A 72,089-nucleotide genomic window follows, 5' to 3' on the forward strand; every position below is an offset into this window, starting at 1 on the left:
TATTCCATTATCATGATATCACCTGATTTTGGGCAGTATAATGGAAAAAAATCCAGGTCTCTTTAGAATTCATAGTCCTTTTTTTTGACTGCGAGGTGTAAAGCCTTAAAGTTTTGAAGATCTCTCAATGACTCAGTGATTAAGTGAAGTTTGTAGTTGGTATCCAATGGTCCACATCAAGATGTCTATACATCTGTGGAGGGGATTACATCAAAGACCAACACATACATATTTTCTAACATTTTAATGGGAGGGGATGTGGATGGTAGGTGAGGGTTGTGGGGGGTGGTGGTTCCTGTCACTGACTGGGTAGTGATTGTGACAGGAATCTTTGTGGACCTTTTTTTCTCACTAGCCTAGCTAGCTCTCGAGCTAAATTAGTACCTGCATTGTTTACCTTGGGACTTTTGTAGTGAGCATGTCAAAAATACAGGTATCCTGTATTTATTATTCACTGATACATCTTACTTTTCTAGCCATTTGATTTACTTTCGACTATAGCTATCCTAGGCTTAGGCTATTGTAATGTAAGTTTACGTGGTATCCAAAAACCAAAATTATCTGAAATCTAAAATTCAATCAGCCCCGAGGGTTTCCGATATAGGAGACTCCACCTGTACTCCCACTTCTGCTCTGGCTAAGGTCAGTTAGCTTAGCTCAGACCATAAGAAGGAAGGTAGGAAGGAACATAGGGACGTGGGAACAGAAGTAGGTCATACATCCCCTTGAGCATGTTCTGCATTCAGTTACATCATGTCTGATCTGTATCTTAACTCCATCTGCTTGTCTTGGTTCCATAACCCTTAATATTCTTGCCTAACAAATATTTGTCAAGCTCAATTTTGAAATTTTCAATTGACCTAGTCTCAACAGCATTTTTGCAAGAAAGAACTCCAGATTTCCACAACCTTCTGCGTGAAAGAATGCTTTCAGACATCATCCCTAAATGGTCTAGACCTAATTTGAAGGTTATGGCCCCTTGTTCTAGATTCTCCCAGGAGAGGAAATGTCTTCTTTTTATCTATCCTAACAATTTGGGAATCAAGTCTGGCACCTTCCTAGTCTTGGAACAATAGTTGAATAAACAATGAGGTCATATTGAACCACATACATAGGACTATTTGTGGTACTGTGCAATGGCGGGATGTTGTGAGATATCACAACCAAGCCTGATCCTGGGTTTACCCAATGTGCACACTTTTCAGCACAAACTACTGACTGGGGCAGGTCCCTTTGTTGGATTGTTTCTCTTTGTTAACGTGAGAGGTTCAAAACCAAATTTAATATCCCTGCCCTGACTAAGATCAGCTAATTCATTTGAATCAAGTCTGAGACCTTACAGGGATGTTTGGAGTAGCTTTGAACCATCAGGAAGATCAGGAAGTTCCCAGTCAGATGATGTCGACTATGGTTTTTGGGCCATGGAAGTTAGCCCTCATGACCCTAGGCAAAGAGTAGGGAAAGCTGAATCAACACCACACTTGATCATTAACCAGTGACTGCTTTTTAGATGTGCACATTTACTGTATATGGATAATGTCAACCTTGCTTATAATAGTCTCTATTGTCAAATAGCCCAGTGATTTCCACACAGCCCATAGGCAGCCAGGGGCATGTGGCCTATGGGCTGAGAGGACCCTGAGCCATTGAATTCAGCCTTTGACTTCAGGCAACTCTGTCCTAATTAAATTTATATTCTTTATTTACTGTTTTATTTGCATTTTGAGATCTGGAAAGGGCTATAAACACCATGTTTCATTGGTGAATATATCCAGAATCAGAATAGAAATAATAATTTACTAAGCAATAGTTCAAAATAATTTCTGTTGTGCTAAATACATAAATACTTGTGGCAGGATCAGGCCAATGACATGGACGACCTGGAAAGGGTAACCATGAGCAGCGGCATGCAGTACGGGGGAGCGAGTGATTACCCTTGGGGGAAACTGTGCAGGTAGCAAGAATAGATAACTGGTGACTGTAGGGTTTCTGTAGTCAGAGGGTGGATGTTCCTTTTGTAGATGTGGCCTACAGAAACAAATTACTCAAGTTGTAAAGTCAATGAATATCTAAATTGTATTCAGAACAATACGTTGAAGAACTTACAAGGGAATAGAACATACTAGATTTAGTGACTAGTAACAAACCAGAATTAATTAATAATCTGACAGTAGGAGAATATCTTATGACTAGTGACCATAATATGATTGAACTCGATATTGGCCCAAAAATTCCTGCTAAAGTAATGACGGCGCTAATACCATTCACCTTTGTTTATGCACAAATGCCACAACAACTTCAGACAAGGACAGATGACTGATTAAATGCGGAAATTGAAATGCTGCTGTCAGAGATGTATCACTCTGCAATCACATCACAGAAACAACATTTCACATGTCTAGCTCTCTATTCAAATATATGGAGTCACATGAAGTTGCTGTACTTGCATGGTAAACAAAAAGTAAGCTGACAACAGAAAGTTAAATCAAGTCATTCCAATTCTGAGTACCCTATGAGCAATGTATTAAGTGTTAATAACTTCCAGTCTTCCTCTCTGGCACTGAAAATGAATTATCACATGGCATTCCTTCAAGTTTTAATTGTTTTTGGTGTTAATTTTTCTTATTTCTGTCTCATTTTTCTCGCTTTCTTAATCAAGCCTTCCTTTCTTATTCTATTCTCTTTCTGTACCTGATTTGGCATTGAATTCACCATTGTAACTTATACTTCCAGACCTTCACAATTCTTCAATCTGATTGGTTAATGAGATACACACAAATACTTGCCTTGTTCACTTGGATCCTTGTTATAGAGCGGGGTGCACTGCTTCCCTCTTCCTTACAGCAACTTGCAGGACAAAATGTTGTCAACAATAAACAGATAAAGGCAAGTCAGTGGCCAATGTTCCTTAGTTTGCCACAGCAAATTTTGAGCCTTTAAGTTGACGAGGGAGAAGGGAAGTCACAAATCAAGGTTTTAAATTTAAGGTCAGTGACATTTCCTCAGATAAAAGGTCATCAGCCTGAAGCATTGGGCGGAATCTTCTGCTCTCACTGATGGCAAACTTGTAGGAGGGAAGGGCATACGGGATGATGGCATACTGGAACCCCACCGCATTCCCACCTCTGGCTGAATTAAATTCTGGGCAGGAAGGCCCAAAGTCGAACTTCCCACCCCGCTGCCTATTGAGGCCATTAAGCAGCCAATTAATGACCACTTAAGGGCCTCATCCCACCATCACTGGTATTAGCCCAACTGTAGGCGAGCCTGTCGCCACGTGGCATGCACAACAGCTATAACCATGCATCCAGCTTGTCACCTCCTGGGGTGAGGGGCCCAATCAAAGGCACTCAGTGCTTGATCTGGACATGGGAAGGGCTGGCACACTGAGAGCCACCCCACTGCCCTTGCTGCCGACCCCCTCCAGCCCCTCCCCTTGACTCACTACCCCACAAATCCACCCGCCCCACTCTCACATCACTTACCTGTGGCCTGGGTCACTCCGCAATCCTGGGACTCCGGTGCTGTCCTCCCAGCAGCAGCCACGACCTCCTCGGTGGTGCTGCTGAGCACAAGAGCTGCCGGCCTCTGATTGGCCAGCAGCTCTCAGTAGGCAAGGCTTCTGTCCATGGTCTTCATCCAGGGGAAGGCACACTTCTGGCCTTGCCACTGTCTCATTGGCATGTGGTTTGGCGGGCCTTTCCAAAAAGAGGCAGCACAGGTCTCTTGCCAACTCTCCAGCCAACAGGCAAGGCCCCCGACACCTCATCAAGATCTGCCTGTTAATTTTGGGGGGAAATTCCCCAGACCATTGAAGACAAGTTTGGAGGTAAAGTGTGAGACTGGAAAATAAGAATACAAGGCGTTGGGCTGATATCCTGACGTCTTTCTGCCTGCCAGGGGCAGGTTGGATGACCTAATGACAATTCATAGCAGTAGTGGGAAGCCAACTAAAGTATTTAAAGACCCAGTTAAGGGCCATTTTCCCATGAAAATTGCTTTTTAGCAGCAGCATACAGCTCACACGCAATATCTTTAACTCAGCAAGTTAGGGGAGGTGAGAGCACAGCGGAAAAACATTGAGGCCAGAAAATGACAAGAACTCAGTACTATAAAAAGGGCAAGTGACAAGGCTGAGATCAGCTGCAGGCAGAGGCTGGTCACAGGAGTAGCTCATTGAAATTGCTGCTTCCGACAGCATCATTTCACAACTCAACGGAGTTTTTGTACCCTTGTGTCTTTGAGACTGCACAGGTTCATGGGGTCCACATATTTTGAAGTCAGGAGGACCGCTGAGGAAGAGCTGGAGTGTTAGCCAACTCATCAGACACAAAGGGAGGGTCAGCAGCTGGAAGAGAAGCAGCGGCTGCAGCATGCAATGCACCTACATGCAGCTGGATGCAGCAGAGTGGTTGCCCACAGAGCAGGAGATAGAAGAAGGCACTACCCTCAACACAGGGCATGCAGGTAAAGTGTTAGCTTCCTGGACCTCTCCGAGCTGAGTGCCTCTGAAGGCCATGGCTCTCACAGCAGGTTATCGCAAGTCTCTGTTCCCTTTTGGGAGAGGTCCTGAGGCCAGAAGGATCAGGTGGACACCCCTTGGCCATGGTGGTCAAGGTGACTGTGACATTAAATTTCTCTGTGTCAGGAACATTCCAGGGGTTAGCTGCTGACATCTGCAGGATCTCGCAATGTGCCACCCATATCTGCATTACTAAGGTCCCGGGTGTCTTGTATGCGACGTCATCAGACTACATCAGGTCCAGAACAGATGGTGCCAGACAGACCCAGAGGGCTGTCACATTCACCTCCAATTTCCTTGGGTGCAGGGTGTGATAGACTGTACCCGTGTGGCCATCAGGGCACTGTTAGATCAAACAGATATATTTGAAAATAGGAAGGAATTCCACTCTTTCAACATACAGCTGCTATGTGACCACAGCAAAATGACCCTACAAGGGTGTGTAAGGTTTCTGGGCAGCTGCCATGGTGCCTTCATACTGAGGCAGTCTCAGGTGCCTCAACTTTTCAGTCCATCACAGCCCAGATGGCTCTGGGGTTTCAAGGATGGTTGATGATTGTGACTGAACCTCTGACAGAAGCCCACGAGAGATACAACAGTACCATTTGACGTCCAAGGCTATCTTGAGCAGGCCACTGGTTTGCTTGAAATGCGGTCCCAGTGCTTTGACCATTCTGGGGGCAGCTTCCAATAGGGCCCTTCGAGGGTATCTGCATAGTGGTGGTATGCAGCACTTTGCACAACCTGGCAGTGAAATTGGTGCTACAAGAGCAGGTCAGAGGCTGGGAATTCTGCAGAGAGTAGCTCACCTCCTGACTCCCCAAAGCCTATCCACCATCTACCAGGCACAAGTCAGGTGTATGATGGAATACTCTCCACTTGCCTGGATGAGTGCAACTCCAACAACACTCATGAAGCTTGATACCATCCAGGACAAAGCAGCCCGCTCGACTGGTATTCCATCCACCACAATAAACATTCACTCCCTCCGCCACCAATGCACAGTGGCAGCAGTGTGTACCATCTATCAGATGCACAGCAGCAGCTCACTAAGTCTCCTTCCAAAACCTTCCAAACTGGCAACCTTTAGCACCTTGAAGGACAAGGGTGACAATTGCATGGGAACACCACCGCCACCTCCTAGCCACGCACTTTCCTGACTTGGAACTTTATCACTGTTCCCTCACTGTTGCTGAGTCAGAATCCTGGAACTCCCTCCCTAACAGCACTGTGGGTGTACCTACACCACATAGACTGCAGCAGTTGAAGAAGGCAGCTCACCACCACCTTCTCAAGGGCAATTAGGGGTGGTTAATAAATGCTGGCCTTGCCAGCGACACCCACATCCTATGAACAAATATATATATAAAGAAAGAAGCTGTCTGACCTGATCTGTTGTATCATTTTCTGTTTCTCTGCTTTTATTTCAGATTTCCAGCAACTGCAATATTTTGATTTTGTTTCAAATTTCAGTAAGGCGAACTTCAGAGATGAGAAATTAATTGATCACAGTAAACAGATCCACAACGATCAGAGCTGAGGCCTCAGCTTTTCACTACATTTGTCCGTGATGCAAATGAAGAAATGTTTCCATGTTGGCAGATGACACAAAGTTTGGAGGCAGTATAAGATGGGAGCACAAGGCTGTAAAGGGACATAGACAAAGGGAATGGGAAAAAAAAACTAGGATGGATGGAGTTCAAATGTGGGGAAGTGTGAGGTCACCCACGTTGGATTGAAGAAAGACAAAACAGAAGATTTTCTTAACTGTGAGAAACTAGGATCTATGGAGGAGCAAAAAGATTTAGACGTGGGTGCACACAAAGCATTGTGTCCAAACCTTTTTGGCACAACATAATTTCATGAGTTCAGCCTGATAACATTACTTGATGTCCCATGGTTTGGAGAGTTTATTCATTCCTTCAGTGAACTAACATCGCTTAGCAGCATGATTCAATGTGTGAACTCCAGCTTTATTTGGATATATGTTAAGTTGGTCATCCCCTCAATTTGTAAATCCCCTGAGACGTTCCTCTGACAATGCATTCACAGTCATTTTTAAACAAAAAAATGATTGAAGAAATCAATGGGAAATGTGAAAATCAATCCAAGTGCTTTCTGACTTCCTCCTTAAGTAGAACATCTATTTAGTATACACCGAAGGAGGACAGAGAATGTGGAACTATACAGGAATTTGTTTGAAGACTTTAATTGTATGCACTTGAGCCATATGTACTTCAGAGGAGAGGATTGAATTGCCCTGCAGCTTCTCAAACAGGATATGCAATGTGTGGAAAGAAAGCTTTCAAATTTTAATAGTGCATAAGGGTACCCACTTAGCCATCTGGGGTCTTACGTCATGCGATTTTACCCATTATGCCTTAAAAAACAATTTGTGGCAGAATGACATGCAGAATTTCATTGTGCAGGGTGAAAATTTCAAAATGGAGCCCTAACTTGTATAAGAAATGTCAACAAACCACACAATGAAATTAGGTATAACTTATCAAAGTACCCTTTCATTCACAGATACTCACAACTTATAAATTCATGAATGCATGGACTTAAAGAGAGAACCTCACAGACCAGAAGCCTGCGCAGTTACAAAGAATTATAATTGACACCACGCCCCATCCCATCATTATGGGCAGGATTTTCCCGTTGGCGAGCAGGGGGTCCCGACGTCACCGCGCCTGTTTAAATTTGCAGGTAGGCGGGGACTCAGCAAAATCAGCTGTGCGCCCGCCGACCAATTGAGGCCATTGACAGAGACATTTAAGTAATTAATGGACCTGCCCATCCAACATGAAGATTGGCGGGCAGGCCAGGAGCCCTGGCGGGCATTAGAAAAAGCATGAAACCTCATCCACAGGTTTTAAAAAATTTAATTAAATTTTTTGAAAAAGTTATGGACATGTCCCAACTCATGTGACAGTGTCACAAGGGGACACGTCAGGGATTTTTTTCTTTCTATTTTTAATATTTTTTTACTGTGGAGCTGATCTCCCTGAGGCAGCACTTAGCCTCAGGGAGATGAGTGCACTCTTTTGTGCGCATGCGCGAAAGAGCGCACTCTCGGGTTTAGGGATTTCATCCCCCCCGTACAGGGAGCGCACAGTGCTTCCGTGCGGACACCATGCTGGGCAAGCCTTAATTGGCCCACCACGTAAAATGGCGGCGTGCCCCCCTGGAGGTGCACCTCTGCCCGCCGACACTTCAACTTCCCCCCCCCAACGGGGAGGAAAATCCTGCCCAATATTTCACTGGGTTGATTGATCATTTGACGTTCGCGGATAAGATGTTAAATCAAAGTCCGGCCTCTCAATTAGACCTGAAATATCTCATGGCATTATTTCGAAGAAGTAGAGGAGAGTACTGCCTGGTGTCCTGACCAATAGTTATGTCTCAATCAACATCACTAGAAGAAAGATTATCTGGTCAGTATCACGTTGCTGCTTGTGGGAGCTTGCTGTGCATAAAATTAGCTGCTGTGTTCCCGACATTTAAACAGTAACTACAATTCAAAAGTAATTCATTAGCTGTAAAGCACTTTGGGATGTCCTGAGGTTGTAAACGGTGATATATAAATGCAAGTTTTTTTGATGTGATATTAAATTAACGGACCATGAAGATCAGAAGTTGAACACTTAAGTGGCGATCCCACCATCCCACATTTCTAGTGGGAAGTCATGTTAACAGGAAGCAGGATCAGATAATTGTGACTACGCATTCAAGGCCTGCCTCAGATCTATACTCGCAGTTAGTACCGGGAGCATGTGATCATAGAGGGACCTGTTTACTGTATTCGTTGATGTAGTGCAGGAAGCAGTCAGCGCTCGTATGTCTAGGTCAGGAATGAAAAAATTGAAGAAGGTTCCCTCCTGCTGATCATTATTCATTGGCTGTGACTGGCAGTGCGTGCCTGGCCATGCTTTAAAAGAATTGGATCAGGGTTGGTTTTAATGGTCCCTGTATCCACATAGCCTTTGAATGCTCAGTAACCAGGCTCAAATACAGAGTAAAATACTGGAAATATTCAGCAGATCTAGCATTAGCTGCGGACGGAGAAACAGAGTTAACATTTCAGGTCGCTGACCTTTCGTCAGAATATGTCAAGTGACCAGTTGTATTCATTCAAGTTGATGCTCCTAATACCATACCCTCTCATCATTTACCCCTCTCAAGAAAGAGGAGCTAATTAGAGAAGAAAATCAAAGCCTCAATCATAAGTTTAGTCTTTTCCAATCTGTCTCTGTTCACTTCGTAAGGGAAAATGGTGAGTTGGAGTAGATGGTTTACTTATTCCTACAGTGAAAAAGAGCTGAATTAAAACATTTGGTGCTGATAGCCAGTGACCCGGGGTACTTGAGCTTTAGCTGGTAAAATGCTAATTCAGTTGTTCCCTTTAGATTATAACCCCTTTACGCTTGAAAGCGTCATCAGCACTTATTGCTTAACCAAAACAAATAACAATGTGATATGTGAAAATCGATCCTGGTGCTTTCTGACTCCCTCTTTAAGCAGAATGTGTATTAGGGAAAACTGAGGGAGAACAGTGAATGTGGAACGGTACAGGAATTTGTTTGAAGACTTTAATTTTATGCACTTAAGCCATATGCACTTCAGAAGAGGAGATTGAATTGCCCTTCAGCTTCTCAAACAGGATATGCAGTGTGAGAAAAAAGGCTTTCAAATCTGTATCCGTGGCTTCATCACTAAGGCTGTAGTAAAGAGGATTATCAAACAAGAATGGGTCTCGTTGATTCATCAATACCTGAATGGATGCACTACTTAAAGGCACTTTTATGTTGATGGAGTGCCTTCGATGGCAAGTGCAAAGTTGTCCCACTGTGACAACACTGTTATATAAAGTGGGAGAAGTCTAGGGCCCTAATTGCAGCAGAGACCTATCCTTTTTGTAGGTGGCATGAACTACTGTAAGAGTTGTACTTGAATCTAAATACATGGGGCCAGATTCACATCTTTCTATTCATTAACTGTGTGCGTCTGCACCTTCTGTGCAGCCTTTAATTTCCAGCTGTGATAAAAAGAAAGGCAAACAAGAGAAGAACAGCTCACAGAAATCATGGGTGCTGTGTAACTGTGCCTGAACAGTAAGCACAGAAAGTGATGAATGGAGTCAAAACCTTTTTTTCACAATACAGAAGTACCTGACGCTTGGGTCGTATTCCCTGCGGGAATAATTCAAATTTAAATCTTCAAAGTACTGTGCTTTCTGCTGAGGTCTATGAGTAAAAATTGCAGCCAAGTCCCATTAATGTCATCAGGGCCCGATGAGCGTGTAGGCCCCACTGGCTTAGGAGGACGTCCTTACTGCCTGTGATGAAATCCCAGCCATTCAACTCCCAGAGACTCCAGGGCGGTTAATCAACCCGAGTGGGAGGGTTGAGAGGAACACGGGCAGTGGTTGTTTTAGCTGCCCACCAAGTAAGGTTAAAACTACCGTCAACATTTGCTCATTGCAAATTCATTCTAGAAGTAATATTCAGTCATTTTATATAACTCATTATTTATACAGCTTTATAGTCACAGTTACAGGGAATTATGAAAGCATAAGTTACCCTTCAGTGCATCAGTGTGATAGATCCAATTTCCCATAAGAATCATCCTTATTGCTACTGAGTGAAATTGTCAACTCAAAGGGAAATTAAAGGCATTTCTGTGCTGAGAATTTACAGCTATTGTAAACTAGATTTATATCGTCCAAATCTGTTTCTAAGTTTCACTTTGAATGCTTAACACCAACTGGAGAAATGACTTTCAGTTAATTCGTTTGGATTTGAACTGCTGACAAAGTTAAAAGGATGGTGGCTGCAGTCACCCGATCTCTGTGTAATAATTATATTCAGAAATAAATCTGGGAATTATTATATTCTGCCGAGATAAGAGAATGTTTTTGTCGCTTGCACAGATCTTTCTCTCCCACTCCTCATGAAATGCTAATGGCATAGATTGTTAATAATGATTGAAGTAGTTCCTATTCAGTAGTATTTACCTGTAGTGTAAAATGCGAGGTACAGAAACCATCATAGCACTCTTTAAATGGACAAGTGTTCTTCAAGATGATTTTAACAGTTTTGAGTGCTGAAAATGATTCCTCATTGGTATTTTTATTGTTGAAAACCACACGTAAGTCTGGAATTTTTGACTTGCGGTAAGTACTATAACATTGCAGGCCTTAATGGGAAGCATTTATTAACAGAATAATGTTCATCCCATGCTAAAAATTAAAAAGTCTGATGTTAGCAATATAAATGGAGAGGTAATTGGACATTTTAAATAATGTAAGTTGTTTTCTGGTGGCTGGACACAAACTGGCTTAGTTCTGTGAGTTGAAAATAAAAAGGTCCTTGGAGCTCTTTATGTACACTGAGAGAAATCATTTTGTTTGGCACATTCTCTGCACATTCTACAGCACTGGCAAACATAACCATACCATAGCTCAGTTGCCACAGCAGAGAGCCAGGGACGAAGCTCAGGAGTAGATCTCGATTCACGAGTGCTGTGTACTTTTAGATGACACCGTTTACAGTATACTTTTGTGATTTGCTCATGGTGTTTTATACCTTTTAGCTTTTCTTTACAAAGCAGCAGCAACATTTGCCTCCCAGCCTCCCTGCTGCTCAAAGTTTAGTATTCACGAGGGATACTGACTGACTTTGCCTCAGGGTAGATTTCCTTTATAAGCCTAAAGTAAGAAGTATATTTCCAAAGTTGAGTTAATATTCTAGTGGCACACTGCTTCTGGAGGTTATTCAATCTTTTAAGAAAGTGAAAGCTTTCTAGATTCAAATCTGAATGTTTAGAGCCAATTATTGACACCCCAACCTCACCCTGCGCACTAGGTGCAGAGAAGGTTGGGGGAGGCATCTGTGGTGCCTCTCCACCATTTTAACTGAACTGTTTGTGGCTGCATGCCAGGCACCCACCCCAGGCAAGTGGGGTCCTAATTAAAAGGTCGAAGTGCTGCTCTCAAGAGCAGCTGCAGCAGTCGCTGCCAAGTGAGGAATACCTGGGGGATGGAGATGAAGCAGCAGAAAAAGGAGGGGAACATCAGTGCTTTGCAACAAGAGATGTCAGGGGTCAACTCACAGCTCAGTGATTCTACGGAGCTTCTCACACTCTGCCCTGAAAATTTGCAGACTAGAACACATTTTTTCTCATTCCCTTCGACCTATTTTAAAGAACATGTGAAGAAAGACTTGCATTTGTATAGTGCTTTTCATGTGGGAGCTCGCAGTTATAACATAGGAAACGCGGCAGTCAATATGTGCACAGCAAGTTTCCACAAACAGCAATGTGATGACAACAACAACTTACATTTATACAGCACTTATAACATAATGAACCTTCCCAAGGCGCTTCACTGGGGCATTATAAGGATAATCGAGGACCTAGGTCAGATGATCAAAGGCTTGGTCAAAGAGATAGGTTTTACGGAGTACCTTAAAAGGAGGAAAGTGAGGTAGAGAGAAGTGGAGAAGTTTATGGAGGGTATTCCAGAGTTTTGTGCCTAGGCAATTAAAGGTGCAGTCACTGTTGGTGGAGCAATTAAAATTGGGGATTCATAATTGGCCAAAATTAGAGGAGCGCAGATATCTCCAAGGGTTAGGAGGTCTTGTGGTGCAGTGGTAGTGTCCTTACCTCTGGGCTAGGAGCTCCGGGTTTAAGTCCCTGCCACGGCTTACTGGCCACAGGAGGGGCATCCATGGTGCAGTTCAACGGATTGATAGTCAGCCTGGGGATCCTTCCGCACTTCCCCACTATTCCCCAAAAAGGGATAAACAAAATGATTGTGTCTGTGTGTGTGAAGATACACTTTAAAAAAATATCTTCAAGCGCTGTGGGGCTGGAGAAGATTACAGAGATAGGGAGGGGTGAGGCCATAGAGGGATTTGAATACAAGGATGGGAATTTTAAAATCAAGATATTGCATGACCAGGAGCCAGTGTGGGTCAGCGAACACAGGGATGATAAGGGAACAGGACTTTCTGCAAGATAAGACATGACCTCAAGTTTACAGTTTACCAATATGAGACACCAACCTGGAGTGTGTTGGAATAATTGAGTCTAGAGTCATGAATGAGCTATGACGGGTAAATTAGGGTGATGTTACAGAGGTGGAAACAGGTGGTCTTAATGATGGGACAAAAATGAGGTCAGAAGCTCACCTCGAGATCAAATGTAACACCAAACCTGTGAGCAGACTAACGTAATCTCAGACTGCTGCCAGGGAGAGGGATGGAGTCAGGAACTAGGAAACGGGGGCCAAAAATGGTTGCTGTGATAATGACCAGGTAATCTGTTTTTGTGATGTTGATTGAGAGATAAATATTGGCCAGAACACCAAGAATTACTCCCCCACTCTTCTCCTACATAGTGTTTTGCGATCTTTTACATCCACTCAGACAGGCAGATGAGGCCATAGTTGAACATCTCATCCAAAAGACAGTGCAATTCTCCCTCAGTTGCTGAAGGTAAGCATGCAGGTGCAGCACTGGAGTGGTAGCCTTGACATCTGTACTCAAGCCCTGGAGTGACATTTGAAGCCAAAACCTTGTGACTCAGAGACGAGAGAGTACCAACTGAACTATGGCTAACACTCTGATCAAACCGTTCCGACAATTTTTATATCAATTACCCGGAGATTCTGGAGAGGCTGATAGAGCAGAAATAGTTCAGAACAGATACTAAACGGAGGCTTATTAGCCATGTTCAAGTAATGAGGGGATTTGATGGGGTAAATAGGAAGAGACAGATTTAAGATAATTGGCAAAAACATCAAAGGGGAAATGATGAGAAACAACAAATTATTTTAACCTTGAATTCATTGCCTGAAAGGATGATGGAAGCAGGTGCAATGGTAATTTTCCAATGGGACTTAGATATTTCCTCGAAAAGGAGATATTTACAGAGCTATGGGGTAATAGCAAGAGAGTGGGGCTAATTGAATAGTTTGGCTAAAGCACCAGCACAGGCTGAATGGCCTTGTTTTGTGCTGAATTATTCTATGATTCTAAGTCAGCTGGGCCAGACTTCTCTGGAAGTAGTCAACTTGCTGGCATCATGTCTGGTATTGGTTGAGGGGAGAGGCCAATGTGTGGATTGGTTGAGGGGAGAGGCCAATGTGTGGGCAAATGCATGGTAGATGCAGTATAATATGGATAAATGTGAGGTTATCCACTTTGGTAGCAAAAACAGGAAGGCAGATTATTGTCTGAATGGCTATAAATTGAGAGAGGGGAATGTGCAATGAGACCTGGGGTCCTCGTACACCAGTTGCTGAAGGTAAGCATGCAGGTGCAGCAGGTGGTAAAGAAGGCAAATGTTTTGTTGGCCTTCATAGTGAGAGGATTTGAATACAGGAGCAGGGATGTCATGCTGCAATTATACAAGGCTTTGGTGAGACCACACCTGGAATATTGTGTACAGTTTTGGTCTCCTTATCTGAGGAAGGATGTTCTTGCTATAGAGGGAGTGCAGCGAAGGTTTACCAGACTGATTCCTGGGATGGTGGGACTGACATATGAGGAGAGATTGAGTCGTTTAGGATTATATTCGCTGGAGTTCAGAAGAATGAGGGGGGATCTCATAGAAACCTATAAAATTCTAACAGGACTAGACAGGGTAGATGCAGGAAGGATGTTCCCGATAGTGGGGGAGTCCAGAACCAGGGGTCACAGTCTGAGGATACGGAGTAGACCATTTAGGACTGAGACGAGGAGAAATTTCTTCACCCAGAAAGTGGTGAGCCTGTGGAATTTGCTACCACATAAAGTAGTTGAGGCCAAAACATTGTATGTTTTTAAGAAGGAGTTAGGTATAACTCTTGGGGCGAAAGGGGTCAAAGGATATGGGGAGAAAGCGGGAGCAGGCTATTGAGCTGGATGATCAGCCATGATCATAATGAATGGCAGAACAGGCTTGATGGGCCAAATGGCCTACTCCTGCTCCTATTTTCTATGTTTCTATATACAAACCTCCTATTGATTGGTGAGTGTCTCTCCACACGCAGACCCCTTTATCTCACTATATGCATCCCATGTTGAGTCCATTGTCAGAATTGGGAGTGGTAGAACACCTGATGGAACATCCTCAGAAGGATTATTCCCTTCCAAGGTCCATCCTTCTGCAGGACCCTCTTGTTCTTGAGAAGGCCCTAGAAGGGAGAGAAAGGAGGAGTTAGGATGTGAGAAAGATGTTGGACTGTGTTGTAATATGCCTTTAAGGGATATCAGCATGACATCATTAGAAGGGAAATTGGTGTCATGTGTTACGACCAGTCCCCAGGCAAGGTCCCCTAATTTGTTATGATCCCGGACGAAATACTCCAAATTGTTATGCTCCCGGGTGAGGAGGGATGAATTGGTTCCCCTTCTTTATTCAACCCCCTCTATTGGTTGCAGAAAGGTTAACTTAAAAAGGATCCCTTCCCTCACGGATACCTTTTCCCAGTCCAAATGTATTTATGTTATAGAAGGAGCCATTTAACCAGGTTTTCTTAAGTCAAAGAAAGAGCAAATTTATTAGTTACTGAAAACCCGAGATAAAAATAATAAAAATTCAACACACATCACAGGAAGAAATGAGAAGTTGAGTCCAAAAATAAAAGTTTAAAAAAATATGCAAATCAGTCTTTGGCTTGTTTGTGAGGAACAGATGGTGAAACGTTGCAGCCATTAAGTTGGGTGATTCCGGTAGTGCTGACTTCAGCAGTTGAGCAGTTGGTTTGGAGACGCTTAGTTCTGCAGGTTAGCTGAAGGAGTTGTCCTATTTCCTTTTTGACTGGCTTTGCTGACCTGTGACTTGCCTCCAGCAATAGAGAAACACTTTTTTTAAATCTGCAAACTGCAGGGCTGCCTAGTTGATGTTCTTCAACTGTGAGCTTCACAGCACACACTAGCACACCAGAACCAGCACACCAGAACTAGCACACACAGACCAAGTTTGCAGCTGGCTTTTTAACCCCTCTTCTTGTGTATTCCTGGAAGGGAAAGAGCAAACATGTCTTTCACCCTGAATCTGCTTTCTTTCAACTTGGACCATTTCCACATTCTGAGATATAACTCAACAGGAGATGGTTCCTGCTGAGATGGTAATCAGTCTCCATTGTCTCTGCAACCACAGGAGATTAGAGTTCAGCCTTTTGCATTGCATCTCTACCTTTCAAGTGTCTCTGCCTTGACATATTTTAGGTGCGACATTCTGTTCTCTCTGGACTAGTCAGTCAAATGTAATCCACCTAGGAGTTTTCCACAAGTGGTTACTTTACATTCTCAGCCAGCTTTTGCTTGTAGGTCTTTTTAAAAACATGTGTTCCTTAAAACAAGCTCAATATGTCCGTAAGTAATTCAGTCTGTGATCCATTGTCATGACACCTGATCACACCTTAGTTTCGTTTTTGTTTTGATGCCTTCAGGCTTTTTATTTAATATAACTGTTCTCATGTGCCTCATCTTAACAAATGAGCCCACAATGTGTTTAGCCAATCCCTTATGAGTGATTGGTGCCTTGTGGTTTGTACAGTGAATAAGTCCAAGGTATTATATTATTATAATAACACAACAGACTTGATCAAGTAATAGTATGGAGAATGCAGATTGAAGTTGCTAAGTTTGTTGAATCTGTTAAGTTAATGATGGAATAAAGTAACATTCTGGGTACATGACCAGCCTCTCCTGGCCCAAGGCTTGTGACCCTGCCTGAGCCAGGGATCTCCAGTGCTTACAGCTTTGTGTGTGTGAGGGCAATGATGTTAGAGACCCCGATAAATGTCCTGTTCTTCCCCTTTGTATTATGATCAAAGTTTTGTGCAGAAAAAGGGTGCGAGATGGCAAGTATGCGTTGACAAGGTGTACAGGATTTATGGAAATGGTGTATGTACTGAGAGTTGGAAAAGAAATAAGGTGAAATAGAAAGCTCATCAATGTAAATCCTAATGTGTCTAATGTTAAGTGAGGCAAGAGCGCTGGGATGAGTTGGTTGTAAAAGTGCTAAGGTATGACAAGAGAATGGTGGTTTGTGAACGGAAGAGCACTAGAAATAGGAGCAGGAGAAGACCATGTGGCCCGTCGAGCCTGCTCCGCCATTCAATACATTCATGGCTGACCTCAGGCTTTAAACCAACTTTCACAACCACTTCCCATATCCCTCGATTCCCTGACAGACCAAAAATATGTTAAATGTATTCAATGATGGGAGTATCCACAGCCCCCTGGGATAGAGAATTCCAAAGATTCACAACCCTTAGTGTGAAGTAATTTCTCCTCGTCTCTGTCATAAATGATCGGCCCCTTATCTAGACTGTGTCCTGTGTTTTAGATTCCCCAGCCAGGTGAAACAATCTCGCAGCATCTACCCTGTCAAGCCCTTTCAGAATTTTGTATGTTTCAATGAGATCGCCTCTCATTCTTCTAAACTCCAGAGAGTATAGACCTAATTTACTCAGTCGCTCATCATAGAACAACCCTCTTATCCCAGGAACCAATCTCATAAACCTTCGTTGTATTGCCTCCAATGCAAGTATATCTGTCCTTAAATACGGAGGCCAAAACTTCACACAGTATTCCAGGTGTGGTCTCATCAAAGCTGTGTACAATTGTCTCAAGACTTCTATATTCCTGTACCCCAATTTCCTTTCAATAAAGGCCAACATGCCATTTGCCTTATTAATTGCTCATTGTACCTGCATGCCAACTTTTGTGTCCCTTGTATGAGTACACCCAAGTCTCTCTGAACATCAACATTTACAAGTTTCACAACTTTCAGAAAATATTCTACTTTTCTATTCTTACATAGTGAATAACCTTACACTTACTCACATTACACTCCACCTGCCATCTTATTGCTCACTTGTTTAACTTGTCAATGCCTCTGTGTCCTCCTCACAGCTTCCATTTCCACCTAACTTTGTATTGTCTGCAAACGTGACACATTACTTTCTGTCTCTTCTTCTAAATTATTAATATAGGTTGTAAATAGCTGAAGCCCCAGCACTGCTCCTTGTGGCACTAGTCACTGCCTGGCAACTTGAGAATGCCGTGTCTATGCCTACTTTTTGCTTCCTGTCTGTTAACCAATCCTCTATGCATGCTAATATACTACCACCAACTCCTTGAACCCTTACCTTGTCTATTAACCTTTTGTGTGGCAACTTATCGAATGTTTTTTGGAAATCCAGGTATACTACATCTATTGGTTCCTCTTTATCGACCTACTAGTTACAACCTCAAAAAATGAATAAATTTGTCAAACAGGATTTCCCTTTCATAAAAATATGTTGACATGTTCTAATCATACTATGCTTTTTGAATGCCTTTAGACATCCTTAATAATAGATTCCAACATTTTCCCAACAACTGATGTTGGGCTAGCTGGCCTGTCGTCAGTCCCATGTTTTGAATCTCCCTCCTTCCTTGAAAAGCAGTGTGACATTTGCCAATTTCCCAAATAATGGGATCATGCCCGAATCAAAGGAATTTTAGAAAATCAGAGCCAGCGCGTCCATTATCTCTGCAACTATCTCTTTCAGAACCTGAAGGTGTAGGCCATCAGGTCCTGGGTATTTGTCAGATTGTAATCCCTTGAATTTCATCAGTATTTTTTCTCTGCCAGTATTAATTATCTTACTGTCCTCACTCTTTTTAGCCCGTTGGTTACCCTCTATTTCTGGTGTGCAACCTGTGCCTTCTACTGTGATGACAGACACAAAGTTGTTCAATTCCTCTGCAATTTCTTCATTCCCCATGATAACTTTCCTGTCTCTGCTTCCAAGGAACCAACATTTACTTTAGCTATTCTTTTTTAATACATTTGTAAAAGCTCTTATAATCGCTTTTTACATTCCTGGCTAGTTTATTAATATATTCTGTTTTTTCCCTTTATATCAATTTTTTGGTGGCCTATGTTGGTTTCTAGAACACTCCCAGACCTCAGACTTGCTACTGTTCTTTTCAACATTATAAGCCTCTTCTTTTAATCAAATTTAATCTTCAACTTCCTGAGTGAGCCATGGATGGGTCTTTCTTGCTGAGTTTTTGTTTTTGTAATGAAATGTGTTTTTGTTGAACATTTTGAATTGTTTCTTTAAATATTCCCCACTATTAATTTACCACCATACCTTGGAACCTATTTACTCAATCAACCTTAGCTAGTTCTTCCCTCATGCCTATGTAATTGGCTTTGTTTAAGTTTAAGAATATTGTTTGTGATTAGAGTATGTCACACTCAAACTTAACGTGGAATTAAATTGTATTATGGTTGCTATTTACTCTGACATTACTACTTAACCTAATACTAAGGGGAAATGGTGGCATAGTGATAATCACTAGACTAGCAATCTTGAAACCCAGGCTCATGTTCTGTGGACATAGGTTCAAATTCCACCATGGCAACTGATCGGGTTTAAATTCAATTAATACATCTGAAATTAAAAGCTAGTCTCAGTGACGATGACCATGAAACTATCATTGATTGTTTTAAAAACCCATCTGGTTCACTAATCCCCTTTAGGGAAAATATATGCCATCCTTACCTGTTCTAGCCCACATGTGACTCCAGATCCACAGCAATGTGGAACTACCCTCTGAAGGGGTCCAGCAAGCCATTCAGTTCAAGGATAATTAGGGATGGGCAATAAATGCAGACCTTGCCGGTGATGCCCACATCTCATGAAAGAATAAAGAACTGGATCTAAAACAGCTTTCCCCTGTGTGGTGTGAAGAGAGCTAAGGAACAGATGAATGTTTGTAATGAACAAGAGAACTGTCTTGTGTGCCCTTGCAATTGTATGTTAAAGGATGTGACGGCCCAAGTTGGGAGCGGTAGCAATAGAGGTGAGGGGTATATTGTGACATGACGTTGAGAGTGTCATGTAAAGGCATGACATTTTTTTTTAAGCATGTCTTCACACACACACGTTCTTTTTCCCTCTTTTGGGGAGAGTGGAGAAGTGATGGAAGGATTATGAGCCTATTGAACCACATCAGGAATGTTCCTTCTGTGGTCCACAAGTCCTGGCGTGAAACTTGAACCCAGAGCTTCTGGCCCAGAGGTAGGAATGCTACCACTGTGCCAAAAGACCTCCCATGTCATATTCCTGACTTTAAGCATGGACTGCATTCAGTATAATTGTCTGGGATTGCCTTTTCTTTTAAAAATGGACATTAAAAGGCTTGTAAGATAGCTGCTGAGGGGCAGGTAACTTTTGCAATTTCTGCATTGATTCAGAATGATATCAAGTATCTGGAAAGTTCCTAATTGAATGACCATGGGAGGGATGCCCTCCTTGAATGGATATACCAAGCCAAAACTAATTGTAGAATTCACACCTTCGAGCATTTGTGGACTTAGCCAAAAATCAAAATCTATGGACTCCTAGACTCACTTTCCCCAAGCTTGAAACTTGATGAAGAGCTGTAGAGAAACCAGTTCATCATAGGTAGGTGTGAATGGCCACCATCCATTCACCATTGTGTAGCAAAGGCTTCTAACTTCAAATTATTCTGGGTAGACAATATAAGTATTGATCATGCAATCACATGACTGAAACTGACTCCAGATAATGACACTTATAACACCAAAAACTAGGGAGAAACCAATCAGTCTGCAAACAACATGGCAAGAAACAGCAGCAGCAGTAAAAGCAGCAACATCTATGTCTTAAAACTGGAGACTGCAACATTGTAAGGTATCCAAGCCTATAGCTTTTCAAGTCCGCCATATAGAAAACTGACCTCCCGGTAATCAAACTACAAGCAACTAACTTTGTGACCTGGTGAAAATCCACCTCTTCAAAGGAAGCCTGCAATGGCTTTGATATACGACATCAGTTATTGAAGTCACCTAGATACACTTCATGAGTAGAAAAGAACCTCTTCTTCACCAGATAAAATCAAAATACTGTGAATGCTGGAAATCTGAAATAAAAATAGAAAATGCTGGAAAAACTCAGCAGGTCTGGCAGCATCTGTGGAGAGAGAAACAGAGTTAACGTTTCGAGTCCGCATGACACTTCTTCAGAGCGGAGCTTGAGACCAGGCTTGTAACGTGAGCCAATCACATGACTTATGAACTATTCCTTTGTTTGTAACTTGTTTACTATCCTCTTTAAATATATTTTTTCCTTTGAGAGAGAAAGAGTGCATGTATGTGTGTGTTGGTGTGGTGAGTGAGTGACATAGCATTAGATTTTCAGGGTGAATGTGTGAATAAATAATTCTTTTTATTTAAACCCACAAAAACCTGCTGCTGGTTATTCAAATTGACCATACACTCAGAGGTTAAGAAATATCCATCCATATCAGCCTTTTCAAAAAACACACTGATTGTGGACAATAAGGGAAAAAGGGTTTCAGTTCTTCCAAATCCCAGTCTGTAGCAAGAGTGGTGAAGAGCTGCATTGATTCCAACAGCTGTTCTGAGTTCATTGAGTATTGTTCTAATTGAATCCAGGTCTGGGTGTAATATTGCTGGCACTGACCCTCACACCCTACTTTACAGTGTTTTTAGTATGCTCCCACATTTGCTGGGGAACAGAACGTCATTCCTAGCTCCCTCTTCTTCCTCCATCAGGACCTCCATGCAAGCATTAAGTAAGAGAGGGAGGCAGCTCTCTGATTTAAAAACAAAAAAAAAATAGCTGGAAAAACTCAGCAGGTCTGAAAGCATCTGCGGAGAGGAACATAGTTGACGTTTCGAGTCCGTAAGACTCTTCTGATGAAGAGTCATATGGACTTGAAACGTCAACTGTGTTCCTCTCAGCAGATGCTGTCAGACCTGCTGAGTTTTTCCAGCTATTTTTGTTTTTGTTTCAGATTTCCAGTATCCACAGTATTTTGCTTATAGCTCTCTGATTTATGTTTGCTGCCAAAAAATGTTCCAGAGTTGTTGAATATAAATGCCCATAACTTCCCAGCTCTGGCGTGGGGGCCAAGAGGTCGTACTCAGGAGGTACCCCATAATATACACTGATGGACCCTCCCCATGAGTCCCCATGCAAGGAACACAGGGGAATTGCCCAGGAAATTTAAACTTCTGATGGGCAATTACCCTGCACTGGGAACCATCTGATTTAAATCAGAGACTTCAGATAGTTCCGATTCTCTTCACGGAATAATAACCCAGGAAAAGTTAGAAGGATTAAAACCACCTCTAACTCCTGGATGGCTATACTACTAATACACCCCCCACCCCAACCACAGACCATCCCCCTGACCCCTGACTACACCCCCACCCCACCAACTACACCCTACTCTCCGACTACCACCCCAACACCATGACTACCCTTCTGACACCCCGAGTACATCCCATTTCCTGACTACCCTCCCACCGTGTCGGGCTACCCCCTCCAACCACCCTCCAGACCCCTGACTACCCCAACTACCCCCAGCCACCGACTACCCTCCTGACTACACACCCACCCCCCTGACCCCCTAATTATCACCCAATCCATTTTACCTTCTCCAACCCATCCTACTACTCCCCCCACACCCCCATCCTACTCACTTACCTTACGCACTTACCTTCTCCCTAGCTTCTTAAAGTGGCTGGGACCTTTAAAATTACCTGTTTCACTGCAGCTAGTGCTGTAAAAAGCAGGCATGGCTTCACTTCCCCCGACGTTGCTGCCCTAGATCGAAGACCTCAGGAACCTGCCGCACTGCAATTTTCTCACATGGAAGGCTGGGTGAAAAATGTGCAGCACCCAACAAAGATAAGTAAAAAGGAGCAGAGTAGCAATCCAAATGTGATTGCCACCTCTCGGAAGTTCTGGTCCAAAATGTTAAGGAAAAATCATGGCGTATCTGAGTAGAATGCTTGATTCTTTTTATTTATTTATTTGCAAAAATATACTTGATTCATAAAACATCTTCAACAACATTCCAAGCCATTTCAAAATCACCATTACAAAAGTACAATCAGGTTCAACTTTTACAACATGTATCACAAGGTGCATCAGTACAAACAATGAATATTACAATCATTTTCAGACATTCATTTTGAGCTGTACACCCCGAGGGGCTCTACGCAGTTCCCAGTCCCTCGGTGCACTGTGGCAGAAAGGTCTTAGGCAGCAACCCTTCCCCAATACGCCTTTGCGGCAGCTGCCCCAAGCTTTAGTGCGTCCCTCAGCACGTAGTCCTGGACTTTGGAATGTGCCAGTCTGCAACACTCGGTCGGGGATAACTCTTTGCGCTGGAAGACCAACAAGTTTCGGGCAGACCAAAGAGCGTCTTTCACCGAGTTGATGATCCTCCAGCTGCAGTTGATATTTGTCTCGGTGTGTGTCCCTGGGAACAGCCCGTAGAGCACAGAGTCCTGTGTCACAGAACTGCTCGGGATGAACCTCGACAGAAACCACTGCATCTCTCTCCAGACCTTCTTTGCAAAGGCACAATCTACAAGGAGGTGAACAACAGTCTCTTCCCCACCACAGCCACCTCGACGGCAACGTCCTGGGGGTGGGGTGAGACTCCCAGCGTATAGGAAGGATCTGACGGGGAGGGCCTTTCTCACCACCAGCCAAGCTACATCTTCGTGCTTGTTGGAAAGTTCTGGCGATGAGGCATTCTGCCAAATGACTTTGACAGTCTGCTTGGGAAACCATCCCACCCGATCCACCCTCTCCTTTTCCCTCAAGGCCTCTAAGAGGTTACGTGCCGATCACTGCCTGATGGACTTGTGGTCAAAGGTGTTTCCCTGCATAAATTTTCCCACGAGGGACAGGTGGTACGGCACGGTCCAACTACTTGGAGCGTTCTGTGGCAGCGTGGCCAGACCCATCCTTCGCAACACTGGGGACAGGTAGAACCTCAGCACGTAGTGACACTTGGTGTTTGCATACTGAGGGTCTACGCACCGCTTGATGCAGCCACACACAAAGGTGGCCATCAGTATGAGGGCGGTGTTGGGCACGTTTTTTCCCCCTTTATCTAGAGGCTTGTACATCGTGTCCCTGCGGACACGATCCATTTTCGACCTCCAGATAAAGCGGAAGATGGCTCGGGTGATCGCCACCACGCAGGAGTGTGGAATGGGCCAGTCCTGCGCCACATACAGCAACAGCGAGAGTGCCTCACACCTGATGACCAGGTTCTTACCCGCAATGGTGAGGGAGCGTCGCTCCCACATGCCCAGTTTCCTTTTCACCATAGACACTCGCTCCTTCCAGTTTCTAACACATGCCCTGGTCCCTCCGAACCATATACCCAGCACCTTCAGGCCGTCAGCCCTGACAGTGAAGGGGACAAAGGATCGGTCAGCCCAGTTCCCGAACAACATGGCCTCGCTCTTCCCACGATTTACCTTGGCTCCCGAGGCCAGTTCGAACTGGTCGCAGATGTGGATCAGTCTGTGCACCGACAGCGGATCCGAGCAGAAGACGGCGACATCGTCCATGTACAGGGAGGTTTTGATCTGGGTGCCTCCACTGCCTGGGATCGTCACTCCTCTTATGCCCGGATCCTTCCTGATGGACTCAGCAAAGGGTTCTATGCAACACACGAAAAGAACAGGCGAGAGAGGACAGCCCTGCCTGACTCCAGATTTAATCGGAAAGCTATCTGATTACCAACCATTAATTGAGACTGCGCTACTGATGTTAGTGCAGAGCAGTTGGATCCAATTGCGAATTCCCTCCCCAAACCCCATTTTGGAGAGCACATCCACCATGTAGGTGTGTGATATTCTATCAAAGGCCTTCTCCTGATCCAGGCTGATGAGGCAGGTGTCCACACCCCTGTCCTGTACATAGGCAATCGTATCCCTGAGCAGCGTGAGGCTGTCCGAGATCTTCCTGCCCGGCACAGTGCAGGTCTGGTCGGGGTGGATCACCAATTCCAGAGCGGATTTGACCCGATTGGCGATGACATTGGACAGAATCGTATAGTCCACATTCAACAGTGAAATGGGTCGCCAATTTCTAATTTCCTCCCTTTCGCCCTTGTGCTTGTAGATGAGGGTGATAATGCCTTTCCTCATGGATTCTGACATACTGCCGGCCAGGAGCATACTGTCGTACACTTCTAGCAGGCCTGGGCCGATCCAGTCCCACAGAGCCGAGTACAACTCCACCGGCAAGCCTTCGCTTCCGGGAGTTTTACTCTTCTCGAAGGACTCAAGGGCCTTAGTCAGTTCGTCAGGAGTTAGCGGTTTGTCCAGGCTCTCCCGTGCACTGTCGTCTAAGACCTCCGTGATAGAGGACAGGAGGGACTGGGAGGCCGTGCTGTCTGTGGGCTTCACGTCATACAATCCGACATAAAAGGATTTGCTGATCCTCAAAATGTCGGACTGTGATGACTTTACTGAGCCGTCTTCCTCCTTCAGGCTGCTGATCACAGAGCTCTCTCTGTGTACCTTTTGGAAGAAGAAACGTGAGCACGTCTCATCCTGCTCCACAAAGCGGACTCTAGAACGGAAGATGATCTTGGAGGCCTCCGAGGCAAAGAGCGAAGCTTGCTGGCTCTTCACCTCTTGGAGTTCCTCCTTGACATCGACCCCCAACGACTGCAGCCGGAGCAGATTCTGCATGTTTTTCTGGAGTCGCGACATTTCCCTCTGTTCCTTTCTAGCTTTCTGGTTGCCTTTGAGGATGAAAAACCTCTTGATGTTTTCCTTGATTGCTTCCCACCAGTGTGTCAGGGACTCAAAGAGGGGTTTCACGGTTCTCCAACCTTTGTAATCCCTCTTGAGCTCCTCAATGTTCTCTGGGGTCAGCAGTTGCACGTTTAGCTTCCATGCCCTCCTGCCCACCCTCTGGTCCTTCTTTAAGTGGCAGTCAGCCAGTAGGAGGCAGTGGTCAGAGAAAAACACCGGCTTGACGTCGGTGGATCTGACTGCGAATGCATGGGACACAAACAGGAAGTCTATCCTGGAACGGATGGACCCGTCTGGCCGCGACCAGGTGCATCTACGCTGCGCTCCATCTGCAGGGTTGCTGAAGACGTCGTGCAGCTTGGCATCCTTAACTGTTTCCATCAGGGATCTGGACGTAGCGTCCAATCTGCTGTCGGCCCTGCTAGATCGTCCAGCCGCACTGATGATGCAGTTGAAGTCACCGCCCAGAATGACTGGCCTGGAGGTCACCAGCAGCAGTGGGAGCTGGTGAAAAACCTCCAGCCGCTCGGCCCCTTGTGAAGGGGCGTACACGTTAATTAACCGGAGTGGAGCGTTCTTGTACATTACATCTGCTACGAGGAGGCGCCCGCCCACCACCTCCTTAACCTGGGAGACGGTGAAGTTGCCTCCCCGCAGCAGAATACCCAGGCCGGAGGAATGAGAGTCGTTTCCGCCCGACCAGATCGATGGCCCGTGGGACCACCATCGTGACCATTGCCTGTAGGAGCTGAGGTGTGGTATCGCACACTCCTGCAGAAACAACAGGTCAGCTTTGACCTTGGCAAGTTGGTCCAAGGTCACAACACATCGTGTAGTAGATTTAATGCTACGCACATTTATGGATAAAATCTTTAAACCCATTTTAAAGCATTTATTCTCTTACCAAACCTGTTGTCTCTGAGAGTCCCAGACCTTTAGTCTGCTCCTTCATACCCGTAGTGTGTTCAAATTGCCTCACTTTGGATGGGCTGAGGAAACTGTCCTGAAACTCCCCATTGGCAGTGTTCTGCTCAGGTGGCATCTGGGGGTCCGTGCAGAGAGCGGGGTTTGAAATGACTTTTGTTGGAGGAGCCTCTCCCCCTCTGGGGCATTGCTGCTCCCGGCTTCCTGGAGCTGGGGTGCGCTGAGCGTCTCACTGCTCCCAGATTCCTGGGGCTGTGGTGCACTGGCTTCTTCGGGTTGTAGGCAAAGTTGGGGTGCGCTGGTGTCCTCATTGTCTCCAATGTTCTGGAGCTCGGGTGTCTCGTCCTCCAACTCCCTAGAGCTTTGCTGCTTCTTCTGTCAGTGCCGCCCTGGCACTTCTTCGTCCAAAGAGCTGCTGCCCTTGTCATCTGTGTCAGATGGGAGACGCCTCTTGCAACTTGTCTGGGAAATGGCTTGGTTCCTTCTCAGCCCCTTCTTCCTTTTGGCTCCCTTCACCAGCTGCCACTCCCCCTGCTGCTTTTCTACTGCTGCCTCCTCCTCCTCCATTGATTCGCTCTCCTGAGGAGTGGGAGGTTCAGGGGGTAGTGCTGTTGATTGGCTGGCTGATGCCTCAATCTTTTCCTCCACCTTGTCTCTCTCTGTGTCCTCCTTTGTCCCATTGTTCTCCCTGGGGGCCTTGGTGGTTGGAGTGACATGAAGCATTTCTTCTGCTTCCCCCTTGTTGGCTTTGGCTGCCTGTGAATAAGTACGGTAGCGTTTGGGGCAGGTCCTGTAGAGGTGACCTGCCTCGCCACACAGGTTGCAGCATTTAGCCTGTTTGCAGTCTTTTGTCTGGTGCCCTTCCTGTTTGCAGTTTTTGCAGAGGACGGCGCTGCAGTTGGCCGCCACATGACCAGCCTTGCCGCATGAGCGACAAAGTTTGGGTTGCCCAGCGTAGACAAGGTAGCCACGGCTTCCCCCAATAGCGAATCTGGAAGGAGGGTGGAAGGTGGCTCCCTTACCGTCGGTCTTGTGCGTGACCCTAACCTGGCGTTTGCATGTCCAGATCCCCAAATCGTCTCTAATCTCGGTGCAGCTCCCAACCTTGTCAAAGTACCTGGTGAGGAAGGTGAGCACGTCGGCGACAGGGACGTAGGGGTTGTAAAGATGCACCGTCACCACCCGGTCCCGTTGCAACGGCAGAGCAAAGAGCGGCTCCACCGTCAGGATCTTCATCTCCGGCAGGTCTCTCTTCTCCTCGAACACCTTCAGGAACTTGACGCAGGCTGCCACTCGCTTGAACGTCACATCGAAATATCCAGCACTGGGGAAGTCTTGCAGGCAGTAGATCTCCGCAGCTTCGAAACCACACACCTTTAACAGGATCCTCCTGGTGAAGAAGGCCCTATCCATAGGTGCTCCTCCTTTGCTGTCCTTCACCGTGGACTCGGACGGTATTAGGTACCTCATGGTATGGGGGTCGATTGGTTATAGCATTTGCTTCACGGCCTTGCCCTGGCCAGGTAAGAATGCTTGATTTTTTAGGCGATGAGGATGTCTGCCCACCTTTTAAATATTAAGTTACAATGGACCAAGCCTCAGGCCAATCACATCTTGGGTGGCTTGGCACTTATACTATAGCCCACACATGCAATACTCATCCCAACATCTTCCTAAGCCTCTTGAAGTGAGTACCTTACTGTGGTGCAAGGTAGTGTATAATACATTAGATTAACTGCTTGGCATGAGCAAAGTGCATCATGAAATGGCATGGAGGGCTACAATGAAGGAGGAAGTCACTGAGAGCTTGGACTTTTTACAGGAAGTAGAACAAGAACAAACTATTCATCAGCTGGTTCATTGGTTCATGGTGACAGAATAAGGCAAATCCCATTTTTAAAAGTGGGGGTTAATCAATATTTTGGGGATTACATCTGTTCATATCATGGAAAAATGAGAATCAATATGGTTTAACAATTATTGAGTCATTAAGGTTGTAGTAAAATGGTTGAAGGGCTAGTTAGTGAATAAAAGCACTATGCAGCGTGAGTCTGAGCCATATGAGACCAAGAAAGTCCAAAGGTTAATTCCTGGTCCATGCCCAGTTAGTCAGTCTCAAGCCTGTTTATGTTAAAAAGCAGCTTCTATTAAAGATTGGATCTGAAATTTAGACCATGGCTGCTGATTCTGTGCAATCACTCCCTTTATATTGCAAGATAGATTTCACAGAGCTGAAGCAACAGCTTCCCTATGCACACTTACTTAAAAAACATTTTTTCAGATTTTGTTTAATGATTACTTGACCCACCTTAGAAGCTAGAGAAGTCTGTATAGACAACTGACTTTAAAAATAAATAACTGTTTTCAGATCACATAAGATCCTGGGGAATTATCAGGAACAATTCAAGATTTGAAGAAGGGGAAAGGAGGACATTGCTTAATGCAAAAAATATTAAAGGGATCCACATTCCCTCCCCAATGTTCACATGTATGACTGACCTATATAAATAAGCTGACTGCTCAGTGCATCCATGGAGAGAAAGATGGAAGCCTCTCCTACTGGTGACAATATTTATCCTCTGTACCAAAGGCATAGCTACCTGTGCACGTGCCAGCAAAATGGTGGTCTCATTTGGTAGGTCTCCGTGTTGCCTTGAGCAGAAGCAATTCATTTAATGTTTAATTTATTTAGTATTTAAACAGAAATGTTCCATTGTGAGAGAAATACACTCTGCTGCTTTGAATGAGGCAACAGATTTATGCTTTACCAGTTTTCTCCCTTCCTGTCCTGAACACAGGAACTGGAATAAGCCATTCTGCTCCTCAAACCACAAAGATGTTTTGCTTGAGTACAGATTATAGATGCCAGAAACCAAAACCCGAGAGGCTTTCTTCAAAGGTTGATCCTGGGCAGAGAGCACCAACAAGCCAACGTACTGTTGAACACATTACATAATGCCTCATCCTCTCCTCACTCAATGTCCATGTGTGCACTTCTAAGGAAAATGACTCTGCACAGCAACCAGGAGCAGAGAACTTCCATCCCTCTTGGCCGCCCTGAAGCAATCTACTAGCTCAGCTCAACCTAGATTAGATATCCAACTCGGAACCTTTGGTCTGTGCCACATAGGGCAGTCCTTTCACCAATTAGGCCAGCAGAAGACATATAGCAGCAAATTTATAATGCCAAAGGAGTTCAAAGTACCTCCTAGATATCATATTTTTGTATCCATTGATACTGTTTCTCTTCACAAAGTTAGGTGTTAAAGAGGCTATTCGGCTGGCTCAACCCTCCATGGAAAACTGCAGTCCTTCCAGCACAAAATTCAACTGCAACTTTAATGATTCCAACGTTTTTGGCTCCACCACCCAATCTGGAAAACCATCCCAGCAATTAATCATTCCTTGCTTCAACATGTCCTCTTGATTTCAGCTCTGAACTTGTTGTGTTGATGTAGTTAAGGTACTTTTCTGACTGATTGTTATTTCCTTTCATTTATTACTATTTATGTAGTTTAAATATGCCCTGAGCTCTCCCTGTGACTCAATGGGTAAGTGTATCTCCCAATGGGTTAATGAACTGTACATTTCCAGAACAGGCCCCAGATCTTTGTTGAGTTTGCTGATTCTTAGCCAGGGTGATGGTAGGGGGGCTACTAGTGAATTATCATGTGTTTGGCATGGAGAAAAGAGAAAAATCAAGTTCTTGCTCCTATGTGCCAATTCTGAGCACCACACTTTAGGAATGTTGGTAAGGCCTTGGATAGGCTGCAGAAGAGATTGACCAGAATGGTACCAGGTATACAGGGTTTCAGTTATGCGGAGAGACTGGAGAAGCCAGAATTTTTCTCTTTGGAGAAAAGAAAATTGGGGGCTATTTGATAGGTGTGTTCAAAATTAAAAGGAATTTTGATAGCGTAGATCAGGATTGGGCTGGTGGGGGTGATGGGGTGGAGGCAGGGGGGGAAGAGTGTGGTTGGTGTTGGCAATCAGACAACATTGATAATAAGGTAATCATCGAATAAAGGACTATGGGGAAAAAATGGACAGTGGGAATAAAGTGCTCTTTCCCAATGCCTGCATAGGCCCGATAGGCTGAAGGACTTCCTTACTGAGCTGTTTGCTTCTGTGATATAGTTCAGTTATTATTAGGCTGCTCCTCAGATCCTGGGACTAAACCTTTTATATTAGACGATGCAGGATTAAGACTATAAGTGACGGTTATCTGCCCCTTCTTTGTCCTAAGCTGCTCAGTGATTGCTGCTGTAAAATATGTGCGTAGGTATGAGGAGAACATCAAATTGGGTTCAGCTATGATGCTGTCTGCAGTTCACAAGTCTGCTGACAGTCCATGTTCCAGTTCATGAAAAAGACACAATAGGTACACTTGAGCTGCCAACATCTTTGTAACCGTATGCCAGCAAAAGTTAGAACCCCCAAAATAAGATGACTAAGGCGAATTTTTCAAAGGCTGTTAACAGCTTGGCCAAACTGTGCACAATTGGCCCTCTCCAGCAGGAAATCTTGGTTCTATCTGAAATTTGATTGAAACCCAATGTTAATTAATGCTGCAGAATGGTATAATGCAAGTAAATCTAAACCAAGACATTATCCAGTGGTGAAATGAGGAAACAAAAACAGAATTACCTGGAAAAACTCAGCAGGTCTGGCAGCATCGGCGGAGAAGAAATCAGTTAACGTTTCGAGCCTTCATGGCCCTTCGGCAGAACCGGAGCATAGTTAGAAGGGAGAAAAGATGCTAATCCCATTAGCATGGATGAAATAAAACTTAATTTCTTGTGGCTAATGAGTACTGAAATAAGGAGGAAGTAAGACTGAAAATGACTCATTCCATTCCATTTGAGTTACTAAATGAAACCACAAGGAACATCAGGAGAGAGTTTATAAATAACTCTTTTGCTTTCTTGTGTTGCTTTAGTACTTCTGAAAGCAATTAATACTCAGTTATTCTAACCTTTCATCTAAAATTATTCTACAGATTTCTGAAGATAAGGGGAATGATTTGAAATGCGGCAAATTATTTTCAGATTCCAATTTGAACTAAAGCCTGGTATTAACTGTTGGTGGATATGGTTTAGGATTTTACGACCCTTCTCACCCGGCGGGACATTACGGTCCCATTGAACTGAATGGAGATTTAAATGGCTCGCCTCATCCGCCGGATGGAGATACGCCGCGGTGGGGCCATAAAATCCTGGCCATGAGGTGGGTGGTGAGGTGAGCAGGAAACTCATCCAATGCTCCAGGAATGAGACCTGGGCTATTTTAATTTTCAGGCCATGTCCATTGGCATAGTATAATAGTCAGGTTAACCTCTCGCCCTAAAGGTGGTACCTCTGATGGTGCACTTTGCTCTCAGTGCTGGACCTAACCTAAACCATGTGCTCAAATCTCTGGAATATATTCTGACTCAAAGGCAAGTGTGCTACCACTGAGTCAATACTGACAGTGATAACAAGTAGGAACATCCTATGATGGTCCTGACAGAATTTACTGCAGATTTTTTGGAAATTTGGTAAAACTTTGATTTCTGTTATGAAGTTAAGATACAAAACATGAAAGTGAGTGTTATATTTTACTAATGGTATAGATGATTATATTTACTTTACTCAGTTTCTATAATATTAAAATCATTCTTGCGCTTGCCTGTAAAATCTGTTGCAATGCGTTCTCATCGCAATGAAAATAGTACATGCCTGTTTCAGTGCTTCGTTCTTCCTCCTTCTCACCACCTTGCCATGCCCCTAAACCGGAAACAGGCCTCTTTGAATGACAACAACACAAACAACTTCTATTTATATGTTAAAAAAAAATCCAAGATGCTTCACAGGAGTGTTATGAAACATAGGTTAGGGTTTTTCCTATGGTGGGCGGGGGCAGGCATGGAGCTGATCACCGCCCATGATTGGCTGCGCACTGCCATTTTACGTGAGTGAGCCAATTAAGGCCCGCCGAGCGTAATATGAGGCCGGTAGCGCTCAGTGCTACCTGTGTAGGCGGGGGGAGGAGGGAGAGTCAGGGCCAGCGCGCATGCGTGTGAAAGAGCGCAGCAATCTCCCTGAGGCACGGAGCTGCCTCAAGGAGATTGAATGGATATAAAAATAATAAAAGAATTGATTTTAAAATTTATTTAAACATGTCCCCTCATGTGACTGTGTCACATGAGTGGGCGCATATATTTATATTTATGAAAATTTATTTATTTAATAAAAGCTTTAGGAAACCTCATCCCGCTTGTGGATGAGGTTTCCTGAAAAACGCGAAGGCCGCTTGGACCTTAAGGTTGGACGGGCAGTGTTCTTAATGGCCTTAATAGGCCGTTTACATTTTAGCGGGTGCACAGCCGACTCCAACATGCGCCCGCCGAACGAAATATCGCCACTGTGCATCATTTTATGCTGTAGTGTGTCGGGCCCGCCCCCACACACCGACCGGAAGATTCTGCCCATAATTATACATCAAGCTGCATAAAGATAATAGGGCAGGTGACAAAAAAGACTGTCAAAGAGACAGGTTTTAAGGAACACCTTAAAGATAGATAAATAATTGGCTTATTGAGAAACCATCATGGCAGTGGCTGCTGAATTGTGATGATGATACAAATAAAACAAGTAATAGGAATTCATAATATAGCCATAAACAATCATTAAAATAACAAAATAAAGTGTAAAATAATAAAAAGCTTGCAGTTATGAACATTTCAGCATCCAAATAATTACAATACTTTGCAAAATGCAGGTCTCCTTAATTCACAGAATGAAAATGAAAAGTCCACTGCACTCTGCATTTTATATTAAAGTCTATAGGTCGTATGTTACGAACAAATGAATTAGGAGCAGGAGTAGGCCACTCGACCCCTCAAGCCTGCTCCACCATTTAATAAGATCATGGCTGATGTGATTGTAACCCTAACTCTATGTTCCCACTTGTCCCCTATAACCTTTCACCCTCTTGCTTATCAAGGATCTATCTAGCTCTGCCTTAAAATATTCAAAGACTCTGCTTCCACCGGCTCTTGAGGAAGAGAGTTCCAAAGACTCATGACCTTCCAAGAGAAAAAATTTCTCCTCGCCTCTGTCTTAAATGGGCGACCCCTTATTTTTAAACAGTGACCCCTAGTGGCATTGTCACTGGACTAGACCCAGGGTAATGCTCTGGGGACTCAGGTTCGAATCCCACCACGGCAGATGATGAAATTTGAATTCAATAAAAATCTGGAATTAAAAATCTGATGATGACCATGAAACTATTGCCAACTGTTGTAAAAACCCATCTGGTTCACGAATGTTCTTTAGGGAAGGGAATCTGCTATCCTTACCTTGTCTGGCCTACATGTGGCTCCAGCCCCACAGCAATCTGGTTGACTCTTAAAATGCCCTCTGAATTAGGGATGGGCAATAAATGCTGGCCTAGCCAGTGACGCCCACATTCCATGAGTGAATAAAAATAAAATGCTGTACACAGTACTCCAGATGTGCTCTCACCAATGCCCTATAAAACTGAAGCACAACCTCCCTACTTTTGTATTCGATGCCTCTTGTAATAAACAATAACATTCTATTAGCTTTTCTGATTACTTGCTGTACCTGCATACTAGCCTTTTGTGATTCATGCACTAGGACACCTAGATCCCTCTGAATCTCAGAGCTCTGCAATTTCCCACCATTTAGAGAATATGCTTCTTTTTTATTCTTCCTGCCAAAATGGGAAATTTCACATTTTCCCACATTATACTCCATTTACCAGATCTTTGCCCACTCACATAACCCATCTAGATCCCTTTGTAGCCTCCTTATGTCCTCTTCACTTCTTACTTTCCTACCTATCTTTGTGTCATCAGCAAATTTAGCAACCATACCATACAAGTAATTTACATAAATTGTAAAAGGTTGAGGCCCCAGCACTGATCCCTATGGCAGACCACTCATTACATCTTGCCAACCAGAAAATAACCCATTTATGCCTACTCTCTGTTTCTTGTTAGCTAGCCAGTCTTCTATCCATGCCATATCTTATCCCTTTCACCATGAGCTTTTATTGTTCACAATAACCTTTGATGTGGCACCTTATCAAATGCCTTCTGGAAATCTAAGCACAGTACATCCACTGGTTCCCCCTTATCCACAGCATATGTTACTTCTTCAAAGAAGCCCAGTAAATTGGTTAAACATGATTTCCCTTTCACAAAACCATGTTGACTCAGCCTGATTACCTTCAATCTTTCCAAGTGCCCTGCATACATATAAGATCTTTGATATTAGCTTCTAAAATTTCCCCTATGACAGGTGTTAACCTAACTGGCCTATATTTTCCCACCAGCCTCCGCATTCAAAGGATCATTCTCCGCCATTTCCGCCAACTCCAGCGTGATGCCACCACCAAACACATCTTCCCTTCACCCCTCCTGTCGGCATTCCGTAGGGACCGTTCCCTCCAGGACACCCGGGTCTACTCGTCCATCACCCCCTACACCTCAACCCCCTCCCACGGCACCTTCCCATGCAACCGCAGAAGGTGCAACACCTGCCCCATTACTTCCCCCTCCTCACCGTTCAAGGGCCCAAACACTCCTTTCAAGTGAAGCAGCACTTCACTTGCACTTCCCTCAATTTAGTCTACTACATTTGCTGCTCCCAATGCAGTCTCATCTACGTTGGAGAGACCAAACGCAGACTGGAAGACCTTCGGTCTGTCCGCAAGCATGACCCAGACCTTCCTGTCGCTTGCCATTTCAACACACCACCCTGCTCTCATGCCCACTTGTCCATCCTTGGCCTGCTGCAATGTCCCAGTGAAGCTCAGCGCAAACTGGAGGAACAGCACCTCATCTTCCGATTAGGCACTTTACAGCCTTCCGGACTTAACATTGAGTTCAACAACTTCAGATCATGAACTCTCTCCTCCATCCTCACCCCTTTTTCTAATAATTATTATATATATATTTCTTATTTTTATTTTATTTTAAAAAAATATATATTTTAATTTTCCCACCAATTTCTATTATTATTTCTAAAATTTATTTCCATTCCTTGTTTTATACCCACCATTTAGCCTCTTTCGATCCCCCTCCCCCCACCCCACCCCCACTAGGGCCATCTGTCACTTGCTCATCCTGCTTTCCATCCTTAATGTCACCATTAGCACATCCTTTAGCTAATATTACCACCGTCAACACCCCTTTGACCCCTTTGTTTATGACATCTTTGGCAATCGCTCCTTTGCCTCCACCTATCACTGCCCCTCTAACCAGCTTCACCTGTCCCAAACCCCACCTATTTCTCTTTAGTTCTGATGAAGAGTCATACAGACTCAAAATGTTAACTCTGTCTTTCTCTCCACAGATGCTGTCAGACCCGCTGAGCTTTTCCAGCAATTTTTGTTTTTGTTTCAGATTTCCAACATCCGCAGTATTTTGCTTTTATACTTTCCTGCTTTCTGTCTCGCTTTCTGAATAAAGGAGTTATATTCGCTATTTTCCAATTTAATGGAACATTCCACGAATCTAGGGAATTTAAAAAAATTAAAGCCAACGCATCAACTATCTCCCTAGCCACTTCTTTTAAGACCCTAGGATGAAGCCCATCAGGACTCGGGAACTTCTCAGCCTGAGCTCCAACAATTTTCTCAGTACCATTTCCCTGGTGATTATAATTTTCTGGAGCTCCTCCCTTCCTTCCATTTCCTGATTTACAGCTATATCTGGGATGTTACTTGTATCCTCTATAGTGAAGACCGATGCAAAATACCTATTCAATTCATCTGCCGTCTCCTTATTTTCCATTATTAATTCTTCATACTTGCTTTCTATGGGACCAACACTCACTTCGTTAACTCATTTCTTTTAAAAATATTAATAGAAACTCTTACTATCTGTCTTTATATTTCTAGCTAGTGTTAACTCCAATAATTGGATATAAGGGAAGAATGAGTCTAAAGCAGGTCTTATATCTCAAGCAGGTTTATTCTTCAGCCAGCTCAACAAAGTGACAGACTCCCAGTTTCTTTCCCCCCTGGAGTACCCATTTACGGGTGAGCCAATGCTCATCACCTGTTTTAACAATTTAATTGCTATACAATGTAATTGCCAGTCAACAAGATGATTGTTATTGGACTTGACAATGTAATTGCTGATACATTGACAGCTAGCTTTCTCTCGTACTCTAATTTTTCCTTCCCTATCTTCTAGTCATTCTTTACTGTTTTTTTATATTCTGTCTACATTCTGATCTGCCAACCATCTTTGCACAAATATATGCTTTTTCTTTAAGTTTGATACTATCCTTAACTTTTTTAGTAAACCGCATATGTTAGGTCCTCCCCTTGGAATTTTTCTTTCTTGTTGGAATGTATCTATTCTGTGTATTCTGAAATATCCCCTTAAATGTCTGCCATTGCATCTCCATGGACCTATCTTTTAACCTAATCTTCCAGTTCACTTTAGCTAACTCTGTTTTCATGCCCCCATAATTGCCCTTATTTAAGTTTAAATACTAGTCTTAGACCCACTCTTCTGCCCCTCAAACGGAATGTAAAACTCAATCATATTATGATTGCTGCCACCTAGAGGTGCCTTCACTATGAGGTCATTAATTAAACCTACCCCACTGCACAATACCAGGTCCAGTATAGCCTGCTATCTGGTTGGTGCCAGAATGTGCTGTTCTAAGAAACTGTGCTGTAAACATCCTATGAATTCCTCAGCTTTGCTAGCTTTGTCCATCTGATTTTTCCAGTCTATATGTAGATTAAAATCCCCCACGATTATCGTCATACCTTTCTGATAAGCTTCCATTCTTTCCTCCCTTATACCCTGTCCTACCATATGGTTACTGGTAGGGGGTCTGTACACCACTCCTACAAGTGACTTACCGTTATCATTTTTCATCTCTGCCCAAATCGCTTCTACTTCCTGGTTTCCTGAACTTAGGTCACTCCTCTCTATTGTGCTAATACCATCCTTAATTAAGAGAGCCACCCCTCCACCTTTTCCTAGCTTCCTGTCCTTCCTAAATTTCAAGTGCCCTTCAATATTCAGGTATATGTATCTATGTAATCCTGCAGTCATGTCTCTGTAATGGCTATCAGATCGTACTTATTTATTTCTATTAGGGCTATCAGTTCATCTGTTTTGTTTCGAATGCTACATGCATACAGAGCCTTTAGTTTTGTCCTATTATTATTTTTGTAACTTCAAGCACTATCTGCTGATTTACTCTTAGATTAGTACTCCCTGTCCCTTCCTGTCATGGTCTGTTTATCTTTTCCTACATTAATACCCTTTTCCCTTGCCTTGTCTGTGCTCTTTGGTTTAAAACATCTTCTCAAATTTAATCCCTTGCCCACACTATTTAATTTAAAGCCCTGTCTACTTCCGTAGTTATGCGGCTCACTAGAACATTAGTCCCAGCACGGTTCAGGTGTAGACCGTCCCAATGGTACAGGCCCCACTTTCCGCAGTACTGGTCTCAGTGCCCCATGAACCAGAACCAACTTCTCCCACACCAATCTTTGAGCCATGCATTCATCTCTCTTATTTTATGTCAATCTGCATGTAGTTCAGGTAATAATCCAGAGATTATTACCTTTGAGGATCTACTTTTTACTTCAGTGCCTAGCTCCTCATACTGACTATGCAGAACCTCTTTCCTACTTCTACCTATGTCACAGGTACCAACATGGACTACAATGACTGGATCCTCCCCCTCCCACTGCAAGTTCCTCCCCAGCCCTGAGTAGATGTCCCAACCCTGGCACCGGGCAGCCATCACAGCCACCTGGACACTTGCTCTTTGCTGCAGAGAAGTGTCAATCCCCCTGACTATACTCTCTGCTACTACCACAACATTCCTTTTTACTGCCCCTGCTTGAAACGCTTCTTGTGCCATGGTGCATTGGTCAATCAGCTCATCCACCCTGCAGCCCCCACCCTCATCCAAACAAGCTGAGAGAACCTCAAACCTTTTGGACAACTGCAAAGGCTGAGGTTCTGGCAGTCCTGCCCTCTGGGTCCCCTTACCTACTTCACTCACAGTTACATCATCCTGTCCCTCACCACTGACAAAATCAGAAGACCCCATCCTCAGGGTTGCGACTGCCTCGTGGTACAAAGCATCCATGTTACTTTCCCCCTCCCTGATGTGTTGCAGTGTCCGCAGCTTGGCCTCCAGCTCAATGACTCTGAGCCAAAGTTCCTCGAGCCGCAAACACTTACTACAGACATGTTTGACCTGGATCACATTGGCATCCAGGAGCTCCCACATGCTGTCAGGTTGAGTTCATTAAATTCTCAATCATTTACATGCTATTTATAAGTTTTATAAAGTAGCGAATTGGGCTGTCTGATTGTCTATTTGTTCTACATCTTATTTGCAGAATGGTGTATTTTCTCCTTAACTCCATCGCACATTTATTTTTGTCTGGCTGTGGCAAGAAATAGTGGCAATGGGAGGTGGCATTCCAGAGTTTTCTATCCAAACAGACCTTTTCCCACCTTTCAGCAAGGGAATGCATATTCAGTTGTTTATGTCAATGTTCTGCCGAAGGGCCATGAAGGCTCGAAACGTTAACTGATTTCTTCTCCGCCGATGCTGCCAGACTTGCTGAGTTTTTCCAGGTAATTCTGTTTTTGTTTTAGCTTTGGTATGTGTTACCTAGGATCAATTTGAGTGCTTGTTTCTGAACACTTTTGAGCTTGTTCACATGCTCTTTGCTAAGTCCAGCATTACAAACAGGCATTGCCTATTCAACAATGGGTCTTACCTATCTATTAAACATAGCGAATAGGTCAGCAGCTTCTGCTGCTTGAGAAAATGTAGCATGTGACTGCTTCCATTTGCTCTCTTAAGCATTTCACACACTAGGTAACCCTATTTGAGATCACTTTGCATGTCGATTTCTGATAGTTTAATGCACGCTTGTTGTGCAAACTCAGCATCGTCTGATGAGAGGGGAATCGGGGGGTTGTGCATAAAATACAATTCCATAGCATTGCACTTTTGGGGTTTCAGTCTCATGTGATTTGCTATTCCCCAACAACAAAGCGATTGCCTCTTGCATGTGAGATGGGTTGCCTTGATTATGACACCCCAAGAGGGTGGAAACAGATGTAGAGGGGTATAGAGAGGTTTAGGTAGGGAATGCCAGAGCCTCGGGCCCAGGCAGCTGAATGCATGGCTGTCAATCGTGGAGCAATTAAAATCAGGGATATAAATGAGACCAGAATTGGAGGAGTCTTAGAAGGGCATAAATGGGGTCCAAGGAATTTAAATCTCCTAGGTTTATTTGTGCTGCAGCTGAATTTCAGAATAATTATCTTGGCACATCAGAATTCCTGAAAGGCAATTTTAGCAAAGAGAAGAAAAGTAAAAATATCGCCTTCACCACAGGAGTGCATGGAGTATTTGGTATGCACCACTGGGGCACAAATGTTAATTTTTGTGGTTGCTGGCATCGTAAAGTTGTATGACGGCGAAATGCTTTCTAACATACTGGATGGCTCAAAAACTAGCAAACTACTAAAAATATACATTTTATTACATTATCATTCACCATGTGCTACCAGATAGCTTCATGACATATTTTCACCAATGGTGTGTTGCCTCCATTTTGTCATCACCTTCAACACTTCTGCGCCATCAGGGCAAGGAAATAAAAATGTACCACAAACATGGGCTGAATTTTATGTTGCTCGGGCAGGCGCGCCCCCGACCCGATCGGGCGTGAAATCGTGTGAGATGACATCGGGCGAGCGTTCCAACGTCATTGTGCACTTGCGCAATATTTTGCTCGGCAGGCACACACAGAACTTGGAAGCGCACCCATTAACAATTAAGAGGGCAGTTAAGCCCATTAACGGCACAATTGTCTGCTATTTTTCATCACCCATCCAACCTTACAGTTGGCGGTTGGGCGAATCAGCCAGGCAGCCCTTACATTTATCATGAAACGTCATCCAAGGGCGGGATGAGCTTTCCGTAATGAAATAAAATGCTGTGGGCAGCATTTTTATCAAATGCCTGATTGTGATGCTCAGACATTGGCCGGGATTTTCCCCTCAGTGATTTGGGGGCGGGGCCCGTTCGCCGAGGGGAAAATGACCCAGGATAACGTCGGAAGGAATCCCCGACGTCATCCTGGGCCATTTAAATCTTAAGGAACGCGGACAGATAGCAAAATCAGCTGTCCGCCAGCCGACCTGTCAATGGCCAATTAAGGCCATTGACAGGCTCATTAAGATAGTTAAATGCCCTGCCCGTCCAACCTTAAGGCTGGCTGGCGGGCAGGCCAGGAGTCCCAGCGGCCTGTAGATTATTAATGAAACTTCTTCCACTGGCGGGATGAAGTTTCATTACCGTTTTGTAAAAATTTAATAAATTTTATGAGTTTGTTATCAACATGTCCCATCTCGTGTGACATTGTCACGTGAGGGGGACATGTTAATAATTTTACAATGTCTCTATTTTTTGACTTTACTTACCTTTCACTAAACTCCCTGAGACAGGACTTTGCTTCAGGGAGCAGTGTGCTCTTTCGCATGCATGTGTGAAAGAGCGCACTTTGACAGTCGGGGATTCCCTCCCCCCACCCCCCCAACCGCCGGAACAGGGAGCACATAGTTCTTCCTGTCGGGCAGGCCGCTGGGCGGGCCTTAATTGGCCCGCCCACTCAAAATGGCGGTGGGCCCCGTTTCGGCAGCGGGGTTCGGCTGTCCGCCCGCCAGCCAAGGGCTAAATTCTGCCCATTCTTTTTCTGCTTTTTAAAACTTTATTGGAACATTTTCGGGTCTGCAGCTCCCTGAGGCAGCTCTCTGCCTTCAGGGAGCTTTCTCTCACCACTCGCCCACACCTGAGTTAACGTCATCGCCCACCCTCCTCCCGCCCCCACTCCAGCAGCGCTGAGCTTTTTTTCAACTCTGAAGAAGGGTCATACCGACTCAAAACATTAATTATGTTTCTCTCTCCACAGATGCTGCTAGGCCTGAGTTTTTCCAGCATTTTGTTTTTATTTGTGACCCTTATACTACACCTCAATTCAAGTCTTTACCAACATATTTACAGTACAATCTTTCTTTATGTGCTACCCCTTCACACCCCTCAAGTCTCTGACTTTATAAATTCAGACAGTCTGGAGGCTTGACAATTCTTCCAGATCTTGTTCTGGTCGCACTTGGAGGAGTATTAGACTCAGTTTCTTTGCTTTGCAGTTATTTTCTCACCAACTGGGAATACGTCTCGAGCTCATCGACCAGGTTGACATCACGTGTCGCAGGAAGGTTGACTGTGGCCCCGGGTAGTGTGTCTGTAGTCATGTGATGTTTCCCTTGAACATACACCATATCATATACGAAGCGCATGAGACACTAGCGGAATCTCTGAATTCTGGGGGTCATCTTTGCAAATTCCTTCTCATCTGACAGTGAGACCAGTGGTTTATGATCTGTTTCAATGGTGACTTACAGGCCAATAATTTAGTCAGAGAAATTCTTAAAGAACACATGATTGTGAGAGCTTCCTTTTCAATAACTCCATAGCGTATCTTTGTGACTAACAGTCCTCTAGATGCGCAATACACTGGTCAGTGACATACATCCATTTGATTCTGGAATAAATATGCCCCGAGGTCTGTGTAGGAGGCATCCACTGCTATTTAGTGGGCAGGGATGGGTTGTAGTGAGCTAGGATATCGGGTGAGAGCAGCATACCTATGATGTGACTAAAGGCTTGCTCCATGCCTGGCCCTTTTTGAGAAGGTGCCGCAGGGTCTCTGTGACCTGCACCAGGTCGGGCAGAAATTTTGCCAGCTGGTTCACCATGCCCAGGAATCTTTGGAGGTCTGGAATAGATGATGGGGTTGGGAACTAAGACAGCCGTGAGCCTCCACTTGTGCTCCTCAGCAGCCATACCATGGACAAAAACATCAGCCAAATGGTAGTTTTTTTAATTCATTCATGGGATATGGGCTTTGCTGGCTGGGCCAGCATTTATTGCCCATCCCTACTTGCCCTTGAGAAGGTGGGGTAAGCTGCCTTCTTGAACCACTGCAGTCCATGTGGTGTAGGTACACCCACAGTGCTGTTAGGAAGGGAGTTCCAGGATTTTGACCCAGCGACAGTGAAAGAACGGTGATATATTTCCAAGTCAGGATGGTGAGTGATTTAGAGGGGAACTTCCAGGTGGTGGTGTTCCCATCTATCTGCTGCCCTTGTCCTGCTAGATGGTACTGGTCGTGGGTTGGGAAGGTGCTATCAAAGGAGCCTTGGTGAATTCCTGTAGTGCATCTTGTAGATGGTACACACTGCTGCTACTGTGCCTCAGTGGTGGAGGAAGTGAATGTTTGTGGATGTGGTGCCAATAAAGCGGACTGCTTTGTCCTGGACAATGTCAAGCTTCTTGAGTGTTATGGGAGCTGCACTCATCCAGGCAAGTGAGGAGTATTCCATCACACTCCTGATTTGTGCTTTGTAGATGGTGGACAGGTTTTGGGGAGTCAGGAGATGGGTTACACATCGCATGATTCCTAGCCTCTGACCTGCTCTTGTAGCTACATTATTTATATGGCTAGTCCAGTTCATTTTCTGGTCAAAGGTAACCCCCAGGATGTTGATAGTGGGGGATTCAGTGATGGCAATGCCATTGAACATCAAGGGACGATGGTTGGATTCTCTCTTGTTGGAGATGGTCATTGCCTGACACTTGTGTGGCGTGAATGTTACTTGCCACTTGTCAGCACAAGCCTGGATATTGTCCAGGTCTTGCTGCATTTGGACATGGACTGCGTCAGTATCTGAGCAGTCACAAATGGTGCTAAACATTGTGCAATCATCAGCGAACATCCACACTTCTGACCATATGAGGGAAGGCATTGATGAGGAAGCTGAAGATAATTGGGCCAAGGACACTAACCTGAGGAACTCCAGCAGTGATGTCCTGGAGCTGAGATGCCTGACCTCCAACAACCACAACCATCTTCCTTTGTGTTAGGTATGACTCCAACCAGTGGAGAGTTCTCCCCCTGATTCCCATTGACTCCAGTTTTGCTAGGGCTCCTTGATGCCACACTTAGTTAAATGTGGCCTTCATGTCAAGGGCAGTCACAATCACATACCTCTGGAGTTCAGCTCTTTTGTCCATGTTTGAACCAAGGCGGTAATGAGGTCAGGGGCTGAGTGGCCCTGGTGGAACACAAAGTGAGCATCAGCATCAAAACAGCAAATGCTGGAAAAATTCAGCAGGTCTGACAGCATCTGTGGAGAGCGAAAAATAAAGTTAACATTTCGAGTCCATTTGACCCTAGACTCAAAACGTTAACTTTGTTTTTCACTCTCCACAGACGCTGTCAGACCTGCTGAGTTTTTCCAGCATTTTCTGGTTTTGTTTCAGATTTCCAGCATCCGCAGTATTTTGCTTTTATCTGAGCCTCAGCGAGCAGGTTATAACTAAGCAAGTGCCACTTGATAGCTCTGTTGATGACATCTTCCATTACTGATGATGGAGAGTAGACTGATGGGGTGGTAATTGGCCAGGTTGGATTTGTCCTGCTTTTTGTGTACAGGCCATACCTGGGTAATTTTCCACATAGCCAGGTAGATGCCAGTGTTGTAGCTGTACTGGAACAGCTTGGCTGGACAAGTTCTGGAGCACAAGTCTTCAGGACTATTGCTGGAATGTTGTCAGGGCCCATGGCCTTTGCACTATCAAGTGCCTTCAGACTAGCATCTGTGATGCTGGGGACCGCTGGAGGAGGCTGAGGTGGATCATCCACTCGGCACTTCTGGCTAAAGATTGTAGCAAATGCTTCAGCCTTATCTTTTGCACTGATGTGCTGGGCTCCTCCTGTCATTGAGGATGGGGATATTTGTGGAGCCTCCTCCTCCAGTGAGTTGCTTAATTGTCCACCATGATTCACAACCGGATGTGGCAGGACTGCAGAGCTTAGATCTATCCGTTGGTTGTGGGACCGCTTAGCCCTGTCTATCACTTGATGCTTATGCTGACTGGCGCACAAGTAGTCCTGTATTATAGCTTCACCAGGTTGATACCTCATTTTAAGGTATGCCTGGTGCTGCTCCTGGCATGCCCTCCTGCACTCTTCATTGAACCAAGATTGATCCCCTGGCTTGATGGTAATGGTAGACTGGGGGATCTGCCGGGCCATGTGGTTACTGATTGTGTTCAAGTACAATTCTGCTGCTGCTGATGGCCCACAGCACCTCATGGATGCCCAGTCTTGAGTTGCTAGAGCTGTACGAAATCTATCCCGTTTAGCATGGCGGTAGTGCCACCCAGCACGATGGAGGGTATCCTCAATGTGAAGGCGAGACTTCGTCTCCACAATGGCTGTGCAGTGGTCACTCCTACCGATACTTTCAAGGACAGATGCATCTGCGGCAGGCAGGTTGGTGAGGATGAGGTCAAGTATGTTTTTCCCTCTTGTTGGTTCCCTCACCACCTGCCGTTGACCCAGTCTAGCAGCTATGTCATTTAGGACTCGGCCAGCTGCGTCAGTAGCGGTGCTACTGAACCATTCTTGGTGATGGACACTGAAGTCCCCCGCCCAGAGTACATTCTGCGCCCTTGCCACCCTCAGTGCTTCCTCCAAGTGGTGTTCAACATGGAGGAGCACTAATTCATCAGCTGAAGGAGGGCAGTACGTGGTAATCAGCAGGAGGTTTCTTTGCCCATGTTTGACCTGATGCCATGAGACTTCACGGGGTCCAGAGTTGATGTTGAGGACTCCCAGGGCAACTCCCTCCCAACTGTATACCACTGTACTGCCACAGGGTTGGTGATGGTGGTGTCTTGGACATTATCTGTAAGGTATGATTCTGTAAGGATCACTATGTCAGGCTGTTGCTTGACTAGCCTGTGAGACAGCTATCTGAATTTTGGCACTAGTCCCCAGATGTTAGTAAGGAGGACTTTGCTGGGTTGCCAGGGGTGAGATTGCCGTTGTCGTTTCCGGTGCCCAGGTCAATGCTGGGTGGTCCGAAAGTTTTATTCGTTTTTTGTGACTTTGTAGTGGTTTGTTACAGCTGAATGGCTTGCTAGACCATTTCAGAGGGTAGTTAAGAGTCAATCACATTGCTGTGGGTCTGGAGTCACATGTAGGCCAGACCAGGTAAGGACGACAGATTTCCTTCCTTAAAGGACATTAGTGAACCAGATGGGTTTTTACAACAATCAACAATGGTTCCATGATCATCATTAGACTTTTAATTCCAAAAGTTTGTTGAATTCAAATTCCACCATCTGCCATGGCAGGATTTGAACCTGGGCCCCAGAGCATTACCCTGGGTCTCTGGATTACTATTCCAGCAACAATACCACTACACCATCAGCTCCCCACCCTCCAGGCCTTGTAAAATGGCTGATGTTGTGCATTGAAAAATTTTGGGTGCTAAGGTAATGCTGAAGGGCAAGTGGTTGATGCTGAAGGGCAAGTGGTTGAAACAGAATCTGCCAAATGGGGTGATAAACAGAGTCAGCAATCCGGACTTCTCACCTAGTGGCAGTTGCCAGAAATCACTGTTGGCATTGAGCTTTGAAAACACTGTGCTTCTGGAGAGCTTGGTCAGGCTGTCGTCCACCGAGGACATCGGGTGGACTTCTCTCACCACTGCTTTGTTGAATTGTGTCAGGTTGACACAAATGCGAATGGATCCGTTTGGGTTTGGAGCTGGGACTATCCCAGAATGCCATTCCATCAGCTGAGTGATGGGGAAGATGACCCCCAATTTGATCAACTCGTCCAGTTGTTGCTGCACCTGCTTCATAAGCGGATGCGGTATTTTCCGTGGTGTGTACATGCACATGAGCTTGGCATCCTCTCTCAATATAATACTGTATGCAGTCTTCAGTTGCCCCAATCCAGTGAAAAGTTTCGAAAACTCTTTTGTAAAATTGGAACCAGACCTTTGCTGGTTAACCTTGTTAATTTTCTGAAGGAGATTGAGGTCGACACAGGCTTGCCTGCTCAAAAGGGAAAATTATTGATTGTGGAGTACAAATAACGTCTCCTGTATTTGTTTTTGCATTGAATTGTGGCTTGTAACGTACCTTTAACTAGGAGCTTAATGCCACCTGTGCCGTACAGCTGTGTTTTGGCTGGCATCAGGCATTCTTCACCAGCCATGCTTCCTTATCTGGGATGACCGTAATACTGGCTCCCGTGTCAAATTTGAAACTGGTGAGGTGATTGTTTACAAAGATGTCAACATTCCAAAAGGAGAATCCAGAATCCTTGATGTCACCCAAGAAACATAGTTGGGCTGCTTCCTGGTGTGGTACCTTAATCTCATGGACTGTTTTGGGGTTCTCCCCATGTCTCAATGTCTTAGACTTGCATAGTTTTCCAAAGTGTCCCAGCCAGTTGCAGTTGATACACTGCACAGAGATTGCTGGACATTGCTCTCACTTGTGAGATCTTTTGGCTCCACAGCGCTGACATAGTCTCCCACCATCGTGTCATCTGTTTGAGTATTGTCTTCCTTGGCTTGAAGTCTCCCTGCCCTTTTTCTGCTTTAGGAGCTGGACATTTGGGGTTGCTCTATGCTATGGCTTAATCTCATCTCATATAATGGACCAGTGTTGTTCATGAATTTCAGACTGTCTGACTATTTGGATTGCCTTTTCTAGAGTCAAATCTTCTTTTGCCTGTCATATGTCTGAGAGGGCATCATCACTTTGACTACTATTTGGTCTCCCATGAGCTCTGACTTAAGGTTGATGTAGTCGCAACCTTCAGCTAATCTTTATAATCCATTTATGAAAGAGTCAACACATTCTCCAGGCTGTTGGACTCACTTGTTGAACTTTGCACAGGCTAACATTTTCTTACTTCTTAAAGTAGGTATCAATGGATTCCAGAATCTCATCAAACTTGTCTGAAGATTAATTTATTCCTTGCCTTGTAATTATGTCATCAGCAATTGGGCTTATTGACTACAGTAGTGTATTTATTTATTCAGCCTGTCTTATATAATCCTGAAGCTACCATATATCTTGAAAATCTCTTTTTTGCCAAAGCCTCCAATTCTGCACCTGATCTGGTCCTTTTATCAGCCCAAATTGGTCTGGTAGGGTTGATTTATTAACCATGTTTGCTATTCAGCTCATGCAGGTACAGCATTATGTGCTGTTTCACTTTTTAAGATGGCACTGCAGTTTTTTCAATGCTTCTTCCCATGCTTGTCGTGTTTTGGCGGGCTGCTGCAGCAATCGTGGACCCAACTTCAAAGGGATTGACTTCTTGCAGCAAATTTTCTAATCAAAGATTTGGGCACTACAGAACGTTTTCGGAGTAGGGTAATTGAAAGGTGATTTCCCCGCTTTAGCTGAGTTTTTAAAATTTCAATTTTTTTTCAAACAGAGCTCGGCTGCCACGTGATATGATGCCAGCTCTGAACCCGGGTGTTCAGCATAGCAAGAGTTAACGTGGGACTGGAGAACAGTACTGCCCAGAGTATGATGTACAGAGTCACATGACAGTAGACAGGAGACAGAGTTGTATGGAGAGACCCGAGTAGAAGTCAGCATGAACCCGGGCTGGCTGTGGTGATTAATGAAACAGACTACTCTGACTGATTAATAGCCTGTAGAACTGATTTTTTGCTCACCCTTGCTAGGTCATTTGATTCTGCAATCCATGGACCTCCACATGCTCTGCTGGAGTTCTTTAGCTGCACAGTGGATTTTTCCTCTGCCCTTCAGCTTCATGTCTGCAATGGAGCTTCTTTTTAGGTGATTTCCATGTGTGTATTTGGTTCAGGTGCACTCCATTCAGGTGAGGATGCTGTTCCTTTAGTTTTTCAGATTCTGGATCCTTCACCAGCTCATTTGGTTCTGGGTTCATTCATTGACTGCCACCATGTTGTAAGGGTTTATTCAGTAGGTCTCACAAAGTGGTTCAGGGACTTGTATGATTGAACACTTGTGTTTATTGGTAACACATAACTGTGTACATATGTACAAAGGATAGCCCAGACTAGGAGCTAACTTCATGCTGACTTCTACTCGGGTCTCTCCATACAACTCTTTCTCCTGTCATGTGACTCTACATCATATTCTGGGCAGTGCTGTTCTCCAGTCCCACATTAACTCTTGCTATGCCGAACACCCTTATGATCCAAAATCTTTGTGGAATATTTTTAACCTAACGGAGTGGGAAACCCACAGGATTGCATAGAATTTTTAAACTCACATCCCGGATAATAGTACTCTACACTTCAGTGAAAATCATCCTCAGTGAATCGAAAGTACTTGGTCTATTCTTTGGTTAACTTCCCTGCATCGGACAGCATTGTTGCTGAGTTTTCTGTGCTACAAGAGTACCTTGAAAGCTCGTCTGCTTAGGGTGACCAATTGTCCCATATCTTAAGGTATTGTCCCTTATTTTGACTGTTTGCCCCGCATCCCTTATGGGATGCCTTTTGTCCCTTATTTCCAGGACAGCCTGAGGAGGACTGAGCTTGGAAGTCATTTTTCCCTCTTACCTTTGCTTCTTTTACATGTGTACCCTAGCCGTTGACCGCCAGCGGGAGCAATGGTCACCAGAATGCCCCCCTCCCTTAACGTTTTGCTGACCAACATTCTGCCCGCCACCCCCCGCCCCCCACACCGGCCCCATTCTGCTCTTAAGGATACCAGAACCTCCCCCGCTTTTATGGTCATCAGCACCACCCACAACCCCCAATTCCCCCATCCACGGTCTCACAGTTGAAGTTGAAGCCTGCCTTATTTCATAAGAGTTGGTCACCCTAGGCCTGCTATGGGAAGGTACACCAGTGTTAATGTTCACTACAAGCTTTCTCCTACTCTCATTTCTTCATATCACCCTATCAGCATTCCTTTCTCCCTCATGTACTTTTCTAGCTTCCTCGTAAATGTAGCTATATGCCTCAGCCACTTCATTCATAGCGGTTTCCACATTCTCACCACTCTCTGAGCAAAGAAGTTTCCCCTGAATTCTTTAGATTTATTAGTGACTATTTGTATCTATGTACCCTACTTTTGGACTCCCCCACAAGTGGAAACAACTAGGGTACTCTTAACCTGCCAGAGTGGGTGGAGGGTTAAAAATAAAACAGGCAACCCAACATCCACAGATCTCCAAGCCTTCCACATCTGGTTTAAATGGAGATGGGTTGGGGGAAACAAGCAACCAATCTGTCTCAGATCATGGGCTGGTCAATAAAATCTTTCATGGAGGCTATGTGGCTCCAATTTAACTGAATGTTTAGTTTTAAAACCCACAGCTTAGGTTTCCCGAGCCTTGGGAAACCAAACATTTTAAGGGAGGTGTGAAGAATTGATCTATTGGATAAGTGCCTTTACAGTACTGCTTGTGGACCAGGAAAGGCGTTGTGCTTGCTCATCAACACTCCCCGCCACTGCCCCCCCCCCACCACAAGCAACCACAGGCTAACCTGTAAAGCTCAACTGGAGTTTTCAACCCTGCTCGAAAATGTCCCCTCCCCCCGCCATCCCACAGCCAGTGATCTGTTCAAAACCCTCCCTCCTCGCCTCGTGATCTGTCTAGCCACCGAATGACTTCCCCCATGGCCTGGCACCACAGGCCTACTAGCCTGACAGCCAGGTTAGTTCCAATCTCCAATCTCCCGGTCATTATATCTTCCCACTGCTGCCTTCCGGCCTCCTTGTTATTATCAGGGCACATTTCCTATATCCATCCCATCAAAGCACTTTATAAGTTTAAGGACCTCTTTCTGATCACTTCACAGTTTTTTTCTTTTCTAGAAAAAGGAGCCCCTACACCTATCAAAATGCTACAGCATCCTTTTAGTTTCAACTGCAAGTAACCATTTACTTCATTCACTATGGCACATTGAACTGACAAAGTTCTACATAATTGAAAACATGCTCTAATGTATTGTCTGAAGTTTCTGAAGCAATCTGGCAATTTAAACTATAATCCAACGGAAATATATAGGTTCTTGCTCCCTCCAACATAGGGTAGCAAGTCGAGGGCCAGTTAGCTCATTTGGCTAAGAATATGGTACAGAATACAATGAACAGCATGGGTTCAATCCCTGGATTGGCTGAGGTAGGTCTTGGGGCCTACTTCCTTGCCTTGCTCCATTAACAACCCTCAGTAGACTGCAGCAAAGGGTGAAAGTAGAGAATCACCCTGTACTGGCCATCTATCACAGCTACCAAACTAACCTAGATGTCTTAGATCCTCCTTGCCTCTGGGATCGTGCAAAGGCAGCGGAGAGAGTGGGAGCAACAACACACACCCTTCCTCCATTGTAATCAAATTCTTTAGCATAGGTTCAGCTGTAAAACATGTAACCTTTGAAATCACTACAGCTTGGACATACTTGAACAACGAAGAGCCTACAACCAGGAAAGCAAGTTAGGAGGGCACAAGAGTCTGCAAAGGGATAGAGTTAGGTTAAGCAATTGGGAAAAAATTTGACTGATGGAGTGGGAGGATGTGTGGTTGTCTGTTTGGCAGGAAGAATAGAAAAGCAGATTATTTAAATGGAGAGAAACTGCAAAATGCTGAGGTACAAAGGGATCTGGCTGTCCTTGTACACGAATCACAAAAAGTTAGCGTGCAGGTACAGCAAGTAATTAGGAACTCAAATGGAATGTCAGCCTTTAAAAAGGGGCGGAGATGAAGTAGTGAAGCCTCGCTACAACTGTAGAGCACTGATGAGACCGCACCTCGAGTACCATGTACAGATTTGGTCTGCTTACTTAAGGAGGAATATACTTGCACTGGAGACAAGAAGGTTCAGTCAGTTGATTCCAGGGATTGTTTTATGAGGAAAGATTGACCAGGTTGGCCTATACACATTGGAGTTTAAAAGAATGAGAGGTGATCCTATTGAAATTTAAGATTCTGACCGGACTTAAAAGGATACATGCTGAGAGGATGTTTCCCCTTGTGGGGAAATCTAGAACATAAGAACTAGGAGCAGGAGTAGGCAATTCAGCCCCTCGAGCCTGCCCCACCATTCAGTACGATCATGGCTGATCTCATTTCAGCCTCAAATCCAATTTGCCGCCCTCTCCCCATAGCCTTTCAACCGTTACTAATTAAAAATCTGTCTATCTCCTCCTTAAATTTATTCAGCATCCCGGCAACCACTGCACTCTGAGGTAGTGAATTCCACAGATTCACGACCCTTTGAGAAAAGTAATTCCTCCTAATCTCTGATTTAAATCTACCACCCCTTAGCCTAAAACTATGGCCTCTCATTCTAAAATGCCCCACAAGGGAAACATCCGGTCTACCTCTACTTTGTCTATCCCCTTTAGCATCATATATACCTCAACTAGACCTCCTCTCATCCTTCTAAACTCTAGCAAGTATAGGCCTAAACTACTCAATCTCTTCTCATAAGGCAAGCATCTCTCCTCATAGAACTGGAGCCACAGTTTAAAAATAAGGGGGTCTCCCATTTAAGATCGAGATAAGCAGGAATTTATTCTCTCAGAGGGTCGTTAACCTTTGGAATTCATCACCCCAGAGGGAAATGGAAGCTGGGTCATTGAATATATTCAAGGCTGAGTTAGACAGATTGTTGCTCTATAAGGGAATCAAGAGTTAAGGGGGCAGGCAGGAAAGTGGAGTTAAAGCCACCATCAGATCAACCATAATCTTATGGAATGGTGGAGTGCAGACTTGAGGGGCAAAATGGCCTACTCCTGCTCCTATTTCATATGTCCTTATGTTATGTTGACAAAGAAATTGGCCACTGTTGTGTCTATCTTTATGGTCATGAAATGGGCACAATGAGAATTAATTTCAAGAACAACATCTCACGGCCAAAAGATGCTTGAATGATGTCTGTTCTAATATTGGTTTAGGCCATCTATCAGGCATTTCTGGTGGCAGTCTAAAAGAGGCATTAGATGAATGAACATTAGGTACCTGTCTTTGACCCCTTTGGGACATTGGATAGTGATGAGAAGAGCCAGAGCCACAGCCTGGCCTGCTTCCCTCAGGAACCTTCAGCAGCCACTGAGACCGAAGAAACCACTGCCAAGAGAGAGTAGGTTTTCATTTCTAAACTTCAAAAATCATTCTTGTGGAGCAAGGAGGAGCAGACCATCTCCACAGTACTCTTGGTTGGCCCCCATCCAGGACTTAAATTCTGGCCAAATTCCAACAAGCAAGGAAGCTTGATATCCTCTTTAAAAAGGTAGCCAAACAACATTCTTGAGGCCCGAGGCCCAATTACAGGCTGGCTTTGTGTATCTTGGTTGGGATATGTGTTCTGCCCATCGTGCCCACTTCAGACCTGAGAATGGGACCAAAGAAATTTCTACTCTCTTGCCTTTTCCACTTTTCTCTCATGAGGCTGCAGACAAATGCAAGGATATGAATTAACAGGCATTCACCATAGCGCACCAATACAGTTCCCTCACTGGCATCGGTTAACTTGCGGGTAAGAGCATAATAAAGGCCGTAAATATAGAAGAAATCCAATTGGGAATTCAGAAGAAACCCCTTTACCCAAAAAATGCTAAGAATGTGGAACTCACTACCACAGAGAATGGTTGAAGTGAAGATGCATTTAAGGTTAATCTTCACAAGCATGTGAGGGAGAAGGGAATCGATGGTTACAATGATAAATTTAGATAAGGAAAGATGGGAGGAGACTCAAGTGAAGCATAAACACCAGCATGGACTGGTTGGGCTGAACGGCCTGTTTCTGTGCCATACTACAGGCAGAATTTTTCCCACGCATGTGCCCTAACTGAAAGGGAGCAAAGTAGTGCGTGATGATGTCGGGTGAGTGTCCCGACGTCAGCGCACATTCTCGTGATATTTCGCTCAGCAGGTGCATGCGAGAGGCGGCAGCGCGCCAGCTGACAATTAAGAATCCTACCAAGGCCCTTAATCAGTTAATTAAATTGAATTTTTTGCTGCCCATCCAGCCATTTGGTTGGCAGGTGGGCGAATAGGCCAAGCCACCTTCGCATTTTCTGCAAAACCTCATCCACGGGCGGGATGAGGTTTCAACCACTGATTTTTTAAAAAGCTTTTAAAACTCATTTTTAACATGTCCCATGTTTCCCTTATTTTTCCATTCTTTATTTTTGATGTTAAAAATCCCCAGCTCCCTGAGGCAGCTTCAGGGAGCTTTCACTGAGTGCACCCGTGCGCATGCACTGAGTTCCGCGCTAGCCCTTCTCCCCCCTGCCCCCCCCACCCAGGCAGCTCTGAGTGCTTCAGCACACAATTCACTTTGGTTGGCCATTAATTGGCCAGCCAGCGTGAAATCGCAGCCAGGGCCCGATCGCAGGCGGTGGACTGTTGCGCGGCTGCTCCCAGGCTTGCCCGACGAGGGGAAAATCCTCCCCTATGTAAACTCAGTACAGGGGTCTAACCTGGGATCTCCGTGGTCTATATGGCTGAGCAGGCACACTAGGTCACAGACAGTATATTCAATGATGAAACTGTAAGAGAAGCAAGGCATTTATTTTTTTTGTGAGGGTGCATCAAGCATATTAGTGAACAGGAAATTGGCAGCTGTTTTGCCAATGAAAGTGGGTTTCAATTGCTGATTGAAATAACATTTTAATCGCTGGAGTAAGATACTGGAGGGACAGCATTTTACCATAGCACTCTTTTCCCTGTCCATTCCCAAATGTTGATGAAAATGCTGTATTCAACTTTCCTTACGGGTATTTTCTGAATAAACAAAATGTTACATTTTTTGATTTGCCGCAGAAATGCTGTTGAAGCCGTCACAATAGTAAACCATTTTGGAATGTTTGCACTGTAGGTTCCTGTTTCATGAATAAATTGCTCACTACAAGAAATTGTTCAGCAATGTTTGTTTCAGTGCCCATTTTTCCCACACTTACTGGACCAGCGGTTTTAGCACGGTTATAATTTGGGTTGCTCTGATGCAAAATAGGGCAAGTGCCAATTAATCACAGCACATAAATGAGGCAGGAATTGATGCAATCTGGACCCAAATGAACACTTTATCATTCCTCAGGGAACATTTTCCATTGACCAGATCAATAACAGTTGGGAAATGGATAGAAAAATGTCTGTGGGCTTTCTGTCACTTTATGGTGGTGTGATGTATTTCAATACAACCTGAGTGTTATGTAACTACTTAAAGAGTACAATACAATGGTCTTAACTGAAATATCATCGCCACCCCCATCACCACAGTGAAAACATTCTCTTTGTCCAATTGTTCACCTCAGGCAAACATACTTTTTTGTGTAGGGATTAGTGCAGCCCCACGGTGTGGTACATTAGCTCCTTGTCAAGGAGCAGTAGGGTACAGGTATTTTCCTCCAGTTCCCCGCCCAGTCAATTCCTTCCAGCAGCTGAACCATCTGCTAGCCCCTTTCATATTACAAAGTGGTTGGTGCTGTTGAATCCTTTCCATTTACATTACACTGGCAGCAACAGACCAACAACTGTACATATGCAATAGCTTGAAAGTCATGAATTTAGACTGGTGCCTCTGGCTTTTGTGAATGAGCTGGGTGATGTCACAAAAAACAAAAAGCATTGAATGTTGCTGGTGATGGTACAGAACCCTCTAAAAACACCTTTATTATATATTTTTTCGCCAGTCTCTCTCTTCCATTGAAGATGTCGATTCCTTCCTACGTAGGCCTGCCTGTGTTGGTTATCTCTAGTCCTTCAGTCAAGTGATTATTCACGTGCGTGCCTTGACACTGAGTGTAGCTGGCAGGCTATGATGTATGACCTCAAGGGACAACACTGACCCTCGCAATTGGGAGTGGGAGTCATGATTTGTTTCCGCTCTTTAATGCAGAGATTCTGAAGCAAATTGGAATACCCCTATCGTCAGAAAAAAGCCGGAAATGCTCAGCAGATCGGGCAACACTTGTGGTGGGAGTATGAGTTAATAGGCTGGACTTTCCAGTTTTCGGCGGGCGGAGAGAGAGAGGTGGTACAGAAAGTGAGTGGCCCACTCGCTCCTGCCCCTGCTATGCACGGTGAACCCAGCGTGGGCAGCCAATTATCGGACGCCCGCTGGGAAGGCGGCAAAATGGGGGGGGGGGGGGGGCTGCTCTAGCTGCGCCCAATTGGGAGTGTCGGCCGGAGTGTCATTCTGCAGAGGGGTTATGTCGTGCACAGAGAGTCAGTCACGGCTACAAATTTAAAGGCCCCCTGCCCTCGCTCGACGTCTCTTTTTTAAATTATGATGTCAGACTCGAAAAAGTTAATAAATGAAATGTAAGATCATACAGACGCTGCCACCAGCAGGATCTGCTGCTACGTGCGGCCATGGTCCCGGTGGCATACCTTTCCTTTCACCCTTGTGCCGTCCCGTCATACCTGCCGTAAGGACTCCCAAACTTGTTTCTGTCCAACGTCCGGAAAATTAATCCGGCAACAAAAAAAAGCTTGTTTCTGGAACAACCTCAATAAAAACTTGGTCATTTCAAAATGGCGGGTACCTGGGGCTGACGTGATGACATTGTTTGGCTGACTGACGTCATCACGCCCTATCTTACGTTTGCACCGCGCGCGCAGGGGAGGGAGGGGGCGTGACCAGCCAACCCGCCCGATTTGCGGATGTGAAGTCCAATCTAAATGTTTCAGGTCGGTGGCCTTCATCGACCCAAAAGATTAGCACTGCTTCCCGCTCCATAGGAGCTGCCTGACCTGCTGAGTATTATCAGCATTTTCTGTTTTGCAGTTCAGTATTCCAGCATCTGCAGTGTTTTGCTTTTCCCCTCTCGCCCTGGTTGGGTTGAGCTGACTCTGCCATAGGTAAGAAAACCATCGCTTGAGCTAGTTTCCTGCTTCATTCGAGTTACAGCGGGGGGAGGGGGGCTGTCGTGGTTGTAACTTTGAGGTCACATCAAGTATGGGTAAGGGATGAAAAGACCAGAACCTGAATCACTTATTTGCATCCACAAGCGACTCTGTTGGCAGTGGTTGAAGAAGAAGTCACCTGCGTGCTTTGGTGTTCAGAAATTGGTGTTTGATGAGGAAGGAAGTGGGAGGTGCCATTGATCTGAGCAGTACTACAGCCTTCAGGCTAGGGTCACTGATGGACCTGAGGAATACCAGATTGCCAACATATACACACAATTTTTATTTAAAATAAATACCACACACAATGAACCCAGTGTCTTACAGTGAGCTAAACATGGGAGCTTGAACATTTCCAGCTTATGATGAACCTTGGAGAAACTAAAGCAGGTTAAAAAAAAAATTGAATGATGCTTTACCTGCAGTCTGCCATTGTGTCTCTCACACTCTCTCCTCAGACTTCATGGCAGCAACTCGATCAAGACTAGTGTTCTGCATGCATCAGTGTGCCTGTACGATGAAGTGACGTAGCCTGAGGGTGTCATAAAGGACACACACATGGAGAGTCAGTTACACCCCACCCCGAATGTAGCCAAAGCACCTCTCCCACGTTCTGCCTGAATAGGCCTGAGGATCTTTGTGAGGTTGGTACAGTGGCCCACAGACAATAATTTTGACTTTAAATGCTTATAGCAGCTGGGGTGATAAGCACTTTGAAAATATTGGACAGTAAGATGTCTGGTTCAAATCAGGTTCTGGACAGGGGACAGTCCATCTGAAAACTGGATTGCTCAGTATAAAAGCAGATGAATAGCCACCCTACTTCTGCTGTCAGTACAATCCTCAATATAAGAGCACCATCTTGGATGCATTGGTGACTAGTGATGAAAATGTCACACCACTATGGTATTTATATCACTGGATGTGTTGTGGTAATTTAGAGGAGCTTCATTCTGTTCCATATTACGAGTGTTTAAAATTAATGTGTTGTCCTTAACAATATTTAAAAAGGAACACAATTTATAAGTAATTTTCTTAAAGGTGACCTGCATCCGTATGTCATACAAAATGCTTTCCTCATCGATGAGCAATGATAGGTTTTCCATGTGCCCTTTAACTGGTATGTACTACGTTTACGGGTGGAAAACCCTGAACCTGAAACAAATACTACCATGATAAAGTTAGGGTTTTGTCTCTTGCAGCAACCTAGGCCACCAACAATGCTCTAGATTACTCGAATTGAGGCTGTAGGTAACAGCTGTCAAAATCCCATATTGCATGTGACGCAAGCAATTTGTCAATGAGCCTCAGTTACACAGCTATCCACAAAAAAAAATACAATTCACATTTCCATCAGCTAGCATATTAAGCCATGTCTTACAGCACCATCATAGGCTGCAGAAAACAGCTGGAAATACTCAGAAGATCTGGCAGTATCTGTGGAGAGAAAAACAGAGGTAATGTTTCAGGTTGATGACACTTCAGTTCTGAGGAGAGGTTTTCCTGTTTTCTTTCTCCAGATACGCTGCCAGATCTGAGTATTTTCCAGCATTTTCTGTTTTTATTTCACATTTTCAGCATCTTCAGTATTTTGCTTTTGATCATTGCCTGCATCTTTGATGCAACAGTTCTGCACAAAAAAAGTGACGTCTTCACTCCTTTCAATATCACTTGTCTTGGGGAAGTTCAGTTAAAACCCCTGGACTTTGCACCTATTTTGCACTAATACCACATTCAAAATAAATGTATAGTCAGCAGTTGCACACATTTGCACTCCAAGTGCTGCCAATTCCAGTCTAAAAATGAATCTCCATTTCTTTTGTTTCAAATGTTTATCCCCACTTCAAAATTTAAACAGAAATTCCTGCATACAAACAACAGCCAATTTAAGCATTTCAAAGATAGCAGTTCAATTAGCAACCAGAATGTTTTATAATAAAATGCTCCTGAATAATTTAAAACTTGGAAGCCATACAAGAACACACTTATCTTTGAGTTTCCAGGTCGGGTAGAGGGTCCATACGCCGTTTCTCTTCACTGACGTGGATGGGTATTTTCTGTTTTTATTGCTCACATTTATTCACTTGGCTCTTTATGCTCTCCCAATCTGACTCAGATTTTTAGAATACGCTGTATACCAGTTCTTGTAACTGCAATGTTCAATTATATTTCCTCTCCATCTCCACTGGGTCCTTTAGACTGTGGACTTTTAACACACTCCCTTTTTCAGCCATGTTGTACAGCTGGGGGTAATCTGAGTTGATTGAGTAAATGACATCCATTTTGTTTTCTCTCTCCGAATATTTTATTTCCTCACAATTCCACTTAGCACTCAAAGTGGGACCTGACTAAAGCTCCTCCAGCTGGTGCCAGAAGGCTATGGTAGGGTGGATAAAAGGTCCCATGACACTATTCCAAAGAAGAGTAGGGGCTTTATACCCCTGTCCTGGCCAACATTTATCCCTCAAAGAGCATCACAAAAACAGGCTAATTGGTCATTATCACATTGCTGTTTCTGGGAGTTTCCTGTGAACAAATTGGCCACGGTGTTTCCTACATTGCAAGTGACCACGCTTCAGAAAGTACTTCATCGGCTGTAAAGTGCTTTGAGATGTTCGGTGATTATTAAAAGTGCTATACAAATGCAAGTTTTTATTTTCTTTCACTTATAGGTCAGGTACTGAGTTCAGTGATCTGTCAAGACATTTACAGTAAAATCCCCCTGTTTGCAGGGGTTACGTTCCCACGAAACCTTGCAAATGGTGAAATCACGAACAATGAGCTTGCTTTACAATGGGAATCAATTAGATTTCAGCAGTGTGAGGGTAGCATTGGTTTGAGCGGTTTTTGTTGACCACAAACTTTCCTCCAATTCTAATTTTTACCATACTAGTCATTTGTACATGATGTTTTTGTGAAGTACCCATATGCCCATGCATAACAATAATCTACGTACGGACTCAGCACAGAATAGTCATAATCACCTTTGCAACTGTGGCACCTCATTCTCACTTGTGTGTAAGAAGGCACAAATCCTTTGAGTCTGAAAAGATTTGTTACTTTTATGGTGTCTTCAGTAAGAACAGCAAATCATAAATATCTAACTTTAGGAACAGCGACAGTCTATTGTCAGACTAGCTTGCTCAGCATTTAGAGTGTACCTTTAATCTAAGTTGAATTAAAAACAGAGCAAGTCATACCCATTTAATATGTGACATGTTGATTAAAATTGAGCCCCATGGGTAAAGAATTTAGAGCAAGCTATGAGATTACAAGGGCAATTTTTATTTCCAGTGTGAATCAGGTTTTTCTCAGGTTTTCCACATTTTCTAAAGTTGGCTTCTATTTTTACGTTTAAAACTGCGAATAAGTGAATAATTGGACCCGCAATGGACGATCTGCTGTACAAAGGCTTTAGCGCAGGTAAACGAATACACGAACAAGGAATTCGCAAAAGGCGGGACTTCACTGTACAATTCTTTTCGGCATCTCAAGGTTACAAGATTAAAAGCAAGCCAGAGATGCTGTCCAACAAAAAGGCACCTTTGTAGCCAAAGTGAGGAAGAGATCGGACTCAGTTGCCACATCTTCCAAAGTCAAATAGCTCTCCAAGACTCTCACCTGAGAAATGATGGCTTTGGTTGCTGCAGGGCTGCCATACTGGTGGAACTTTATCCATGAGTTTGCACTTTCACTAGAGAGAACAATTCGAGTAAATTATTCTTTCTTCTTTGACTGCAGGCTTCCGGAAACACGCCAATAAAGTGAGTTTCACTTAAAGCCATTCTGAAATAACGTAATTTAGCGTGAATCAGAAATGAATCATAGATTGATTTGCCTACCATTTACTGTCATGAGCAAAGTGTAAAGAGAACGATAGTCATTTTTGGTATCACTGCTAGGTGTTGGTGTTCAAGTTTAATTAGGCTATTTACATCAACATTTAAAATTGAGCAACTCATACCAGAAAAAAACAGATCAATTTGATTTGGCAGCATATAATGCTGATTAGTCGACAGAATTTAGTGTTGCAATACCAATAAAATGTAGCCTCTATATCAGCTGGGACTGAATAAAAAGTTTACCAGCTCAGCATATACCAATGTATCTTTTTACACTGGTCTATCTAAACCAGAAGGGTGTGTGGAATCTATCCTCATGTACAGTAAATAGACAGAAGGAAATTTCAACTGTACACTGTAATTGCTTTTAGAATGGATTGGAGGCCATGCTCGTACTGTCGACACGTGGGTCTTACATAGCCAGCTGCAACCACAAAGTAATCCTGTTGAGTTTGCCGTGAAGACCCAGTAAATAAAACATTGCCGCCTAAATCGGTTAGCGCCCAAATCCAGGTGCGATTGTACAGCAGGCAGACCAGATTGGAGATTGAGGCCCGAAATGCCACACTAAATTTATCCTTGGGCCACAACATTATAATTGGGGGGGGGGCCTAATGAAGTTCTACTTTTCCCAATTTCAGGAATGAGTCCGGAATTAAGTGCAGGATCCTCACCACAGTATGGAAATGAGGGCAATGCTCTCAGCGGTTGGGGGAGGGGCCTCTATGACCACCCGAAGAAAGGCCCTGTTGAATTTAGCAATAACCCATCTGAGACCAAATTGGTCACAGGCCTTCCCACTACTAAGGATGTGGTCAGACACGTAGAGCCATGTTTTATTGAGACACCCCAGGATTGATTTACCTGACAGCCAGCCTTTGTACACAAGTTCGCTTCAGAGGTGACACTGGTTTAGGGTTGCCAGTCTTCCAGGATTTTCCTGGAGCCCCAAGGAATTAAAGATTAGTCTCCAGAGTACTACTGCAAGTAATCCAGGAAAAATAATCATAGCTGCATTAAAAAGAGTGTATGTTTTATTCATTTTCTTTTAACGCTTTAATTCACGTTTCTCCAGTTTCTCTTCTACCTCCCCACATGCCCACTCTGAGCTCATCTTGCCCAGAGAGACTTTGTCCGTGATACTCATCTCCTGCTCCCTTGACCCTATTCCCACTGAATTGCTGGCCACCCAACTTCCCTTTCTGGTCCCCGTGTTAACCAATATTGTTACTGGTTCTGTCTCCTTGGGCGTTGACCCCCTCTCCTTTAAACCTGCCATCATCACCCCTTTTCTCAAAAAACCTATCCTTGCAAACCACCATCCCATTTCCAAACTGCCTTTCCTATGCGATGTCCTTGAACATGCTGTTGTTGCTTCCCAAATCTATGCCCATATTTCCCAGAACTCCATGGGCAGAATTTTTCAGTTGGCATGCGGGAATGGGCCCGACATGCTGATGAGTAAAATGACGTGCGATGACGTTGGGTGTGCGTCCTGACGTTATCGCGCAGTGCCGCGATATTTCATTCGGCGGGCGGCGGCTGGTGTCGGCTGTGCACCCGCCAAAATGTAATCGGCCTATTAAGGCCGTTAACAAAGTAATTATTGCCATTGTTAATGATGCCCATCCAACCTTAAGGTTGGCGGGCAGGCGAAAAGCCCAAGCGGCCTTCGCGTTTTTTAGGAAACCTCATCCATGAGTGGGATGAGGTTTCCTAAAGCTTTTATTAAATAAATAAATAAATTTTCATTCACATAAAACCATGTTCCATCTCATGCGACATGAGGGGACATGTTTAAATAAATTTTTAAACCTTTTATTTAATTATTTTAATATCGATTCAATCTCCCTGAGGCAGCTCCGTGTTGGTAGCGCTGAGCGCTACAGCTCGCGTATTACGCTGGGCGGGCCTTAATTGGCCTGCCCGCGTAGAATGATGGCGCGCAGCCGATCACGGGTGGCAATCGGCTCCGCACCCATCCCAGCCCACTCCCGCCGAGCCCACCTGCCATATGAAAAATTCTGCCCATGTTCAAATTCCTATAATCAGGAATCTGTCCCTGCCACTGTACCAAAATGGCTCATAGCAAAGTAATGAATGACATCCTATATGACAATAACAAAGGTAATATTTCCACTGCTTACCTGACATCCAGTACTGGGTGAACTGAAATTTCCTCCAATTAAATATCGGAAAGAATGAAGCCATTGTTTTTGGTTCCCACTCCAAACTCTGTGACATCACTCAACTTCGTCTCTGCTTAGCTCATCAACTGCTGAAACCCTCATTCATGCCTTTGTGACTTCTAGACTCTGCAATTCCAATGTACTCCTGCATGGTCTACCACATTGTACCCTCTGTAAACTTGAGATAATTCATAACTCTGCTGCCCATGTCTTAACTCGCATCAAATTCCATTCACCCTTGTGCTCGCTGACCTACATTGGCTCCAGGTCAGCAAAGTCTTGGTTTTAAAATTCTCATCTCTCTATGGCCTCGCCCCCTCCCTATCTCTGTCCCCTCCTGCCTCACAACCCTCTGATATCTGCACCCATCCAATTCTGGTCTCTTGAGCATCCCCAATTTCAATTTATTCCCCATTGATGGCTGTATACCTTCAGTTGCCTAGGCCCCAAGCTCTGGAAAACCCTTACTATATTTCTCTGCCTCTCTACCTCACTTTCCTTCTTTAAGACTCTCCTTAAAATCTACTCGTTGATAACAGGTTTGGCCATCTGCCCTATTATCTCCTTATGTGTGACGGTGTCACACTTCGTTTTACACTCTTTGGTGAAGCACCTTGGGCCATTTTATTACTTTAAAGGCACTATATAAATATACATTTTCGTTGTGGTTATTAGTTATAAAATATTGGAGCTGACGAGAAAGGTTGTTTGACTTGGTGAAGCAGTTAGAGGTGGAAGGTTACGTGAAGAACCCTCCAATCAGATTTGACAACCCTATGCTGGCTACACACACCAGGGGCCGCAGCATTAGCACAGGTCATGCACAATAAAAAGAAGCATCATTATGCCATAGGCTTCCTATGGATTTGAAGCAAACTCTTCTACAGGTGAAGAAAAATTTAAATGCCACAACAAGGTCTGAGAGACAATAACATGCTTAATGGTATGTGAATCACTGACAGTTATCAGTGTGATGTGGATAAAAATAGGTAGCTTCAACCAGTAGCGACAAATCAATGATAATGGATTATGCACTTCACAGAAGTGTATGGTGTGCATCCTTTTTCCTCTTATGGTTCGGAGGGACCGGGGCATGCGTTAGAAACTGGAAGGAGCGAGTGGCTATGGTGAAAAGGAAACTGGGCATGTGGGAGCGACGCTCCCTCTCCATTGCGGGTAAGAACCTGGTCATCAGGTGTGAGGTACTCTCGCTGTTGCTGTACGTGGCGCAGGTCTGGCCCATTCCACACTCCTGCGCGATGGCGATCACTCGAGCCATCTTCCGCTTTATCTGGAGGTCGAAAATGGATCGTGTCTGCAGGGACGCGATGTACAAGCCTCTAGATAAAGGGGGAAAAAACGTGCCCAACATCGCCCTCATACTGATGGCCACCTTTGTGTGCGGCTGCATCAAGCGGTGCGTAGACCCTCAGTACGCAAACACCAAGTGTCACTACGTGCTGAGGTTCTACCTGTCCCCGGTGTTGCGAAGGATGGGTCTGGCCACGCTGCCGCGGAACGCTCCAAGTAGTTGGACCGTGCCGTACCACCTGTCCCTGGTGGAAAAATTTATGCAGAAAAACACCTTTGACCACAAGTCCATCAGGCAGTGGTCAGCACGTAACGTCCTAGAGGCCCTGAGGGATAAGGAGAGGGTGGACCCTGTGGGATGGTTCCCCGAGCAGACTGTTAAAGTCATTTGGCAGAATGCCTCATCGCCAGAACTTTCCAACAAGCACCAAGACGTAGCTTGGCTGGTGGTGAGAAAGGCCCTCCCCGTCAGATCCTTCCTACACGCCAGGAGTCTCACCCCCTCTGCACGATGCCCTCGAGGTGGCTGTGGTGGGGAAGAGACCGTTGTTCACCTCCTTGTGGATTGTGCCTTTGCAAAGAAAGTCTGGAGAGAGATGCAGTGGTTGCTGTCGAGGTTCATCCCGAGCAGTTCTGTGACACAGGACTCTGTGCTCTACGGGCTGTTCCCAGGGACACACACCGAGACAAACATCAACTGCAGCTGGAGGATCATCAACTCGGTGAAAGAGGCGCTTTGGTCTGCCCGAAACTTGTTGGTCTTCCAGCACAAAGATTTGTCCCCGACCGATTGTTGCGGACTGGCACAATCCAAAGTCCAGGACTACGTGCTGAGGGACGCACTAAAGCTTGGGGCAGCTGCCGCAAAGGCGCAATGGGGAAGGGTCGCTGTCTAAGACCTTTCTACCACAGCGCACCGAGAGACTGGGAACTGTTTAGAGCCCCTCGGGCTGTACAGATCAAAATGAAAGGCTGTAAATGACTGTAATATTGTTTGTACTGATGCACCTGGTGATACATTTTGTAAAAGTTTAACCTGGATTGTACCCTTGTAATGTTGTTTTTGAAATGGTTTTGAATGTGATTGAAGATTTTTATGAATAAAGTATATTTTTACAATAAAAAAAAAAAAAAAAAAAAAAAAAAAAAAAAAATCCTTTTTCCTCTTTGTTACCACTCTTTGACTATCCATGTCTGGTCATAAACAGGATGTAGAACTGCAATCATTTGCCCCCTGCTGAAATGCAATTCTGCAGCGCTGTCTTTATTTCAACTCGCAATGTGCTTCCTCTTCTGAACAGCTGCTTCACATAAATGTTACATTACCTCAGTCAGAGGCCCATGCTTTGGAGCCAAAAAGCAGAAGGCCCTTAAAGGAACTGAAAGAGAAAAAAAAAGCGTTGGCACGTTCAAACTCCAAACCATGCAAGATTGCTTCATTTTGGACTTCATTTTATTTTATATTTAACATTTGTTTCCAATGCTTGTGTTAAGCATGGTTGTGGTGTACTTCATTTGGTAAGGCAGTGAACTTAGCTGGTGCCGTGGATGATGTGCTGTAACTGCCAGCACATTGCACTCTGAGTAAAGTGATGATAGAAATATATTGGAAGTCTGCTTGCTGTTTATTTCAACTCAGTAAAGGAATGTTTTATTTGGTCTGAAAGGTGTTGTTGGAAGTTTAGACGGTGTGAATTCTTTGTCGGCTTGGCATAAGTAAGGTTTACTTAAATTTGGTTAATGTGTGCAGCTGGAATTCATAAACCGTGTCAGAAATAGTTGCATAATGTGTTTACAGATACTGGAGGAAAGGTTAGAAATGTTACATTTGTAGTTTAATTCACATTTAAAGTAAGTCAAACTATACTGGGGGAAAGGTTAGAAATGCAACATTTGTTTTTTTATCTGCATTTAAAGTAAGTTAAACTATCAGCCATGATATAACAGAAAAAGTATGGCCTTGAATGTTTTTCATACGTACTGTCTACTCTATGACAAGAAACAAACTTTCAAAAGCACTAGGACAGATTTTCTGGCTGGCAGGATCAGCCCCATAATCTGGATTGTATGTGGACACAAGCCTCACGAAATTGGGCGGACATCAACGCATGGTATATTTTGACTGCAGTCTTTTGTTTAAAGACCTAAGGTCTTCTAGTACAGAAGTTACCATAGTCAGTGCAATGGAAACTGTACTGAGATTAGTCTGTGCACGATTTCCAGGACTGTGCTGCACATTCACCCACGTATATGATTTAACAGAAAGCTCCACGTGCAAAGCTGTTTGAGATTTGGGGTTTTTTTCAAAATATGCTTTGTGCTTTCTTCCTTGTTTCATTTTAGGCCTTGTTCTATTTTTCGGCTTCAAACGATGTTGTAAATATCTATGTTCAAACAAAAGCAGCCGACTGATCACCAGAATACTGGCTGTACGTAAACCATTTGCACATGCACGTAGAAAGATCATTTGAGAAGAAGGAATATGGAAAAGCGCTCTTCCAATGCAAGTTTCCACTGAATCTCTGGTCCAATAAGGTTGCAGAATCTCGTGCCAGTTGGCAACAGTATAAAATTAGGATTGAGTGTAACAGTACCTTAAATCATGGGTGTAGGTGATACAAGATGAGTGAAGGCATGCCAAGGAGATCAGCTGGACCTAGAGACACAATTCCTGATTTTAACTCAGGGCAGGAATTTGACAGGGTGAATGCAGGCCCCCATGATGTCTCCAGCTTGAATCTCAGAGAATTTTATCTCCCACGAATCATTTTAATATGATTCAGATGCACACCCAATCATGTCGGGAAATGGGTAGCCCGCCTATTTTCTCTACTCAACTTCCATTGTGCCTCCCATGGCCTACTTAAGGCTGCAAGTGAAGTTACATTTCCTGCTGGGTTGGATAGACTTCTCATTGTGGTGATGAGTCGCAGGCTGCATAGCCCCAATGGGTTTCCAGGTGTTTCCCTGGAGGACCTGCTGGAGGAGGTCAAGGCAAAAAAGGAGACACTGCTCCCCAGCACCTGCAGAAGCATCTCTGAGGCAACTGTCCAGTAGGCCTAGACAAAGGTGCTGACAGAGTCAGTGCCAAAACCTGGGTTCAGTGTAGAAAAAGCGTAATGACCTCACAAGGGCAGCAAGTACGAGTGCAGATCCTCATCCTCTTCACCTGAAAACATGCCTCTCAACTACTCTTTATTCTTTTAAAGGATGTGGGCATCGCTGGCTAGGTCAGCATATTTTACCTATCCCTAATTGCCTTTGAGAATATGGTGAACCCCTTCTTGTACCACTGCAGTCCATGTAGGTACACCCATAGTTAGAAAGGAAGTTCCAGTATTTTGACCCAGCAGCAATGAAGGAATGGCGATTTGGTTCCAAGTCAGGATATTGTGTGCTTGGCTGGGACCTTGTGGTGGTGTTCCCATGCATCTTAGGTGGTAGAGGTCGTGGGTTTGGAAGGTGCTGTCAAGGCTGTAGCACATCTTGTAGATGGTACACATTGATGCCACTGTGCATCAGTGGTGGATGAGCTGCAAATGGAGAGTATTCCATCATTGTGCCTTGTAGATGTGGATGGTGGACAGGCTCCACAGAATTCCCAGCCACGGTATTTATTTTTTAATTTGTTTATTTTAAATTTATTTATCAGATGAATCATTGGCCAGCATTTATTGCCAACCACATGTAGCCAGATCAGGTAAGGACATTAGTCAGCTTTTTATTGAATTCAAATTTTACCATCTGCCATGGTGGGATTCAAACCCGGGTCCCCAGAGCATTACCCTGGGTCTCTGGAACACCAGTCTAGTGACAATATCGCTATGCCACCACCTCCATTGGCTAGTCCAGTTCAGTTCCTGATCAATGGTAACCCCCAGGATGTTGATAGTGGGGGAATTCAGTGATGGCTGTGCCATTGAATGTCAAGCGCAGATGGGTGGATTCTCTCTTGTTGCAAATAGTCATTGTCTGGCACTTGTGTGGCACAAATGTAACTTCCCACTTATCAGTTCAAACCTGAATCCAGGTTTTGTTGCATATGGGCAAGGACTGCTTCCATATCTGAGGAGTCACAAATGGTGCTGAACATTGTGCAATCATCAACGACCATCCCCACTTCTGACCTTAAGCTGGTGGGAAGATCATTGATGAAGCAGCTGAAGGTGGTTGGCCCTAGAACACTACCATGAGGAACTCCTGCAGTGATGGCCTGGGACAAATGATTAACCACCAACAACCACAACCATCTTCCTTTGTGCGAGTGGAGAGTTTTCCTATTGATTCCCATTGACTCCAGTTTTGCCAGTGTTGTAGCTGTACTGGAACAGCTTGTCTAGGGGCGCGGCTAGCTCTAGAGCACAAGTCTTCAGTGCTATTGCCAGAATATTGTCAGGGCCCCTAGCCTTTGCAGTATCCAGTGCCTTCAGCCGTTTCTTGATATCACGCAGAGTGAATTGAATTGGCTGAAGATTGGCATCTGTAATGCTGGGGACCTTTCAGTAAGATTGAAAGAGTGCAGAGAAGATTTACTAGGATGTTGCCGGGTCTTAAGGAGTTGAGTTACAGGGAAAGATTAAACAGGTTAGGACTTTATTCTTTGGAGTGTAGAAGGATGAGGGGAGATTTGATAGAAGTTTACAAAATTATGAGGGGTATAGACAGAGTAAATGCGAGTAGGCTCTTTCCACTTAGATTAGGAGAGATGAACACGAGAGGACATGGCTTTAGGGTGAAAGAGGAAAGGTTTAGGGGGAACATTAGGGGGAACTTCTTCACTCAGAGAGTGGTGAGAGTGTGGAACGAGCTGCCATCTGACGTGGTAAATGCGGGCTCACTCTTAAGTTTTAAGAATAAATTGGATAGATACATGGATGGGAGAGGTCTGGAGGGTTATGGACTGGGTGCAGGTCAATGGGATTAGCGGAATAATATTTCGGCACTGACTAGAAGGGCCGAATGGCCTGTTTTCTGTGCTGTAGTGTTCTATGGTTCTATGACCTGGAGGCTGAGCTGGATCATCCACTCAGCACTTCTGGCTGAAAATGGTTGCAAATGCTTCAGCCTTGTCTTTTGTATTGATGTGATGAGGATATTTGTGGATCCTCGGCCTCCTGTTAGTTGCATAATTGTCCACCGCCATTCGTGACTGATGTGGCAGGACTGCAGAGCTTAGGTCTAATCCATTGATTATGGGATCGCTTAGCTTTGTCCATCGCATGCTGCTTACGCTGTTTAGCATGCAAGTAGCAGTCCACTCTTTCCAAATGATCAGAACACAAGTTGGGACATTTTTCTGTTAAGGATGCCAATGACATTTGATCCTCTGGGATCAATTGCTGATTAGCTTCTGTACTGTAGGCTTCAGTGTAGGTCTACAATGGGAGACATCACTGGATATAACAGTAATGTGCTGGGTGTAATTATCAGGGTAGCCCAGGAATGTTCCCTAAAATGTGGCCTGGATGATTAGGAATGGACAGATTAAATGTCCTTCACTTCCTTGGTCCAAAATGGGGTGTGGATCCATCATATCCAGAATCTGACCCAACATTATAGTCCCCCATCCCACCCCATGACTTTTGCTCCCGGCCCGTGCCACTGGCCTGAAGTATTTTAGGGTGAATGACCTAGAGTGGCAGGCACCTCAAAGCACTGGAGAAGTATTATCAGTGCAACCTTTGCAAGATCCTCAAAATCTGGTGGTAAGAAAGGTAGTCCACACCAGCGTCCTCCCCAAGCCAACTTACTAGCATCAAGGTGCTAACCACTTAAACCCAGTTCCACTGGGCAGGACATGTCTTTCCTGTGCCTGACACCAGACTCCCAAAATTACTGCTGCACTTCGAATTCAATCATGGCAGGAAATTCCCAGGAGGGCAGTGGAATTACTTTAGGGATGTCTTCAAAGCATCCCTGAAGAGATCAAACGTCCCTACCAACCTATGGGAACCCCTTGTGACCGACCAAAATGAAGATTTATTCGGGAAGGCATCAAGCACATTGAAAGACTTCATCAGGAACGTGCAGAGATAAAGTCGAGGTGTAAGAGAGAGCGCACAAACTTCCAAACAACCCATCTCCAACCCTCCAAGCACCACCTGCCCTGCCAATCGCACATTGGACTTATCAGCCATCTCAGGACTCATCGAAGCAGAGTGGAAGCAATCCTGAGGGACTTCCTAGGAAGAAATGGGTAGACTAACACCCAAAGTAGAAAAAAAAGGAACAGAGAGCAATTTTGAATGTTCAAATCAGGCCTGTGCATGCTAGTGTCTTGGCCTCATTATTTAGCCCTAAATCAACAAGGAGAAAATCGACTATGTTCACCAAATATGCTCACTTGTGCCTCCACCCAGCAAGGCTCTGCCCCACTAAAACTGGGTTTGTATATCATCTTGTTCTGCAAGCTGTGAGGAAGCCTTGAGGTCTTGCAAGAGGCAGGAATACATACACCTGCAGTTTAATCACTCTGTAAGTGACTATGCATCATGTAGCTGGTTGATTTAGAATGATTTGCTCTATGATGCTATATGAAGCTCTTTCAGATCACCGCATGCCAAGGGTTTCAGTTCTAAATTGTAGCTCGAACGTGTATCTTGCTGGAGACCACGTATGAGCAGTAAACAGTGAAAGAGTAGTAAGGCTGTCTGAGAGCTTTGTATGGACCAGCTAGAAACCTTTTGTCGGGTGACAGGCAATATTTTGTGCCATGTATACACAATCCCATCTAGCTTTGATATGATATGGATGGATAATTCTATCATGGCAGCTTTCTTAAGGTCTGCCATCTTCTCCTGCGTCTGTTGCCAGATCCTCTGGGTGCTGTGCACATGACCCACCCTCATTCCCAAGTGCCCTGCTCTAAACTGGTGAAGGCACCTTTAAAACACGAGGGCAGCCCACCTTCCACTCAGCTCATGTGGCAGCACTTTCACTTAAGCAGTGCTCAAACATGGTAAGTCCTGCTTGATCACTTGCTAATGGACTCCATTTTCTGCCTCCCCATCTATTTTTCTCTTTCTTATTGCTGCCAGATACTTCCCTCTTTTCACAGAATCACAGAATTATTACGATGCAGAAGGAGGTCATTCAGCCCATTGTGTCTGCTCCGACTCTCCGAATGAGCATTATGACTCAGTGCCATTCTCCTGCCTTTTCCCCGTAACCCTGCACATTGCCTCTATTTAAATAATCACCTAATGCCCCCTTGAGTGCCTCGATTGAACCTGTCTCCACCACACTTCCAGGCAATGCATTCCAGACACAAACTGCTAGCTGTGTGAAAAGGTTTTTTCTCACATTGCATTTGTTTCTTTTGCAAATCACTTTAAATCTGTGCCCTCTCATTCTCGATCCTTTTATGAGCAGGAACAGTTTCTCCCTATCTATTCTGTCCAGCCCCCTCATGATTTTGAACATGAATATCAAATTGCCTCTTAGCCTTCTCCTCTCCAAGCAGAACAGTCCCAACTTCCCCAATCTATTTTCATAACTGAAGTTTCTCATCCCTGGAACCACTTTTGTAAACCTCTTCTGCACTCTGTCCAATACATTCTCATCCTTCCTAAAGTGTGGTGCCCAGAACTGTACACAGTACTCCAGCTGAGGTCTAACTAGTGTCTTATACAAGTTCAGCATAACCTCCTTGCTCTTGTACCTCTATGCCACTATTAATAAAGCCTAGAATACTGTATGCTTTTTTAACTGTTCTCTCCACCTGTCCTGCTGCCTTTAATGACTTATGCAGATATACACCCAGACCTCTCTGCTCCTGCACACTCGTTAGAGTTGTACCCCTTATTTCATACTGTCTGTCCATGTTCTTCCTACCAAAATGAACACCTCACGTTGAACTTCATCTGCCACCTATCTGCCCACTTCACCAACTTGGCTATGTCCCTTTAAAGTTCTCCTCACAGTTTACAATGCTTCCAAGTTAGGTCAAAATGTACTAATAGGGTGGATGAATGCAACAGCTGTTTCACTTTTGTGAAAGCTTCTTTCTGTGGTGTTTGCGAAGACCAATGTTAGTTTTTCTTGAATTGGTAATACAAGGGTGCCAGTTCTGTCGACAAATTAGGCAAAAAGCATCCATAGTAATTGATCATCCCCAAGAATGATTTGAGCTCGGATGTGTTCCTTGGTGCTGGTGCCTGTCTAATGGCTCTCACTTTTTCTTCAACCGGATGGAGGCCCTGTGCACCTACCCTGTGACCTAAATGGACCATCTCTTTCGCTTGGAACTTGCACTTTTCTTTTTTTAAATGCACTCCCACCTATGAAAAACACTTCAAAACTTGTTCCAAGTTTGCCAAATGCTCTTTTCAGTGAGTCCTGTCACTAGAATGTCATCTAAATAAACCACAACATGAGGCTATCCCTGCAGTAAATTTTCCATTGTCCTCTGGAATATGGCACATGCAGAGGATACACTGAAAGGCAAACGGGTATATTGGTACAAATTTTTGTGTGTATTAATTGTGACAAATTTCTGGGAGGCCTTCTCTAATTCTAATAAGCATGGCTCATATCAAGCTTCATGTAGGTGGTTCCACCTGCCAACTTAGCATACAAGTCTTCAATTTTTGGTATAGGGTGTCTGTCCAACTTAGCTGCTTTGTTGACAGTCAATTTGTAGTCTCCACAAATTCGAAAACTTTGGTCAGGCTTAAGTACGGGGACTATTCGTGCTGCCCATTCCTAGAACTGCGCAGGTCGCATCAGTCTCAGTTTCTCTAATCTATCCAGTTTGGTGTGTACCTTTTCCCGCATTGCATAAGGTACTGGTCTTGCCTTCATAAATCAGGGGGTAGATTCTGGATCAACATGAATTTTTGCTTGTAGCCCTTGGATCTTCTCGAGTTTATCTTG

Source organism: Cetorhinus maximus, chromosome 14, assembly GCF_964194155.1.
Source record: "Cetorhinus maximus chromosome 14, sCetMax3.hap1.1, whole genome shotgun sequence".
NCBI classification, from domain to species: domain Eukaryota; kingdom Metazoa; phylum Chordata; class Chondrichthyes; order Lamniformes; family Cetorhinidae; genus Cetorhinus; species Cetorhinus maximus.